The 71,455-nt window shown below is 39.2% G+C and overlaps 1 protein-coding gene across 2 annotated transcripts; it reads left to right on the forward strand.

Annotated features, from left to right (window-relative positions):
- Nucleotides 1–22,897: 22,897 nt before the first annotated feature.
- Nucleotides 22,898–57,158, forward strand: LOC118859159 (cytochrome P450 2C23-like). 2 transcript variants are annotated; one of them, XM_036769613.1, is made up of 9 exons: nt 22,898–23,112; nt 34,903–35,065; nt 35,372–35,521; nt 35,881–36,041; nt 44,940–45,119; nt 50,328–50,469; nt 51,620–51,807; nt 56,010–56,151; nt 56,830–57,158. In XM_036769613.1, the coding sequence occupies exons 1-9, from the start codon at nt 22,936–22,938 to the stop codon at nt 57,009–57,011; spliced, it is 1,485 nt and encodes a 494-aa protein (XP_036625508.1). In that variant the 5' UTR covers nt 22,898–22,935; the 3' UTR covers nt 57,012–57,158. The 2 variants fall into 2 exon arrangements, with proteins under 2 accessions (XP_036625508.1, XP_036625509.1); XM_036769614.1 differs by lacking the exon at nt 56,010–56,151.
- Nucleotides 57,159–71,455: the final 14,297 nt, after the last annotated feature.

The raw sequence follows: 71,455 nt of genomic DNA on the forward strand, positions 1-71,455 counted from the left end.
GGATATCCTGAGCCCCAGTATGATGGTGAAGGCAAACACCAGCACCAGGATCCCTCATAAGCCTCAGCATAACCAGGGGAACTAGCAGAATTCAACTTTGAGAGGCCCCCTGTGCTACAGTATAGACCTAGGTAAACAGCCATCTTCCAGTGCCTGGACCTCCATGTGCTTCAGCGCAGATCCCAGCTCAATGGGTGGGGGCAGCATTCCTAAGCAGCTGGGACTCCCCAGGCTCCAGCTTGGCTCCAGGCAGGCAGGAATCTTTCAGTGGCCAGACCTCCATTTCCATCAATGTAGCCCCAGGTAAACAAGCATCCTCTAGTGCATAGAGAAAATAGGTCAGGTGTATATTACTTCATCATAGCCCAGGAAAAAACAGGCACCCCTAGGTGGCCAGACCTCTACGGGCTTCAGTTTGTCCCTGGGTAAATGCAGAAACACCCCACTAGACCTCAACATATGCCAGATACAGCTTCTAGGAGCTCAGCTCAGCAGCAAGTAAGCTGCCAGACCTCTACAGCCTCCAGCAGCCACCTCTAAGCCAATCCCTCAACACAGCACCATACATGAAGATCCCCCATGGGTCTCAGGGCAACATCAGTGTAGCACCAGGTAAACATCCTGTAACAACAATGTTGCTTAGCAGCTGCTGTGGAGGTGTAAGACCAACAACAAGAGCACAGAGGAGGGGTTCTAGCACAAGTTCTTTGATATGCTTTTCTAAGGAAAGCAACTTTAAGACTTTAACAATCTCACTTTAATTAAACATACATTTATCATTGGCTTAGTTCAGGGGGAAAAAGTCAGCATCCTGAACTTCAGAGCAGATACAGACAGAAATTACAAATAGACAATATAAACAGATCAATGGACTGGCTTTTGTCTGATCAAGACATTACACACATAGTTACCAGCCAGAGAGAAGCACCAATATCTGGATTTTTCAAAGGCAGGGGCAGCTTCAATGGCTATCCATAGTCTTGTCCCCAGCACTCTGCCAATGAGCATCACTCCAAAAGCAAAATGCCAACCTCAGAGCACATATCCCCTGTCCAGGGTCCTGAGGGCTCATTTCCTACGTAGTAAAAGGGTGTGGGAAAAGATCTTTAATCATTAGCACCACACCATATACATTGTTTCCAATAAATGACTCTCAATTCAAACAAAGGCAAGACTCATTAAAGGCACTTGATTGCCTTAGCATTCCAAAAGAGAAAACAGTAAAAAGTCCCACTCTGAATACCATTGCATCTCCACCCCTCCAGGATCTTTGGCATTACAATCTAAATGGCCATGGATCCTGGGACAAATAGAGGCATTATACTTCAGGACCACATAAACAGCCAGGACCAGCAGTCACTGACTGAAGAAGCCTGATACAGAGCTACTTTCAAACTTGAAGCTGAGATCAAATTTAAAAGAAAGAAAAAAGTCCTCCCACCCCCACCTCGCCCAAAAGAAGAGAGGAGCAAAAAACAACAACAAAGAGAACCTGAACATAGAAAGTTATTATGGTGACAGGGAAGACCAAGACACAAACTCAGAAGATGACAACAATGTCAAAACACCTGTGGGCAAACCCCAAAGGAAAATGGAAAGTGTTCTCAATTCAAGAGACAACTTATGGAAGAACTCAAAAAGATGATTAGAAATCATATAAGAGAGCTAGAAGAAAAATGCGGAAAAGAGCTGAGAGTGATGCAGGAGAACTATGAGAAAAGAATCAACAGTTTGGAAAAAGAATACAATTGCTTAAAAAGCACAATTGGCCAAATGGAAACGAAGTACAAAAGCTGATCGAGTCAGAATTGGGCAAGTGGAAGCTAATGATGCTATGTGACAACAAGAATCAATCAAACAAAATCAAAAGAATGAAAAAATGGAAAAAAATGTAAGTTTCCCATGGGAAAAACAACTGACCTGGAAAATAGATCTAGGAGAAACAATATCAGAACCCTGGACTTCCTGAAATCAAAACAATGACTTGGACAGCATCTTTCATGAAATTTCAAGGAAAACTGCCATGATTTCCTGGAGTGAGAGGACAAAATAGGCATTGAAAAAAATCCACTGATCACCTCATGAAAATAAAACCTCTAAGGAACTTTATAGCCAAATTCCAGAACCATTGAGTCAATAAAAATACTGCAAGTGGCAAACAAGAAAAAATTCAAATATTGGGGAGGTACAATCAGGATTACACAGGACTTAGCGGTTGCAATATTAAAGGATCATAGGTCATGGAACATGATATTCCAGGAGGCAAAGGAGCTAAGGTTACACCCAAGAATCACTTATGCAGCAAAATTAAGCATAATACATCAAGAGGAACCAAGGTCATTCAATAAAATAGAGGTATTTCAAGCTTTCATAAGATGACCAGAACTAAACCAAAAATTTGACTTCCAGTTTGAAGACCTAAGAGATGCATAAGGAGGCAAAAGGGGAAAAGAAAGCATAAGTGATTCAAGGGAACTGGACTATTTGCATTCCTGCAGGGGAAGATGATACTTGTAATTCTTGAAATTTTTTTCACTAATAGTACAGCTGGAAGGAATATACATAAAGAGAGGATATGACAATAAGGTGAATTGGAGGGAATGGCATGAAAAATTTAAGGGATGAGAAAGAGGAGTGCCATGGGTGCAGAGGGAAGGGAGAGGAGGAATGGGCTAAACTTTTACATGAAGAGCTACTAAGGACCTATTACAGTGGATTGGAAAATGGGAAGGTGGGAGATGAGCATCTCTTGAACATTACTCTCATCATTATTGGCTCAAAGAGAGAATAATACACACAGTCTGTTGAATATAGTAATCTGTCTTACCTGACAGAAAAGTAGGAGTGCAGGAGATCAAGTAAGGGGGTGGGGTGAGGACTGACAGAAAGGAGGGCAGATCAGGGGAGTTGGTGGACAGAAGCAAACCATTGGGGAGGAGGGAAAGGATGAAAGTAGAGAGAAGAGAAAGAGTGAGAAGAATAGTATGGAGGGAAATACACAGTTAGTACTCATAACTGTGTATGTGAATGGGATGAACTCTCCCATAAAATTGGAAAGGATAGCAGAGTGGGTCAAAAATCAGAATCCTACCATATGTTCTTTACAAGAAAAATACTTGAAGCAAAGAAACTTACACAAAACAAAGGTAAGGGGCTGGAGTTGAATCTATTATGTTCCAGCTGAAGAAAAAAAATAGCAGAAGCAGCAATCCTGATCTTAGAGTAAAAGGGAAAATTAATCTAATTAAAATAGATTAGGGAAGAAATTACATCTTGCTAAAAATTACCATGGACACTGAAGCACTATCAATACCAAAAATATGCACCAAGTGGTACACCATTCAAATTCCCAAAGGAGAAGTTAAGTGAGTTGCAGGAAGAAATAAATAGCAAAACTATAGTAGTGGGAGACCTCAACTGGTCTTTCTCAACACTCAGTAAATCCAACCAAATATAAACAAGAAAGAAATTAAGGAGCTAAATATAATATTAGAAAAGGTAGATATGACAGAGCTTTGGAGAATACTGAATGGGAATAGAAAGGAACATGCATTTTTCTTAGGAGCATATGGAACCTACACAAAATTTGACTGTGTAATAGGGCATAAAAATCTCATAATCAATGTAAAACAGCAGAAATAGTAAATGTATTCTTTTCAGATCATAATGCAATAAAAATTACATTCAACAATGAAGAGTGGAAATATTAATTAAATATTAATTGTAAATTATATAATATAATCCTAAAGAAGACATGGGTCAAAGAACAAATCAAAGAAGCAATCAGTAATTTCATTAGAGAGAATGAGAACACTGAGACAGCACACCAAAATTTAGGGGATGTGGCCAAAGCAGTAGTTAGGGAAAAATCTATTTCTCTAAATTCTTACATCAACAAAATTGAAAAAGAACAAATCAATGAATAGGGCATGACCTAAAACAACTGGAAAAAAAATAAAAAATCGCCAATTGAACACCCAGTCAGAAATCCTGAAAATCAAAGGAGAAATTAATAAAATTGAAAGTTAAAAAAACTTGAGCAAATAAATAAATCTAGGATCTGGTTTTATGATAAAATCAAATAGATAGATGAGCTATTGGTTAATTTGTTAAAATAAAAAGAAAACCAAATATCCAATATTAAAAATGAAAAGGGTGAAATCACCATCAAATGTTAAGGCAATCAGTAAATGAGAAGATCTTTCCCACCCATTTGAATAGGCTTAAGGTGGGGCTGCAGGTGAGGCCCATGAAGGGAGGTCGATTATATCTTCCCTCCCAAGTAAGCCCCAAACCCCTAGTTACTAGGTGCTAAGTTGATGTGGGCTTGAAGGCCTCAATGCCCTAGCAGGAGGTGCTAACTCCAGAGCCAATAGTAGATGCCTAAGTTCTAGTCACTCAGACAACGCTGTAGTAGATTGGATGACGTCTAATGACTGTATAAAAAGAGAGAACACAGCCTGGAGACAGGCAGGAGAAGCTGCAGTGGCAGAAGCTGAAGCCAAAGCAGGAGAAGCTGAAGCAGCAGGCCAAGCTGAAGCAGCAGGCCCTGCTGAGTGCAGGACTGAGCCACCTGCAGACCAGAGAGTGCTGAGCAAGGGCTTGAGGCCAGTGGGTAATCTTCTTACTGGGGGGCCCTAGCATTGGGGGGAAGCACGAATATGATTTAGCTTACTGTCATAATGTTTTTCTGTAACTTACTGGTTATTTTTGTGAGGTGGACTTATTGGGCCTAGAAGCTTTTGGCCAGGATATCGAATTGGGGATGCTGGTCCATGGGTCTGCTACTTTGGAGCTTGAATAAATGCTTTAATTCCTCTGCCTTCTACTTAGAGAATTCCTTGTATCCTGTGGTTCTGAACCATTCAGGCATATTTATGATTTTCTTTGAAATCACGAATTCTGCCTTCATGATATACCAATGAAGAAGAAATTAAACTAATCATTGGAAATATTTTGCCCAATTGTATGCCAATAGATCTAACAATCTGAGCAAAATGAATGAATATTTATAAAAATATAAATAACCTACACTAACAGATCAGGAAATAGAATGCCTAAATAGCTGCATCTTAGAAAAAGAAATGGAACAAGCCATTAATGAACTACCTAGGAAAAAAATCCCCAGGATCAGATGGATTCATAAATGAATCCATTAAACATTTAAAGAAAATTAATTCCAATACCATATAAAATATTTGGAAAAATAGGCAAAGAAGGAGTCCTACCAAACTCCTTTCATGACACAAATATGGTGTTGATACTTAAAGCAAGAAGAGCTAAAACAGAGAAAGAAAATTATAGACCAATTACCCTAATGAATATTGGCACAAAAATTTTGAATGAAACACTAGAAAAGTGATTATAATAATATAGCACAAGCTTTATACATTATGGCCAAGGGAGATTCATACCAAGAATGTAGGGTTGGTTAAATATCAGGAAAACGATCATTGTAAATAACCATGTCAATAAGAAAACCAACAGAAATCATGATTATCTTAAAAAGATGCTGAAAAAACTTTTAACAAAATGCAGCACCCATTCTAATTAAAAACACCAAAGACCATAGAAATAAAGGGACCACTAATTAAAATGATAAACAGTATCTGTCTAAAGCCATCAGCAATCATTAGGTGCAATGGGGATATGTTAGAAGCCTTCCAATCAGACCATACAGATGAAAAAGCTAGAAAAAGAACAAATTGAAAATCCCCAATTAAATACCAAATTAGAAATACTGAAAATCAAAGGAGAGATTAATAAAATTGAAATTGAGAAAACGATTGAATTAATAAATAAAACAAAGACCTGGTTTTATAAAAAAACCAATGAAATTGATAAACATTTGGTCAATTTGATTAAAAAAAAGAAGAAAATCAAATTAGCAGTATCAAAAATGAAAAGGGTGAGTTCACCTCTAATGAAGAGGAAATGAAAACAATAATGAGAAATTATTTTGCCCAATTGTATGCTCATAAATTTGACAACCTTAGAGATATGGATGAAGATCTACAAAAACATAAATTGCCCAGGTTAACACAAAAGGAAGTAAAATTTCTAAATAACCCCATCTCAGAAAAAGAAATTGCGCAAGCCATCAATGAACTCCCTAGGAAAAAATCTCAAGGGCCAGATGGTTTTACATGTGAATTCTATCAAACATTTAAAGAATGATTAATTCCTATACTTTGTAGACTATTTGGGAAAATAGGTGAAGAAGGAGTCCTACCAAATTCTTTTTATGACACAAATATAGTACTAATACCCAAATCAGGTAGAGTCAAAACAGAGAAAGAAAATTATAGGCCAATTTCCCTAATGAATATTGATGCAAAAATTTTACATAAAATATTAGCAAAAAGATTGCAGCAACTTATCACCAGAATAATACACTATGACCACGTAGGATTTATTCCAGGAATGCAAGGCTGGTTCAATATTAGGAAAACTATTAGCGTAATTGACCATATCAACAACAAAACTAGCAGAAACCATGTGATCATCTGAATAGACGCAGAAAAAGCCTTTGACAAAATACAACACCCATTCCTATTAAAAACACTAGAACGCATAGGGATAAATGGAACCTTCCTTAAAATTATAAATAGCATCTACCTAAAACCATCAACAAGCATTATTTGTAATGAGGATAAGCTAGATGCATTCCCAATAAGATCAAGGGTGAACAAGGATGTCCATTATCACCCCCACTATTCAATTTGGTACTAGAAACATTAGCTGTAGCAATAAGAGAAGAAAAAGAAATTGAAGGAATTAGAATAGGCAAAGAAGAAGCCAAATTATCACTCTTTGCAGATGATATGATTTACTTAGAAAATCCTAGGGAATCAAGTAAAAAACTACTTGAAATAATAAACAACTTTAGCAAAGTTGCAGGATATAAAATAAACCCATATAAATCCTCAGCATTCCTATACATCACAAACAAAGCCAAACAGCAATAGATAGAAAGAGAGATTCCATTCAAAGTTACTGTAGACACTGTAAAGTATTTGGGAGTCTACCTGCCAAGTCAAACTCCGGGCATATATGAACATAATTATGAAACACTTTTCACATGAATAATATCAGATCTAAATAAATGGAAAAATATCAGTTGCTCATGGTTAGGCTGAGTTAATATAATAAAAATGACAATTTTACCTAAATTAGTCTATCTATTCAGTGCCATACCAATTGTACTACCAAAATATTATTTTACAGAGCTGGATAAAATAATAACAAAATTCATCTGGAAGAATAAGAGGTCTAGAATATCTAGGGAATTAATGAAAAGAAATGCTGGAGAAGGTGGCCTAGCCATATCAGATATTAAACTGTACTATAGAGCAGCAGTCCTCAAAAATACCTGGTATTCGCTAAGAAACAGAGGTGTGGATCAGTGGAATAGGATAGGAACACAAGATGGAGAAGTCAACGACTATAGCAATCTATTCTTTGATAAACCCAAAGAGGCCAGCTTCTGGGCTAAGAATTCACTATTTCACAAAAACTGTTAGGAAAATTGGAAAATGGTAGGGCAGAAACTGGGCATAGACCAATATCTTACACCATATACAAAAATAAGGTCAAAATGGGTTCATGATATAGGAATAAAGGCTGAAACTATAAGCAATTTGGAAGAGCAAGGAATAGTTTACCTATCAGATTTATGGAAAAGAAAAGAATTCATGACCCAAGAAGAGATAGAGAGCATTACAAAATGCAAAACGGATAATTTTGATAATGTTAAATTGAAATGTTTTTGTACAAAAAAAGCCAATGCAACAAAAATTAGGAGGGAAGCAGAAAATTGGGAGAAAATCTTTACAACTAGTGTCTCTGATAAAGGCCTCATTTCTAAAATATACAGGGAACCGAGCCAAATATATAGGAATACAAGTCATTCCCCAATTGAGAAATGGTCAAAGGATATGAACAGGCAGTTTTCAGAGGAAGAAATTAAAGATACGCATATGAAAAAATGCTGGAAATCACTACTGATTAGAGAAATGCAAATCAAAACAACTCTTAGATGCCACATCTCTCCTGTCAGATAGGCTAAAATAACAAAACAGGAATATGATAAATGCTGGAGAGGATGTGGGAAAATTGGAACACTGTTACATTGCTGGTGGAGTTGTGAACTGATCCAGCCATTTTGGAAAGCAATTTGGAACTATGCCCAAAGGGATATAAAAATGTTCATACCCTTTGACCCACCAATGCTACTTCTAGGGTTGTATCCCAAAGAGATCACAGAAGTGGGAAAAGGAACCATATGTATAAAAATATTTATAGCGGTTCTTTTTGTGGTAGCTAAAAATTGGAAATCAAAGGGATGCCCATCAATTGGGGAATGGCTGAACAAGCTGTGGTATATGAAGGTAATGGAATACTATTGTGCTATAAGAAACAGGGATGATTGTTTCAACAATCCGGCTAGCAGCTTCTGTAGGGGTGTAAGATCCACCTACAACCAGCTCCCAGAAAGCTGCCAACACGCTGCAAATCCACAGGTTCTTTTGATCTGCTTAACTAAGGAAAGCAAGCTTAAGGGGTTGACAAGCTTACTTTAATTCAGCATACAAATACAATTCACTTAGTTCAGGGGAAAAGACCAACACACTGAACTTCAGAGCAAATTACAAACATCAACGGATAGACCAAATACAGATTCATAGTTAGTAACATGTAGGTTCAGCCCTGGACCTCAGAACAAGGGCTGTCCCAGAGTCACTTGCGCCACCACGGCTGTGGGAAAGAGCTCCAAAGAAGAGAATGCCAACCCCTGGTTTTATATCTTTTTCATCATCAGGGGTGAGTCAAACATGCGACTCACCCATGTGACCTAAAAGCGTCACAAAGAGGCAACTTAAACCCACATGGTCTAAGAACCTCTGATGTCCCAAACCTATCACTAAACTCATTTGTAAACTCGGTCCTCCTCTGAGTTAGCCCCACCTTGGGCTCCACCTTAGTTACCAATCCACACCCATATAGGTTTTACACCTAATAGGGGTTTGGGCCTGGGGCTTAGCACCTAGTAAGGCTCAATGAAATACACTGAATTACCCAAAGGAAACAAACCAAACTTTTCAAGGGCACTTGTTGAACTAAGTGCTAAGAGCCCATTTTGGTTACCAACACAATGATATGGACTTCATAACAAAGTGGAAAAACCTACACGACATAATGCTGAGTGAGCGGAGCAGAGCCAGGAGAACATTATATACAACCACAGATATATGGATTCTGTGAAGACCAACCCTGACAGACTTCGCTCTTCTCAGCAATTCAAGGAACAAAGACAACTCCAAAGGACTCACGATGGAGAATGCTATCTACATCCAGAGAAAGAACTATGAAGTATGAATGCAGATTGAGGCACACTTCTTGCTAACCTTTCCCTCCCAGTTTTTTTCTCTCTTTTGTTTTTATTTTTGGGTTGGTTTTTTTGGGGGGGGGGTCCTGTTTGTTCCTTCTCATGATTCATTTTATTGATCATAATTCTTCTCCATAACTTGACTAGTGTGCAATTTAATTCAATGCGAAGTTATACGTGGAAGTTATATGGGATTCCATGCCATCTTGGGGAGGAAGAGGGGGAGGGAGGGAGGAAAATCTGGAACTCAAAATTATGTAGAACCCAGTGTTGTAAACTAAAAATAAAAAAAAATATAAAAAATCAACGTTATTTCCATATTATTAAAACAAAACCCAAGAAGCAAAAATATAAAGGGAAATCCCATTCTATATAACTACAAAAGACAAAAAATACTGTGAACTTCCGAATTTCCACCTGAAACTTATTTAGCTTTTCCTTTAAGTATGTATATAGTATGCAATTTTATGGATATATGTTATCGATATTATTTCAATGTCCATGTTGTTCTTCAGCAAAATAGTTTCTATGTTTTAATTGATTCTACTTTTGCTCTTGTCATTGCTAAGACCATGATTGCTACTCCTATGATTTTTTAGTTCAGGAATAATAAGTTTTGCTCTAATTTCTTATTTTAACTGTACAAATCCCTTGTGTTTCAGGTATGTTTCTTATAAATGACATATTGTTGTATGCTGCTTTCTAATCCTTTCTGCTATCCTCCTCAGTTCTATGTATGAGTACATTTACATTTATGAATATTAGTTGTAATTACCTCCATCCCATTCTCTTACACTTTTCCCTCTCTGGTCCCTCACTCTCCCTTCACAAATTAGAACAGGGTGGCAAAAATAGAATATACTCAGCATTGGTGCTTCATGATCGAAGCAATATGCTTCCACCCAGACTGCAGTTTTCTTTTCTCCCTTCCCAGACACCAATCATAAGTTTTTACCTTCCCCCTTTTCCTTTAAAAATTCCTTCACTATCCCCACTTTCAAGTTTACAAACCATCTCTGACTTGTGGGGTACAGTGTATATAAAAGCACCCTGAACCTGGCCAGCTCTTTTCTCCTCCAGATAAATAATGGCCAAATCCCATTAGCTGTTGTCAGAGAACTGCTATAGAATACTCAGTGGCTAAGACCTGACGCATTGTCAATGATTGGCAGGCTAACCTAAGCTCCTCAGTCTTTTGTTCTCCTTTATACTTCCAACCCCACATTCCATTTCTATGTGGCAGAGTAGATTAAGTGTTGGCCCTAGAGTCAGGAAGTCTTGGTTTTACTTACTGGCTGGATAACCTTGGACAAATCACTTACAGTTCAGAAAATCCTCTACCAGTATGTCTCACAGAAAGTGTCAATGTGCATTGGGAAAGGACATCTATCAAAAGGAAGTCATGCTCTAACAGAATCACACATCTAACTTTTAAGAACGATATAGCTCATACTTGGCATGATCATAGGAAGGGTTTGTACTAGCAGAAACTTTATGTGCAGTTAAAATTTTTGGGTTCAAATCCTGCTCTGCCACTCCCTGCTTGAACATGTTTGTGTAAATCACTGAATCACTCAGGGCTTAGGTTTTAGCATTTGAAAAAAGACCTGAGTAATGCTTGCCCCACTCACCTCACAGAAATCTCATGGGAATTAAAGAAAACAATGGCTCTAAAGAGCTTGGCAAACCCTAAAGTGCCAAAGCGTGTCATAGGATCATAGATCTAGAGCTGGATGGGAACTTGGAAGTCACTGAGGCCCATGGCTTCATTTGGCAGATTTGAATGAAGTCCTAGTTAGGGCAAGTGACTTGACCAAGGTCACATAGGGAGTCATCAGCAGAGCATGCATTTGAAACCAGACTCTAAGTCTAGTTCCCTTCGCAGGATACCAAGTCACCTCATTATGTGCACTGCTGGCCTCGCAGGAAACTTGTCACGTCAAAGGAATCAAAAGTGCACTCAAATTGCATTTTACACCACAAAATTCTGTAATTATGGTGCGCACGAGTTTAAAAGCTCTGTAAGGATCTGATAATGATGTACTTCTCATTATTACCTCCAAACTGAACGTCAGTATAGAACTTGTAATGAAGTAGAATTCCTTCTTGTCCAGAATGCTCTGCAATATTTGGAGGTTTGATGCACCCAGTGCCATTTTATCCCCAAATGGGGACACGTGGAGGACTTTACCACCCAAATGGAATCCTTCTGGCTCCCCACCATGACAGTGCTAAAGGCTGTTTATGAACACCACATCACTCTTTCTCATTGTTACAACATGCATCTTCCATCTGTGTGAAACCAATCATCAGGAATTAATCAATAACAGTGCTCCGTTAGGTAAATTGATAATTTTAAAAGAAATGTAAATCTGCTCAGAAGTTCATGCTAAATTCAAAGGAATTCATTAATAGTCACCAGGCTCCACCTCTCCTATAACCAAAGAAAGAAGTTCATTTCAGTTTGAGTGAGTCCATTGTTCAGTCAGGATCCCAGTTCTGCCTGCCCCTCATTGGGTTTACGACCTTGTGTAAATCTCTTCATATCTCTGTGCTTAGATTTCCCAACCTTTTAACTGGGTGGGGAAGATTTGACTGGTGGGGGTGGGGGAGAATCACAGGATCACAAGAGTTCAGTGTCTGAGAACTAGGTCTTCTAGTCCAATACTCTCAGTAACCAGGTAAGGAAAGTGAAGTCTAAGGATAGGAAGGGACTTGACCAAGGTCAGGATGTTAACAGTAGGTAGAGACAGGATGGCAATTTTGCTATTATTCTCTAGTCATTCAACCACCCTTTGGCTCAATTTCCTCATCTGTAAAATGGGGATAATAATAGAATCTACTTACTTATATTGTTGTGAAGATTAAATGAGATAATATTAATAAAGCTTTTAGAATGGTACCTGGGACATAAAAAGTGTCACATAAATATTCTTTTTTTATTATTATAATTACAGACCAATAGTACCAATGAAGGAATTTCCTCTAACAATGGAAAAGTTAATCCAGTCATACCTTTCCAGGATAGGCAGCTCTTCTGTAAGTATTCTTAAAATTCCTCCACCAGGGCAAGATGCAGGGGTGGTCTGGTAAATGTTTGACTGCCAGGTTCCCATAAAAAATATACCTGTCGTATTTTTAAGTTGAATCTGTGCTATTAACATTTTCTTCATCACTTTTTAATGTCTGGAAATAAAACAATAAATCAATCCCTGATTTGTGGTATTAATCAGATATCTAAGATGTAAATGGTCACACTTAGAATTTAACAACCAGTTCTCTTGAGATGGCCTAAGCCAGCTCTAACACACCGTTGGGCAAGAACCTTATTTCTTTATCTTTTTTTATCTTCTTTCTGAAACTCTCAAAATCAACTTTGTTGCAACAGAGCAAGAAGCTTTGGTGAAAGAGCAAACTTTGTGACGGACTTTCTGTGAATGGAAGGGAGGGTGAGAAATGAATGGTGACTAGGGGAGACCTTACTCAGCTCTGCACAGTTCTTTAAGTGCTTCCTCTGTGCTGAGCATTAAAGGCACATTAGGTTATCTTTGAAACTTTAAAGATCTGTGGGCAAGTCAAACATGGGGCAGGGCATACATTCTGATGTGATGCTTAGAGTATTGTACCTGATATGGAAGCAGAAGCCAGTATGAACAGAGTGATATATTCCATATCAATCTGAGGAGGAAAACTAGAAAGAATAAAAGGACCTATGGCTACAGTCCCAATCTGAGATGTGTGATTGTTCTCCAAACTAGAAGGGGGCAGGTAATCCATGGATGTCTGTGACCAACATGGGTTCAAGGCCCTACTTGAGGTGTCATTAGTAGATGAGGGCATATACCAATAGTGGTTGGAAGGTATTTTCAAGGACTGATACAAGAAAAAGCACTAACCTGATAGATCAGAGTCAGGAAGACTAAAACTCAGAAGACATTCAAGGGTGTCAAAATGTTGCTGGCATCAAAGGTTCAAGCAACAAAGAGAAAGGGGTAGATAATGGGTAGAACTCCTAAGGTAAGTGGGAAACTACTCAAAGAGGACAGAAAGAAGGCAGAGTATGTCAATGCTTATTTTGCTTCCATCTTCTATCTCAAGAAGAATATTCTGGAATGGGAGTGCCAGGGACATTTGGGAGCCAAGATGGCCGAGTAAGCAGTAAATCACTGTTGCTCTCCAATATTCACCTCCAAATAACCATAAAATAGCACCCAAAAACAAATCCTGGAAAAGGGGAGCCAGAAGAAAGAGGGGTGGAGTGGTTTCTTATCCCAGGAGATTTGGAGAATAAGCATGAAATGTATGTTTCCCTCCAGTAAAAAGGGGAGCTCATTCCAGGATAGGAAAAATGTCAGAAAGCCCCCTCAGCAAACCAGCAGGAGATTCTGAGCCCCAATATGATGGAGACGGCAAACATCACCACCAGGTTCCCTCATGTGCCTCAGCATAATCAGGGGAACTAGCAGAATTCAGCTTGGAGAGGCACCCCATACTACAGTGTAGCTCTAGGCAAATAGGCATCTTCCAGTGGCTGGATCTCCATGTGCTTCAGCACAGCTCCCAGCCCAGGGGGTTGGGTCAGCATTCTCAAGCAGCTGGGACTCCCCAGGCTCCAGCTTGGCTCTAGGCAGGCAGGAATCTTTCACTGGCCAGACTTCCACTTGCATCAGTGTAGCCCAAGGCAAACAAGCATCCTCTTATGCATAGAGAAAGTAGGCCAGACCTACATTACTTCAGCATAGCCCAGGAAAAATAGGCACCCTCAGGTGGCCAGAACTGCACAGGCTTCAGTTTGTCCCTGAGGAAATGCAGAAAAAGCCCACTAGACCTCAACATATGCCAGATACAACTACTAGGAGCTCTGCTCAGCAACAAGTAAGGTGCCAGACCCCTACAGCCTCCAGCAGCCACCTCCAGCACACCGCCTCCACACAGAACCATATATGAAGATCCCCCTTGGGTCTCAGGGCAACATCAATGTAGCACCAGGTAAATAGCCTGTAACAATCATGTTGCTAGTAGCTGCTGTGGAGGTGTAAAACCAACAACAAGAGTACACAAGAGGGCTTCTAGCACAGTTGCTTTTATCTTCTTTTCTAAGGAAAACAACTTTAAGGCATTAACAATCTCACTTTAATTAAACATACATATATCATTCACTTAGTTCAAGGGAAAAAGTCAACACCCTGAACTTCAGAGCAAATACAAACAGAAATTAGAAACAGAAAATATAAACAGATCAATGGACAGGCCTTTGTCTGATCAAGAAATTACATACATAGTTACCAGAGGGAGAGAGAAGCACCAACATCCGGGCTTTTCAAAGCCAGGAGGGCCTCGATGGCTATCCAGAGTCTCATCACCAACACTCTGCCAATGAGTGTACCCTCAAAAGCAAAACACCCACCTCACAGCACATACACCCTGTTCAGGATCTTGAGGGCTCAGTGCCTATCTAGCAAAAGGGTGTGGGAAAAGATCTTTAATCACTAGCACCACCTCATATACATTGTTTCCAATAAATGACTCTCAATTCAAACAAAGGCAAGACTCACTAAAGGCACTTGATTGCCTCAGTATTCCAAAAGAGAAAACAGTAAAAAAGTGCCACCCTGAATACCATTCTATCTCCATGTCTCCAGGATCCTTGTTATTACAATCTAAATGGCCATGAACTCAGGAATTCCTGACTCCCGGGTAGGTGCTCTACTCAGTGTGCCACCTAGCTGCCTCCAGAGACACTTTCAACCTTGAAGCAGAGATCAATTTTGAAAGAAAGAAAAAAGTCTTCTGCCCCCCTGCCCAAAAAACAAAGATGATCAAAAAACAACAAAAAGAACCTGACCATAGAAAGTTATCATGGTGACAGGGAAGACCAAGACACAAACTCATAAGAGGACAACAGTGTCAAAACACATGTGGGCACAACCCCGAAGGAAAATGAAAAGTGTTCTCGAGCCAAAAGAAAACTTATGGAAGACCTCAAAAAGATGATTAGAAATCATATAAGAGAGGTAGAAGAAAAATGGGGAAAAGAGCTCAGAGTGGTGCAAGAGTACTATGAAAACAGAATCAACAGTTTGGAAAAAGAGAACAAATGCTTAAAACGTACAATTGGCCAAATGGAAAAGAAAGTACAAAAGCTGATTGAGGAACACAAATCCTTAAAAGTCAGAATTGGGCAAGTGGAAGCTAATGATGCTATGAGACAACAAGAATCAATCAAATAAAATCAAAAGAATGAAAAAAAATGGAACAAAATGTACAGTTTCCTATGGGGAAAAAAACTGACCTGGAAAACAATATCAGAATCACTGGACTCCCTGAAATGAAAAGGAGGACCTGGACAGCATCTTTCAAGAAATTATCAAGGAAGAGTGCCCTGATGTCCTGGAATGAGAGGGCAAAATAGGCATTGAAGGAATCCACTGATCACCTCAGGAAAGAGATCCCAAAACAAAACCTCCAAGGAACTTAATATCCAAATTTCAGAACTCTCAGGCCATCAAAAAAAATATACTACAAGTGGCAAACAAGAAATAATTCAAATATTGAGGAGGCACAATCAGGATTACACAGGACTTGGTAGTTACAGTATTAAAGGATCATAGGTCATGGAACATGATATTCCAGGCAGCAAAGGAGATAGAGCTACACCCAAGAATCACTTACCTAGCAAAAGTAAGCATAGTATGTCAAGAGAAACAATGGTCATTCCCCAAAATAAAGGGATTTCAAGCTTTCGTAAGAAGACCAGAAGTAAACCAAAAAAACAGACTTCCAATTTCAAGACCCAAGACATGCATAAGGAGGCAAAAGGGGGAAAGGAAGCATAAGAGATTCAAGGGAGCTGGACTCTTTGCATTCCTACAGGGGAAGATGATACTTGTAATTCCTGAAAATTTTATCACTAATAGTACAGCTGGAAGGAATATACATAGAGACAGGGTATGGGCATAAGGTGAGTTGGAGGGAATGGCATGAAAAATTTAAGGGATGAGAAAGAGGAATGCCATCAGTGTAGAGGGAAGGGAGAGGAGGAATGTGGTAAACTTTTACGTGAAGAGGCACTAAGGACCTATTACAGTGGAGTGGAAAATGGGAAGGTGGGAGAGGAGCATCACTTGAACATTACTCTCATCAGTATTGGCTCAAAGAGAGAATTATACACACAATCTGTTGAATATAGAAATCTGTCTTACCTGACAGGAAAATAGGAGGGGAGGAGATCAAGTAAAGGGATGGGGTAGGGACTGACAGAAACGAGGGCAGATCAGGGGAGGTGGTGGGCAGAAGGAAACCATTGGTGAAGAGTGAAAGGGTGAAAGGAGAGAAGACAAAGTGTAAGAAGAATAGGATGAAGGGAAATACACAGTCAGTAATCATAACTGTGGATGTGAATGGGATAAACTCTCCCATAAAATGGGAATGGATAGCAGAGTGGATCAAGATTCAGAATCCTAACATATGTTCTTCACAAGAAAAATACTTGAAGCCAAGAGACTAACACAAAACAGTGAATCACTCAGGGCTTAGGTTTTTGCATTTGGAAAAGGATTTGAGTAATGCTTGCCCCACTCACCTTACAGAATTCTCACGAGAATTAAAGGAAGCAATGTCTGTAAAGAGCTTGGTGAATCATAAAGTGCTAAAGAGAGTCATAGGATCATAGATGTAGAGTTGAAGGGGACTTGGAAGTCAATGAGGGTATTGGCTGCATTTGATAAACTGAAGCCCTAGGTAGGACAAGTGACTCGACCAAGGTCACATAGGGAGTCATCAGTAGAGCTTGCATTTGAAACCATTTCCTCCGATTCCAAGTCTAGGTCCCTTCCCAGAATACCAAGCCACCTCATTATGTGCATGGCTGGCCTCACAGGAAACTTGTGATTGTCAGAGTAGACAAAGGGTCACCCAAATTGTGCTTTACACTACACTATTCTGTAATTATGGCTGTGTATGAGTGTAAAGGTTTGTAAAGGTCTGATAATGATGTTCTTTTCATTATTACCTCCAAACTGAACTTCAGCATAGAAATTGATCACAAGATTGATTAAAAGCTCCCTCCCTCCCAAATCCACATCTCTTTTCTTGCCCTTGCACCATGTATCTTCCGTCTGTGTGAAAAAAAATTAGTGGGAATGAAACAATAGCACTTCTGGATTAGGTAAGGAGATAAGTTTTAAAGAATGTAACCTGACACAGGAACTATGTGAACACAATCACAAAACACTTTTCACACAAATAAAGTCATATCTAAATAAATGACAAATGTCAGCTGCTCAAGAGTAGACTGAGTTAATATAATAAAAAATGAGAATTCTACCTAGATTAATTTACCGATTCAGTGCCATACAAGACTACCAAAAATATTTTATAGAGCTAGAAACAATATTAAATTGATCTGGAAGAACATGTATTAGGAGGGCAGAATTTATAATTTCAAAGAGGATCATATATATGTCTGAAAGGTTCGGGACCGCAAGATATAAGGAATCTTCAAAGTAGGAGGCAGAAGAATCAAAGCATATATTTAGGCTCCACAGTAACCAACCCACAAACGAGCATCCCCATTTTGATATTTTGATCAAAAGTTTCCAGGTCCAAGAAGTCCGCCTCACAAGAGTAACCAGGAGGCCACAGAGAAGCATGATGGTATAAAGCAAAATCATATGCATGCTTCCCCTCTATGGTATAAAGATTACCCACTGGCCTCAAGTCCTTGTTCAGCACTCCTCAATCCTCATGTAGGTCAGCTCTGCTACCGGCAGCTCCTGCTTCTGCTTCAGCTTCGGCTGTGGCTGTAGCTGTAGCTGTAGCAGCCTCTGGCTCCAACGAAAGCTGTTTTTAACCATCCGGCTTCTGCGGGGGTGTAAGGTATGCTGGGGAAAGCACAGGTTCTTTCGATCTGCTTAAGCAAGGTGAAGGGGTTGACTGGGAAAGCACAGGTTCTTTTGATCTGCTTAAGCAAGGGAAGCAAGGTGAAGGGGCCGACAAGCTTACTCCAATTCAACATACAAACAGCATTCAGTTAGTTCAAGGGAAAAAGCCAAAATATTCAAGGGCACTTGTTGACTAAGTGCTAAGGAGCCCATTTTTGGTTACCAACACAGAGCAAAAGGTCCAGAATACCAAGGGAATTAATGAAAACAAGTGTAAGGGGAGGAGGCCTAGCCATACCAGATCTAAAATTGTGTTTTTATAAAGCAGTAGTCATCAAAAATCCTTGGCCCTGATTAAGAAATAGAGAGGTGGATCAGTGGAATAGTTTAGGTACACAAGACACAGTAGTCAATGACTATAGCAATCTATTGTTTGATAGACCCCAAAACTCCAGCTTCTGGGATAAGCACATACTATTTATCAAAAACTGCTGGGAAAGCTGGAAAATAATATAGCAGAAACTAGGCATAGACCAATGTCTTACAAAGTATACCAAGATGAAGTCAAAATCAGTACATGATTTAGATATAAAGGCTGAGACTATAAGTAAACTAGGAGAGTGAGGAACCTGTCAGATGTATGGAGAATGGAGGAATTTATGACCAAACCACAGATAGAGAATATTATGAAATGCCAAATGGATAATTCTGATTACATTAATTAGGACAGCTTTTAAGCAAACAAAGCCAAGGGAACTGAGATTAGAAATGAAGCAGAAAGCTGGGAAACATTTTTTACAACCAGTGTCTCTGATAATGGCCTCATTTCTAAAATATATAGAGAACTGAGTCAAATTTATAGGAATACAAGTTTTCAGATGAAGAAATTAAAGCTATCTAGTCATATAAAAAATGCTCTAAATCTATATGAATTAGAGAAATGCAAATCAAAACAACTCTGAGATACCACATTACACCTATCAGACTGGTTAGCATTACAAATCAAAAAAATGAGAAATGTTGGAGAAGATGTGGGAAAATTGGAACGCTAATACATCATTGGTGGAGTTGTGCATTGATCCAACTATTCTGGAGAGAAATTTGGAGCTATATCCAAAGGGCTATAAAACTGTGCATACCTGGGCGGGGCAGGGGTGGAGCCAAGATGGAGGCTGGAAAGCAGGGACTTGCATGAGCTCCCCACACAGGTGCCTCCAAACACCTATAACAATGGCTCTGAACAAATTCTAGAATTGTAGAAGCATGAAATACCAGAGGGAAGCAGGGCTCCAGCCCAGGACTGCCTGGATGTTTGCAAGGTAAGGTCTATCGCATGGAACTGGCAGCAGAGTGGAGCAGAGCCCAGTGTGAGCAGCGCCTGGACCAACCAGACCGGGAGCCAGGCGGAACAGGCCCTAGTGGCCTGAATCAGTGAGCTGTGGCAGTTACCAGACTTCTCAACCCACAAACACCAAAGACAACAGAGAAGGTTAGTGGGAAAAGCCTGCTGAGATAGAGTGAAAGGAGTACGCTGTTTGGCCACCTCCCCAGGGGCAGCGGAGGTGATGCAGCTCTGAGGCTGCTTACAGAGCTACAGCTGCAATTGCTTCATTCCCCAGGCCCACATGGTGGGAGGAATTAAATGGCAGATATGAGCGGGAGTGCAGAACTAGTTTAGATCTGAGTCCGGTCTGGGCTGGCTGTTCTTGGTGAAGGAGTAGCGCTGGTGTGGCAGAGCTTGCTGTGTAGAAAAAGCTCTGAAAAAAACAGCGCAGCCCCTCAAACATGGGACAAAGTACTCTATACTCTACAAACAGTCATACCCAGCCAAAAAACTCAAGGGCCAGGTAGCGAAAACGGACTCAGATCCAAACTCAGACTTTGGAATCTTTCTTTGGTGACAAAGTAGATCAAAACATACAACCAGAAGAAGTCAACAAAGTCAAAGAACTTACATCAAAAGCCTCCAAGAAAAACATGAACTTGTCTCAGGCCATGGAAGAGCTCAAAAAGAATTTGGAAAAGCAATTTAGAGAAGTAGAGGAAAAATTCAGAAGAGAAATGAGAGTGATGCAAGAAAACCATGAAAAACAATTCAATGACTTGGTAAAGGAGACCCCAAAAAATAATGAAGAAAATAATATCTTCAATGCTGAAAACTAAAAATGTTAAATAAATTAAATAAAAGGAGGTTAATATATTTAAAAAAAACTGTGAATACCCTTTGACCCAGCACCCAGACACTTCCAGGTCTGTGTCCCAAAAGAGATCATAAAAATGGGAAATGGACACACATGTACAAAATATTTATAGCAGTTCTTTTTACGGTGGCCAAGAATTGGAAATTGAGGTGATGCCCATCAATTTGGGAATGGCTGAGCAAGTTATGGTATTTGAAAGTAATGGAATAGTATTGTTTGGTAAGAAATGATGAGAAGGCAGATTTCAGAAAAACCTGGACTTACATGAGCTGATGCTGAGTGAAGTGAGTAGAACCAAGCTAACATCGTACACAGAAATAGCAAGATTTGTGTGATGACTAACTTTAGTACACTTAGCTGTTCTTACCAATGAAGGATTTAAGATATCTCCAAAAGAGTCATGATGGAAAATGCCATAGATATCCAGGAAAAGAACTATGGAGTCTGAATGCAGATTGAAACATACTATTTGCTCTTTTTTGTTCTGTTTTGTTTCTTCTTTCTCATGGTCCTTCCAATTGGTTCTAATTCTTCTTTACAACATGACTAATGTAAAAATATGTTTAATATGAATGTGTAAATATTGCTTATATCATATTGTATGCCATGTTAGGGAGGGGAGAAGGGAGGGAGAGGGAGAAAATTTGGAACTCAAAATCTTATTTAAGTGAATGATGAAAACGAAAAATAAATCAAAAAAATACTAGAAGATGAAAAAAAAGAAACATAAATTTGCTCCAAAGTTCATGCTACGTTCAAAAGAGTACATGAGTGATCACCAGGTTCCACGTCTCCTATAAACAAAGAAGTTCATCTTAGTTTGAGCGAGTTCATAGTTTAGGAAGGCTATGAGTTCTGCCAGACACTCATTGAGTTTGTGGTCTTGTGTAAATCTCTTCATATCTCTGTGCTCAAATTTCATAACGTTTTAACTGGATGGAGAAGATCTGACTGGTGGGGGAAATCACATCATAAGAGTTTGAGAACTAGGTCTTCTAGTCTAACCCTGTCAGTAATCAGGGAAAGAAACTGAAGTCTAGGGATAAGAAGTGACTTGACCAAGGTCAGAATATTAACAGGGGGTAGAGCCAGGCTGGTATTTATGCTATTATTCTCTAGTCACTCAACTACCATGTCTTAGTGTCCTCATCTGTGAAATGGGGATATTAATAGCATCTACTTACTCATATTGTTGTGAGGATTAAATAAGATAATTTTAAAGCTTTTAGCACAGTACCTGGGACATAGAAAGCATCACAAAAAATTATTATTATCATTATTATTACATATAACGAGGGTTCTGTGATTGTATCAATGAAAGAACTCATTTTAACAAAGGAAAAGGTAAGTCAGTCATACTTTTGCAGAACAGGCAGCTCTCCTTTGAGTACTCTCGAAAATCCTCCACAGGGGCATGATATAGGGGTGAGCTGGTAAATGTTTAACAGCTGGCTTCACAGAAAAAAATATAGCTTTCACTGTCCTTATTTATTTATCTTTTTATGCTCTTTCTGAAACTCTCAGAATCTCCTTTGTTCCAACACAGCAAGAAACTTTGGTGGAACAGCACATTTAGACAAACTTGGCAGGTGATGGACTTTCTATGAAAAGAAGAGAGGGTGATAAGTGAATGGCGACTAGCTGAGACCCTACCCAGGTGTGCACAGTTCATTGTGATGTGCTCTCCATGTGTTGACCATTGATAGCACATTAGGCTATCTTTGAAGCTTTGAAGATCTGTGGGCAAGTCAAACATGGGGCAAGACATACTTTCTGATATGATTTTCAGAGTGTTGAATCTGACATGAAATGCAGGTCAGTATGAACGGAGAAATGTGTTCTACACCAATCCAATGAGGAAGATTAGAAAAAAAAACTACCTTTGGCTACAGTCTCAATCTGAGATCTGTTGTCTAGAATGGTGCAGGTTTGTGGAGAGATGGGTTCATGCTCTTCTTGAGGTGTCTTTAGTATATAAGCACATGTACAAAGGATGATTGGAGGATGAGTATCATCAAGGAGTTATACAAAGAAAGGTGTCAACCTGACAGATCAGGATTAGAAAGACTAAAGCTTAGAAAATATTGAAGGAAGTAAAAATGTTGGGGACACCAAAGGTTTAAGTAAGAAGAAGAAGAAGAAAGGGATAGATGTGACGAGGGCCCCTCAGGTAAGTGGACCACTACTTAAAGAGGTCAGAAAGAAGGCAGGGCATGTCAATGCCTATTTTGTTGACATCTTCTCTCTCAAGAAGAATGTTTTTCATGGTGGAGAAAGAATAAGCAAGGTTAAGAAATCAATTAAGCACAGTTTAGCTTAGTTAATGGAAAACTTATCCTGTTTGCTTACAAGGACTATCTGTTTATTGGCTGAGTGTTCCCAACCCCTGTTATCTACCAGTGATTATAAAAGTGTGGTGACAGATCTGGTACCTCTGAGAGCTGTAGGACCATCTCTCAGGGCAATGGATCCTTGGGGCCTCAGCACGACTGCCCTCCTGGCTTTTGTCGTTTTCCTGATTTTGTCTCTATGGATGCAAGGACTCAAAAGGGGGAAACTCCCACCAGGTCCTACTCCTCTTCCCCTTATTGGCAACCTCTTGCAATTGAATTTGAAGAACGTGGCTGCGTCGTTCTCACAGGTAAGAGGACTGAATTTGGGATTTGGATTCTAGCTGCTTGGGTTTTGGGGGAGAGACACAAAGGCTTCAAATAAACAATTGAATCAGGACTCATGGTGTTTTAGCATCCTAGGTCATGGATGATGTGACTCAAGGGCTCTATGAGTGATATCACCATTAGCAATGATGTCAGGCAAGCATTGGTCATTTTGTTAAAACTTTGGTAGCAGCAGAAGAACTTCAACAATAGGACCAAATCTTTACCTTTTTTAATGCTCTGGGGATACAAAGGTAAAAGTAAATCATTCATTAATGAGAATTTCTTTATTGCCTACTATGTGCCAGGCACTGTGCCAGATACAGGAGAGAAACATATGGTGAATGAAACCATCTCTTCTTGAAAGGAAGTAGCTCTTGTCCTTCAGGAGGATATGTTCTCCTAGAAGAATGCAACAAATTCAGAGATAAGTACAAGGGAATTTGAGGACAGAGAAAACACTAGTAATTGGGGGACCCCAAAAAAGTTTCAAGTAGGAGAGACCCCCTGAGCAGGACCTTGAAGGAAGTAATAGATTATGATTGGAAGAGACTTTGGTCATGAATTCCAGGTATGGGCAAAAACTAAGAGTTATGAAATAATATAGCCAGCAGGTGAGTTTTTCAAGAATGCAAAGTTTTGAATGAGGACTAACACACACTAAATCTGGATAATTAGGTTGGAGCCAGCTGTGGAGGCATGGAAGAGCCACGTTAGGGATGCGATAGGGAACCCCTGCAGACTTTGGAGAAGAGCAATGACATGGTCATAACTCTGCCACAGGAATTTCAAGTTGTTAGTTGTGCAGAGTCTTCATTTCAAAGGAGAGACACTCGAAGTAGGAAATTGAACTTGGAGGCCTTTGGATAAAAATATCATTTATTAAGTACCTGCTATATTCTCAGTGTTATGGAGATAGGCCAGAGTATGAAATGTCAGCTGCATGTCAGTTGGAAAGGCTTTGTGGTCTTTACCGCACAGTAACCAAACTGATGGTAATGCAGCACATTCAATGCCAATTCCACTGATAAGAAACATATGTTTTCTGATACTGAACCATTGGATAGTTCCCAGGGCTCTGTTGGTAGGACTTTTCTAGTCTTTAGTAGTTCTGTCTTCAGTACCTACAGAAGCCGTTGCCAGGAGTTCTTTCCCTGTCTGTGAGTGGGGGAGGCTGGGATGGAAGTAGGAACAGTCTGCAAGGCTGGGCTGCCAGTCCCAGCAATCTTGGGTTTACCTGCCTGCCAGAGTCAGGTATTTAGTGACTGGTAATGGTGGGGCTGAAGAAGGTGGATCCCTCCTCCACAGTGATTACTCCGCATTGAAAGGATGACTGCTTGGCCTGGTTTCAAAGCAGAGTCAATGATCTAGAGCAAGGGCAGGGAACCTGTGGACTCAAGGACACCTGCAGTCCGCTAGGTCCTCACGTGGGTCTCCTCGACAGAACCAACACTTCACAGACCTTAATAATAGGATTTGTTCTGTAAAACTTGGAGTCACTCCAAGGGCTGCATCCAAGAGCCTTGAGGGGCACATGTGGACTCCAGGCTACAGATTCCCCACCCATGGTTTAGGTGCAGGAGTCACTGACATGAAAGGGTCAATCACAAAGGCTCTAGTGTAGCAGTTCTGGGCTATCACCATTAGTTTCCAAGGCATTTTGGTGGTAGCTTGACTTGCCTGTCACATTTCAGCTACTCTTTTCGTTAGAGTGACTTGATGTATTAGGTAATTTGGATGCCTGTCTCACTAGCGTATTAGAATAGTGTAAGCAAGAGGGGATGAGAGTCTTACTTGGGTCAGTGGACAAGTGAGGAGGCAAGATAGAATACATGTGGGAGAAGTGAAAACAGAATCTACACAAGTTGATCATAATCAATTGGATATAGGTCATAAGTCAGAATGAAAGTCAAATATAAAGATGTGGGTGTCAGAGTAAATGGAAGTGCCTCCTAGTGAAGTGCACCTCTTGGATACTGTCAAGAGAAATAGGTAAGTTGGGAGGAAGGGTCAATTTTATGGGAAAAAATTAGTCACATTGAGGACATGTTTAATCTTCAATGCCAACAGAACCTCCAGGTTGAGAAATCACTTATAAGCAGTTGGCCATGTGAACCTTGCTTTCAGAAGTGATAAATTCTGTTCATATTGTTGTGGGAGTCTTCTGCTTAGAAACAGTCATTCAAAGCATTGGTGCTGAGATCAAGTAGTTAGAGAGTGTTATGGCAGGTCATGTGATGTGGAAGGGAGTGGAAATACAAAAGGGCCAAGAAAAGAGCCTGGAGATATGTGGAGATTGAGATTAAATGGCCAGGCATGTAGCAGGAGAACCAGAAGAGACCAGTATAATGGAAATCAAGAAGAGAAAGGTCTCCTGACATTTCCTGATTGCCCAAGCTCCTACTTCCACTTCCCTTGATTTTTATTTTGAAATTTTGACTGTCTTTCATTATTTCCTGATGTATTATGGTGCCATTAGCCTCAAATCATTACAAAGTAAAACTTCAAAAAGAGAAAAAAATAGAGTCTGTAAAATAAAGGCTGATGAGCTTTATGTCACTTTTTGGAAAATTTTAATAACAGACCAAGAAAAAGATGTTTGGTGGACGCCAGGGAAGTTACACAATGATTGTAAATGGCCACCCTTTTTTCATCAAGAACAGATGATGCCAGGTTAACTTCATATCCTTTGACAGTGATATGAAAGTGATACCTCTTCATGTGCACAATTAAATGGTATCTAGAATATGAGAGTTTCTTTTGCACTTGAATAAAGGGTAGAAGCCATGTTTGCTACTGGAACCATAGTTGGAGGTTAAAAAATATCTTTATTGCAAACTTGTGTGAGAATGGAGATTTGGCTTCTTTTTTCACTTTTGAAATCATTAGGAGATGTATGAAGCTGCTTGATATTACCTGTGCTTCAAATAATGTTAATTGTCATTCAATTGATTTTACTGCAGTATAAGTTTCATACAAGCACTGTTTTTCCTTGGAATTTTGGGTTTAATTAATTAAGAAACATTTCATGCAACAAAAGCTAAGTCTTGGATACCTAGAGCAAGAGTCAGCAAACTTTTTGTATGAAGGACCAGATAGTAAATATTTTAGAATTTGCAGGCCAAAAGGCAAAAGAAATTATATTATGTAGGTATCTGTGTAACAACAAAAAAATTTCCCAAATTTCAAAATATAATCATGCTAATTAAGAACTTTTTTTAGTAGCAAAGAGGAGTCCATAAAAGGACATAGGTAAACAGGACAGTTTATTACTATCACATTAAATTGAAAATACTGATAAAAACCACTCATTTGTACATAACAGAAGCTCAAAGTTTCCTTTAGTATTCCCAGTCTGTTATTTATGTATTTGTCTCCCATGCTCTGGCCCTACTCATTGAACCCCCACTTGTCCTAGCAGACCGGGTCTCTTGGTCTTGGCTACCTCTTATTCCCACACATTCTAGCTGTAGGCCTGAGGATTTGGAGTGAGCTTTTGTAATAATAACAGTTCATGTACCCCTACTGGGCTTGTCTCATGATTATTGGTTAATATCAATACTCAGTCAGACTTTGTTTGCTTTTGGGAAAGGGTAGTATAACACGAATTGTCAATGTGGAACCTCCCTCTCTGACACCTGTGGCATATTTTCCTAAAAGGACATAGATAGGAAATGGGCTCAAGTATACACACCTGGCCAAGGGGGACCTCACATCTTTGAAAGGCCTTCTTAGAGAGTCCAAGATTTTCTCCTCAAGTGGTGTGTGGTTTTTCTGCTGGGCTCCTTATAGAGCCTTGAAGCTGACTTTCTTTATCATGTCATATCCTTGAGTCATGAGTCAGACACTGCCATCACTTATTCCAATAATGTTGCCAAGATGCTTATGGGAAGTCCCTATATGTTTTATATCCTTAAAAGTTCAAGAGGTTCTCTTCTCACCAAGGACGTGAAGGAAGGAAACTAAAACCAAGCTTGAGCAAGATCAGGGTTTTATCTTCTTCCTGCTCCCAACGCCAAGAGAATACTTCTCAAGGGTCTGGATGAAAGTCTTTCACCATCAAACAACCAGATGTTCTAATCTTCTGGTTCTTAATTGGCTTCTAATGTTACACAAAACCTGCAGAGGTTTGCATTAAAATGGTTGAAAGAAGGGGAAGTATTGGATTTCAATAGATTTTTTTTTCTGACTCATATTATATACTGAGGAAGGCTGTGTGCTACAGTGGATGGAACACTGGACCTAGTGTCAGAAGGTCTATGTACTTTGCTACTTTTGGGACTTTGGGCCCATTTCTTTACCTCCGGGGGCCCTAGTTTCTTCATCTGTGAAATTAGGTGACTTCCAAGGCCCTTCTCTCTGTGCTTGTAGCTCAGACTACCCATGCCTCCACTGTCTCCCCCATTTTTTGCTGTCAATTGCCACTATGATTCCTCTACCCTAATTTCTCCTACTTTAATTCGATATAATTTTGCGTTTTCAAGTCCATTTTTAGTAAATTTCATACTGTTTATACCTGCACATAGAAAAAAAGCAATGCTTATTCATCATTTCACTATTTCTTTTTGATGACCCAGCATTCCATAGTCATTACCTCTCCTAACCAATTTTCCTGGGTCTTTTCTGCAGGTGCAACCATTCTAGGTTTTTCAGGACTAGATGTTATTCTAGTTTTTTATTTAAAGGGATTTGGATTTTTTTTAAATTTATTTTTATTTTTGGTTTACAACACTCAGTTCTACAAGTTTTTGAGTTCCAAATTTTCTCCCCTTCCGTCACCTCCCCCCATCCTCCCAAGATGGCCTGTAATCTGATATAGGTTTTACATATACCTTCACATTAAACCTATTTCCACAATGGTCAAGTTGTAAAAAAGCATTATAACCAATGAAATGAATCATGAGAAAGAAAAAAGAACAAAACAATAAAGAAGAAAAAGGAAAAGAAAAAAGAGAGCAAATAGCTTGCTTCAATCTGCATTCAGACTCTGTGATTCTTTTTCTGGATGTGGATAACTTTTTCCATCATGACTCTTTTGGTATGGTCTTTGAACCTTGTATTGCTGAGAAGACCCAAGTCTATCAAAGTTAGTCATCACAGATACTGTATGTCTGTAATTGTGAGGAATTTGTTTTTTTTAAATTTAATTTTATTTATTTAATATATTTAGTTTTCAGCAGTGATTTTCACAACAGTTTGAATTGCGTATTTTATCCCCATTTCTACCCTCCCGCCCACTCCAAGATGGCCTATATTCTGGTTGCCCCATTGCCCAGTCAACCCTCCCTTCTGTCACCCCATGCCCCTCCCATCCTCTTTTCCCTTCCTTTTTTGTAGGGCAAGATAAATTTCTATGCCCCATTGTCTGTGTATCTTATTTCCTAGTTGCATGAAAAAACTTTTCTTTTTTTTTTTGAACATCTGTTTTTAAAACTTTGAGTTCCAAATTCTCTCCCCTCTTCCCTCCCCACCCTCCCTCCCTAAGAAGGCAAGCAATTCAACATAGGCCACATGCGTATCATTATGTAAAACCTTTCCACAATACTCATGTTGTGAAAGACTAACTATAGTTTGTTCCTTCCTAACCTGTCCCCCTTTATTGAATTTTCTCCCTTGACCCTGTCCCTTTTCAAAAGTGTTTGTTTTTGATTACCTCCTCCCCCTATCTGACCTCCCTTCTATCATCCCTCCTTTTTTATCTTCTTCCTCCTTCTTTCCTGTGGGGTAAGATACCCAATTGAGTGTCTATGGTATTCCCTCCTCAGGTCAGATCTGATGAGAGCAAGATTCACTCATTCCCCCTCACCTGCCCACTCCTCCCTTCCTACAGAACTGCTTTTTCTTGCCACTTTTATGCAAGATAATTTATCCCCTTCTATTCGTCCCTTTCTCTGTCTCTCAATATATTCCTCTCTCATCCCTTAATTTGATTTTTTTTATATCATCCCTTCATGTTCAACTCACACTGCTCCCTCTGTCTATATATACATATATATACACACACATACGTATATACATACATACACACACACGTATTATACACACACACACACATACACACATATGCATATTCCCCTCAGCTACCTTAATACTGAAGTCTCATGAATCATACACATCCTCCTTCCATGTAAGAATGTAAACAAAACAGTTCAACTTTAGTAAGTCTCTTGTGATTTCTCTTTCTTGTTTACCTTTTCTTGCTTCTCTTGATTCTTGTTTGAAAGTCAAATTTTCTATTCAGCTCTGGTCTTTTTACTGAGAAAGCTTGAAAGTCCTCTATTTTATTGAAAATCCATATTTTGCCTTGGAGCATGATACTCAGTTTTGCTGGGTAGGCGAATCTTGTTTTTAATCCTAGCTCCGCTGACCTCCGGAATATCATATTCCAAGCCCTTCAATCCCTTAATGTAGAAGCTGCTAGAGGTTGTATTATTCTGATTGTGTTTCCACAGTACTCACATTGTTTCTTTCTGGCTGCTTACAGTATTTTCTCCTTTATCTTGGAGCTCTGGAATTTGGTGGCAATATTCCTAGTTTTCTTTTTGGGAACTTTTTGAGGAGGCAATCTATGGATTCTTTCAATTGCTATTTTACCCTCTGGCTCTAGAATATTACAGCAGTTCTCTTTGGTAATTTCTTGAAAGATGATATCAAGGCTCTTTTTTGATCATGGCTTTCAGATAGTCCAATAATTTTTAAATTATCTCTCCTGGATCTATTTTCCAGGTCAGTGGTTTTTCCAATGAGATATTTCACATTGTCTTCCACTTTTTAATTCCTTTGGTTCTGTTTTATAATATCTTGATTTCTCATCAAGTCACTAGCTTCCACTTGCTCCAGTCTAATTTTTAAGGTAGTATTTTCTTCAGTGGTCTTTTGGACCACCTTTTCCATTTGGCTAATTCTGCCTTTCAAGGCATTCTTCTCCTCATTGGCTTTTTGGAGCTCTTTTGCCATTTGAGTTAGTCTACTTTTTAAGGTGTTGTTTTCTTCAGTATTTTTTTCAGTATTTTTTTTTTTTTGGTTCTCCTTTAGCATGTCATTGATTTGTTTTTCATGGTTTTCTCACATCATTTTCATTTCTCTTCCCAATTTTTCCTCTACTTCTCTAACTTGCTTTTCCAAATCCTTTTTGAGCTCTTCCATGGCCTGAGACCAGTTCATGTTTTTCTTGGAGGCTTTTGATGTAGGCTCTTTGACTTTGTTGACTTCTTCTGGCTGTACATTTTGGTCTTTGTCAACAAAGAAAGATTCCAAAGTCTGAGACTGAATCTGAGTGTGTTTTCTCTGCCTGGCCATGTTCCCAGCCAACTAACTTGACCCTTGAGTTTTTCAGCTGGCTATGACTGCTTGTAGAGCAAAGAGTACTTTGTTCCAAGCTTGAGTGGATGCGCTGTTGTTTTCAGAGATATTGCAGCCAGCTCTGCCACACCAGCACTCCTCCTTCCCCAAGAAACCCAACCGGGAATGGACTCAGATCTTAAGCAGGCTCTGCACTCCTGCTCTGATCTGCCACTTAATTCCTCCCACCAGGTGGGCCTGGGGCTGGAAACAACTGCGCTGTAGTTCTGTAGCTGCACCACCTCTGCTGCCCCTGGGGAGGTGGCTGAACGGGAGCTCCTTCTTTCACTCTGTCCCTTGTGGCCTTTCCCACTAACCTTCTCTGTTGTCTTTGGTGTTTGTGGGTTGAGATGTCTGGTAATTGCCACAGCTCACTGCTTCAGGGCGCTAGGGCCCGCTCTGTCTAGCTCCCAGCCTGGTTGGTCCTGCCACCACACACTCTGGGCTCTGCTCCTCTCCACTCCACTCCCAGCTCCATGCACAATAGACCTTACCCAGAGACCATTCAGGCTGTCCTGAGCTGGAGCCCTGCTTCCCTCCACTATTTCGTGGGTTCTGCAGTTCTTCTCTGCTGTCTTTGGTGTTTGTGGGTTGAGAAGTCTGGTAACTGCCATAGCTTACTGATTCAGGGTGCTAGGGCCCTCTCTGCCTGGATCCTGGTCTGGTTGGTCCACGTGGCCCACGCTGGTCTATGCTCCCCTCCTCTTCCCAGGTCTGTGCGCGATAGACCTCACCCAGTGACTATCCGGGCTGTCCTAGGCTGGAGCCCTGCTTCCCTCTGCTATTCTGCGGCTTCTGCAGTTCTAGAATTTTTTCAGAGCCATTATTTATAGGTTTTTGGAGGGACCTGGCAGGGAGCTCACGCAAGTCCCTCCTTTCCAGCTGCCATCTTGGCTCCCAAGGGATTTGGTTTTTAAAAACTTATAGCGGTCTTAGCCCTTCTGAATCTATTTCCCATACACTTAATTCCAGATGTAGCATCACATAACTATATAGGAGACCCCTTCTTTCTGTCATCTCCCTCTGCAGGCACGCACATTTCTTCCAATATGGGATTCTAGACTTGTGGACTAACCTTTTGACTTTGTATTTCAGGAAGCTTTTTATTGATTCTTAGACATTTGAACAAACAAACTTTATCCAGTCTGGCCTCCCTCTAATTTATCCCTTGTTCCTAGAGAGGGTATCAAGAATGTTGGAGTCATTTCTTTAGCACCCATGCTACTCTCTTCCTCTCAGATATAGACAACCTGGATTCCAAAGCAAACTTACAATACACTAGCTAGTTGTGACACATTCTTCCTCTATTTCTTTGGTTGACTTTTTTATTCTATTTTCCTAGATTCCAGTTGGGGTCCTTTCCTACCTGAAGGCCCTGTGGGCACGAGACCTAAAATTTTAGCATGTTTTGATTCTTTTTCCTGAACTTAGAGCCTTCATTTCACATAATAGCTGCCCTCCTTCTATCTGTGCTTTAACTCCAGCCTTCTGAATCCCCCCACCAATTCTTGTTTTTAATATATCTTTGCTCCCAAATCACCCATGGAATGGTAATGCCTGATATACCAAGAGGGTCATTATATGAAAGACACATATTTCTCGCTCTGCTGACTTCAACAAAATTCTTTAGTTAAACATTTCTGAGTCATTTCACATGTATTATCATCTATTAAAAACTTCTCCTCTGTCTCTCCTTGCCCTTATCAATAAGCCCACCTGAGCCAGCATTTTCATTCATGAATTTAGAAATTTTCCACCATGATATCTTTGTCATACCTTTTCTTCTACTTCAAATGCCTGTCATCCCTTAAAATCTTCCTAGAGAAATCTTCTTTCAATATTTTTGCTACTTTGATGAATATTTAATTTCCTTTTTCAATCACTTAATCATAAAGCATTGATCAGGTACATACCAGGTACTATCCAAGGTGCTGATGATGCAAATACTCAAATGTAATAGTCTCTGCCAGTTTGGTAATTTTGCTGGTGAAAGGGACAAAAACAGATATGAAGTGTGCGTCTAGAAAACACTAAGGTAGCAGGTTCCAGAAATGAGGCACTTACCCTGGACAAAGTCTGTCTCAATGCTTTGTGTTCCAGTGTTTCATTTGTACAAAAAGGAGAATTTTGGATTTAATACATGGGAAAGCCTGAGACTAAGAATTGTTTTGTAATTATTAGAAAACGCACTTTACTATGTTATTGCTTGGCCTGTAGGCATGAGGATTTAGTAAACTGCTCATTAATCATTCTACACTAGAGTGACGTCTTTAAGTGAAAGTGTGTTTCTAAGAAAAGGACTCAGATCCTAGTGGAAGAATGACTATCTCTCTGCACAGACACCTGGTGCTTGACAGAGCTGGTTGATAAAAGAGAGGCTCTATATACCTCTCTGGAGTTATATTATGTGTTGGCTGAAAGGAAGAAAACCCTCAAACCCCAGACATGGGAGAACTGAAGAGGCTTCCATACATTCCCAAGTAATGATATGAGGCCTTTCTGAAAGACTCTCTTCACTGCCACTGCCCTGGGTCAGCTCAGGATTGGAGCGGCCCACTAACAGAGAGCAATCCAACCTAGTCCAGCAGATATGCACCTGATCTGCAATGGGGGAGCAGTCTGGCTTAGCAATGGGCTAGTCTTATAGCACAATGGCCCTGTGAAGTTTTCCCAGAACAGCTCAGCTTCTCAACAGATCCACCCTCCAACTCAGCACATCTGTCAACCTTTGTGAGGAGAGACTTCAAGGGTTCGAGAGTTGTGAGTTGTCCTCACCACATGTATCCCTACATCTGTGCATCTCTGCAATGGTACAATAATTCTGTGTTCACTCTCCTCATAGAAGTCAAAGAGCTTTAGCAGTCACCCTTTTGAGGACCCAAACTTCTAGTGTGAATACAGATGGAGGAAGTAAGCCAATGGGGCAATGTGGAATTTGCAAAGTAAGTAGAAGAAAAAATTGTTGAAAATAAATGTAAGGTAATTTTTAGAGTGGAAGGCACTAGCAAGTAGCAGAGGGGGCAGGAAAGCCCTTGTGCAGAAAGTAGCATTTGAGGTAAACTTTGTGAAAATTAGGAATTCTAAGAGTCAGAGACAAGGAATAAGAACATCGTAAGCACATTGACTATGAAAACCTAACAAAAGCAAGGTTATTAGAGATAGTATTGTGTGAGAAAGAGCAAGAAGGCCAACTTTTCTGAACAATGGAATAAATGAAGAAGAATCATGACATTGGAAACATTGGTTCCACCCATGTTGTGAAGGGGGTCAAATCCAAAAGAAGTTTACATTTGATCCAAGGGTTAATAGGGAACTGGTGAAATTTGTTGATCAGGGGAATGAAATGGTCTTACCTGAACTTATATAGTGGTATCTTAGCCAGCTGTAAGCATGTTTGGAAGAGGGTGCCTTTTTAGGAAATGGATAATTAATTTAATTTTATACTTTTTTAATGTAAATTTCCTGTGGATATTCAAGAATGATACAAGGCCAAGATATATAAATATGTGTGTTATCTCCATAACGATTATGAGGTTACCAAGAATCAAAGTGTAGAAAGAGAAGAGAAGATTGCCTAGGACAGAACCATGGTGAAAAGTTATGGATCTATTGTTCAATCTCGACTGTGGTCCAGCAAAGGAGATGGATAAAGAGCAATCAGGCAGGAGAGACAAAGAGGAAGAAAGAGAGAGAGAAAGAGACAGGGAGAGAGAGAAAAGGGGGGAGGGCGAAGAGAGAGAGACAGAGAGAGAGAGAGACAGAGAGAGAGAGAGAGAGAGAGAGGGATTAGAGAAACCCACAGAGAAGAAAGCATATGGGAGAAGAGGGTAGTTAACAATGTGAAATGTTATAAAGAGGCCTAGAAGAATGAGAACTGAGATAAGGCCACAAAGTTTGGTTACTCAGAGACTCTTAGTAATTTTGGAGTGATAAGTTTGAGTTGATCTATTATGATTGAAGAAATACTGCAAATAGGTTAGATATAAAAGGATAGGTAATTAGAGTAGATAGCTTTTGTTGGGAGATGGCAATCCTCTCTGCATTCTGTGTGGCTTCTGTGTCTTTTTCCCATGTCCTCTTATAAATGTTCTATGATTCATCTACCCAACATTGACCCCAGATATTTTATAATGTCTTTACTTTGTATAGGTGCCAATGGAACACAGAGGAATACTCTATCCGAGGGAAGTACTGTGCCATGTAATGACAGGGATTCCCAAGGAGCAAACCAAAAGGAAGGAGAATTTTACTTTTGTACCACAGCTTAAGCCTTGTATACCCAGAATTCTTTAACAAGATATGCTTGCATGCATACACAAGTACAAATATGTACACACGCATATGGCATGTTATGAGGTAGTTTTGGGGGTAAATTTCATCTTTCTACAGTTTCAAATTGAAGTTCTTCCTATTTCTTGGCATTCTTTCCCCAGCTGGCTGAAAAATATGGCCCCATCTACACTTTTTATTTTGGAACCCACCCTGTCGTGGTGCTACATGGATATGACATTTTGAAGGAAGCTCTAATTGATCAAGGAGATGCATTTGTAGACAGACCAATTCTTCCACTGACTGATGATGCATTCAAAGGAAAAGGTAAATTTAATGTATTCAAGGAAAGGTAATGGCAGAGTATATCCAGCAAAATCACCCCCCCCACCCCACCTTAGAGCATAGCTGCTGGTTTCATTTTTATTGTTCTGTTTTTAGCACCTAGGTCAAGACCTTCATGTAGTAGATACCTGATACTTACCATGTTGCACAGCATTTTGGTTTGAATTGAATAAAAGTGATTTTGATCAATGAATTAAGTCCAAAATCACATGACCCCCCATGCAAACTGTGCCCTCCACTACCTCCAGTGTTAGAATGACCAATATCCTGTTCTTCTCCTTTGTCTAGGAGTTATTTCAAGTCGTGGAGAGAGGTGGAAACAGCTCCGCAGATTTTCCCTGATGACCCTAAGGAACTTTGGAATGGGGAAGAGAAGCATTGAAGAGAGAGTTCAAGAAGAAGCCCAATGCCTGGTGGAGGAGCTCCGGAAAACAAATGGTTGGTTTCCATTTTTTTCTTCCTGGGCATGTGGGGTCCAACTGCGTATCCATCCTCAGTCCTACATACTTCTTGCTTTGGAAATTATTGTAAAAGTCTTTGCTTTGGTCCACTGACCAGGAAGTCACTCTGCTGGGTGAGAGAAGTACCTTCTCTCTTCTCATACTCAGATATTACAAACTTATCTAGTTTCTTTATAAAGGGTAAAGGAAACTGTCCAGGAGAACAATAATCACTAGCCTTAGAGGAATTAAACCCCATATCCAGGTATGAGCAGAAGAGATGTCCAGTTCCTATGAGATTGGAAACATTTCAATTAAAGATTTTTTTCTTCCTTTGGTAACTTTTCTCCACATTAGGCCAGCCCACTGATCCCACCTTCATCCTTGGCTGTGCCCCCTGCAATGTGATCTGCTCTATCCTCTTCCGCGATCGATTCAAGTACAATGATGAGAAATTTCTATATCTGCTAAAGTTGTTAAATGAAAACTTCCAGCTGGCTAACTCACGATGGACACAGGTAAGGCCAGAGCTGTCTTTTTATTCTGTTGTTTGCTGAGTTTCAGTAATAGGATTGGTGTACCATAGGCTCTCAACTCTCAGCAAATTCCCCAACAAACATGAACACACATACACACTCACATATCATGCAGTCAAGGACCATAGAAACATGGAATATGTTTGGCTCTCAAATAAGATCCAGGTAGATAGTCTGTTCCCAGTAGGTCTCTGAACTAGTTCTAGGTCATACAAATACTTAAGAAAAGGTGAGAAACATCTGATTGGGGCCTGGGCAATTCCAAGTGGGATACTGTTCATAGATGTGGCCAAGTAAAATAGTTATCAGCAAAGAGCCTGTCCAGGGCATTCTGGAGGGATTAGGGAGGACAGCTGGCCAAAGCTAAGTTAGCAAGCCACTTAGCCCTATAGACTACACTGATTCTGGGAGTGCTACTGCCTAGCCTCAACAGTGGATGGACATGGAGGATCAAGGCCTTCATTCACTAAAAGCAGACCTAAGGATCCTTATCAGCTGAAAAGAAGCTTTCTTTTCCTTTACCCACGTTCTGTTCCACTTACCTTCTGGTATACATACTCTAGCTAAACCCTTTCCTTTGCAATATAAGATTTTTGTGGAAGATTTGTTTTCTATATCACAATAGCCTAGCACAGTAGCCAGACTCAGTTCATATTGAGTACTGCATAAATGCTCAATGGATTTTATTAACTTAATGTGAATTGAATTGAATTGATGGGATTCCTTGGTAGCTCTGTATGTTCTTTATTTTTAATGTAGGCTTTCCAAGGTAAGTAAATTTCCCTTAACTCAAATATCACCTTTGTTTGAAGGAGCACATACTATTTTTATTTCTGGTCCCCTCAGTGGGTAGTGCAGCAATGGGCAAATTAGTTTTGAGATAATTGCCATTTAGGCTTAGATTTGAGATGACTTATGAAACTTGAAGTGTGTTCAGAGTAGCTCACTGTATCAGTAGAGTAAAATTCATGATATTGATGGTGACCCTGAATATGCCTGTATAGTTTGGAATCACAAAGTACAACAGACTGTCTGTACAGAAGGCAGATGAGGTAAAAACATTTATTCAGACACTAGAGGATCAAATCCCAAAACCAATAACCCAAATTCTACATAGCAGTAATTATATCCCCAAACCAGTAATTGCATGTCAATGTAACAGCAAAGAGATTAAAACACAGCATCACAGCCCTCTGCTAGGGCCTCCCCAAAGACACTCACTCATGAATCCTAACTGTCTGCTTGTCTGGATCCTCTCCTCCTGCAGTTCTGAAAGCTTGCAGTTCTGAAAGCCCTTGTAGTGGTCAGAGTCCTTGCAGTGCTCTCTCTCTGCTTCTCTCTGTCTCTCTCTAATTCTGCTTGGGCTGAATTCTCCTTCTGAATTCTCAATTTCAATTCCGTGTTCTCTGGATTCTTCAGTCTCTGGGTTTTCAAATTCTGAGTTCTCTATTCTCTCAATTATGTAGATTCTCAGTTCTCTCAATTCTGTATTCTATAGTTTCTGACCATAATGACTACCCACAGGGTATATATACCATGTTTAGGGCCCTGGGGCTTAGCATTTACTTAGCAAAAGGTGTGGTCCTGCCTACAAATAAGCCTCCCCTAATTAAGCTTCCCTTAAGCAGCTGTAGCTGAGGAGTATTAAATGGGAGGGAAGATCTTTCATCACATTAAAACCACACTAGCTACTTCTTTTTTTTTATAAATTTCTTTATTTATTTTTAGTTTACCACACACGGTTCTACATAGTTTTGAGTTCCAGTTTTTCTCCCCTCCCTCCCCCCTCCCTCCCCAAGACGGCATGAAGTCTCATATAACTGTCATGTATAACGTCGCATTGAATTAATTTATGCACTAGTCAAGTCGTGGAGAAGAATTTTGACCAATGGAATGAATCATGAGAATGAAGAAACAGAACCAAAAAAAAACCCAAAAACAAAAACGAAAGAGAAGCAGAAAAGGCGAGCATGTAGTGTGCCTCAGTCTGTATTCAAACTTCGCAGTTCTTTGTCTCGATGAAGATAGCATTCTCCATCGTGAGTCCCCTGGAGTTGTCCTTGCCCCTTAGGTTGCTGAGAAAAGCGCAGTATGTCAGGGTTGGTCCTCACGGAATCCATATATCTGTGGCTGTGCACAACGTTCTCCTGGTTCTGCTCCGCTCACTCAGCATTATGTCGTGTAGGTTTTTCCAGGTTTTTATGAAGTCTGCATCATCCCCATTTCTTATGGCACAATAGTATTCCATCACCTTCATATACCACAGCTTGTTCAGCCATTCCCCAATTGATGGGCATCCCTTTGATTTCCAATTCTTGGCTACCACAAACACCATAAACAATGAAGCAATATCATTGCTTAACATATATGCACCAAGTGGTAAGGCATACAAATTCTTAGAGGAGAGGTTAAGGGAGTTACAGGAAGAAATAGACAGCAAAACTATAATATTGGGAGACCTCAACCTCCCCCTTTCTGAACTTGATAAATCTAACCTCAAAATAAATAAGAAAAAAGTTAAGGAGGTAAACAGAATTTTAGAAAAGGCACATATGACAGACATCTGGAGAAAACTGAATGTGGATAAAAAGGAATATACTTTCTTCTTAAAAGTACATGGCACATACTCAAAAACTGACTATGTCCTAGGGCATAAAAACCTCACAATCCAGTGCAGAAAAGCAGAAGTAGTCAAAGCATCCTTTTCAGATCATGATGCAATCAGAATCATTTTTAATAAAGAGCCATGGAAAAATAAGCTAAAAACTAATTGGAAACTAAATAATTTAATTCGAAAGAATGAGTGGGCCAAAGAACAAATCAGAGAAACAATTAATAACTTCATTCAAGAGAATGACAATAATGAAACAACATACCAAAACTTATGGGATGCAGCAAAAGCAGTTCTTAGGGGAAGTTTTATATCTCTAAATGCCTACATGAATAAAATAGGGAAAGAGGAGATCAATGATCTGGGCATACAGCTGAAAAAGCTAGAAAAAGAGCAAATTGAAAACCCCCAATTAAATACCAAATTAGAAATACTGAAAATCAAAGGAGAGATTAATAAAATTGAAACCAAGAAAACTATTGAATTAATAAATAAAACAAAGAGCTGGTTTTATGAAAAAACCAATAAAATTGATAAACCTTTGGCCAATTTGATTAAAAAAAAGAAAGAAGAAAATCAAATTACCAGTATAAAAAAGGAAAAGGGTGAGGTCACCTCTAATGAAGAGGAAATCAAAACAATAATTAGGAATTATTTTGCCCAACTGTATGCCCATAAATTTGACAACCTTAGAGATATGGATGAATAGCTACAAAAACATAAACTGCCCAGACTAACAGAGAAGGAAGTGAAATTTCTTAATGACCACATATCAGAAAAAGAAATTGAGCAGGCCATCAACGAACTCCCTAGGAAAAAATCTCCAGGGCCAGATGGTTTTACATGTGAATTCTATCAAACATTTAAAGAACAACTAATTCCAATACTTTGTAGACTATTTGGGAAAATAGGTGAAGAAGGAGTCCTACCAAATTCTTTTTATGACACAAATATGGTACTAATACCCAAACCAGGTGGAGTTAAAACAGAGAAAGAAAATTATAGACCAATTTCTCTAATGAATATTGATGCAAAAATTTTAAATAAAATATTAGCAAAAAGATTGCAGCAACTCATTACGAGAATAATACACTATGACCAGGTAGGATTTGTTCCAGGAATACAAGGCTGGTTCAATATTAGGAAAACTATTAGTATAATTGACCATATCAACAACAAAACTAGCAGAAACCATATGATCATCTCAATAGACGCAGAAAAAGCCTTTGACAAAGTACAACACCCATTCCTATTAAAAACACTAGAAAGCATAGGAATAAGAGGAACCTTCCTCAAAATTATAAATAGCATCTACCTAAAACCATCAACAAGCATTATATGTAATGGGGATAAACTAGATGCATTCCCAATAAGATCAGGGGTGAAACAAGGATGTCCATTATCACCCCTATTATTCAATTTGGTACTAGAAACATTAGCTGTAGCAATAAGAGAAGAAAAAGAAATTGAAGGAATTAGAATAGGAAAAGAAGAAACACTAGCTACTTCTAACTGCCCAGAAGGGCTCTTCCTCTTTTTTCTCTTTTGAGAGATCACAAAAGCATAGACTTTAGGGAAAGAGAGGAATTTAATGAATAGAGGGTTAGACCTGGAATGAGGAAGAATGACTCTGAAACCTCCCTCAGACACTTAGTTGTATGGCCCTGAAAAGTCACTTCACCACTGTCATCCTCATTTTCCTTGTGAATAATAATAATAATAATAATAATAATAAAGATAATGATAATGATAATAATAATAATATAAGCAACTACCTACAAAATATGTCCTGAGGTTCAAATGAGCTAATACATGTGAACCAATTTGGGCAGTTATATAGTGATATATAAATGCTAGATATTGTTTTTATTGTTACTGCAGAGAGGAAGAAACTGAGCTACAGAGATGCGACATGATTTATCTGAGGTCCCCATGTATGTTACAGGGCATGTATACTGACTCAAGTTTTCTGTCTCCAAATCCAACTATTTTTACATTTTATCATTTTTTTTGCTGAAGAACAATTCCATCTTTACAAAACAGACATGAAGTAATTTAGCAAAAAACATGAATCTTTACCATCTCCAAGTCCTTTTGCTGATATTGTGATTTTCAGCATCATGTTCAACCCAAGCCTCCTCCCTGTTGGCAAGGAGAGTGATTGGTAATTGATTGATGAAATGATGGTGTAGTTTTTCATCTTCAGTCTTATGGGAGCCAGAGAGTAACCTGCTCTGCACATACCACCAGTCTCCTTTTTATCTGATAACCAACAATGCCACCAAGAGAATGTAAGAACCTTTGTTTGGGGCTACAGAGATAAACAAGCTAGTCTTCCCCCTGAGGTAGAAAACAATATCTTGTTTGGGATTCTAGACCTTCCAAATCTTGCATCACCTTAACTCTTCATCTTGATCCACATACTTCTCCCCTTCATGTATTTTTTGACTGAGCCACACTGGACCGTTCTCGGTCCTACGTTAAATCCTATGCTTCTTTGACATTCTGGCTTTGTGTCCCTGTCCCCCTGTTCCTTGAGTGTCCTTCAGGTTTCCTTTTAACCTGTTGAATTTCTACCAATTATTATAGTCAACCTTGAATGCCCCCTACTCCGTGAAGCCTACCTTGTTCCCTGCAATCAGCAGTGATCCTGTGATTCAGGATCTCCCGTAGGATTTGATGTGCATCCTTCTGATGCACCCATCATGAATTTTTTTATTTAAGAGTAATCAATGTGTATTTATCTTATTTCCCTTATAGAATATGAACTCCATGTGGGCAAGGTTTATATCTTTTTGAAACTTGGTATCTCTCTGAACACCCAATATTTTGATTTACATTGATTAAGAACTTTATAAATATTTATTGAATTTACCTCAATGGATTGGTAATTGATTAGTACAGACTCATTTAATTGAATGTATTGTGAGAAAGCTCATTATCCAGCATACTTTCTGCATCAATTGCCCTTAAACACAGATAAAATGCTAAGGGTATGTCATATCTTCTCCTTGAAGCCTTTCCACATTGGTAAAAGATCCTTTGATAGCACAGTATCACATTCACATTGGGAGAGGTCGCCGTAGGAGGACTTCAAGAGAGTAAACATTAATTACTACTTAACCTCAAACTGGTATTTCATTAGTAACCGTAACAAAGTCATCAGTATTTCTGTGTGCTACCAGCTAAAGTGAAGAGGAAGTGATAGAAAGAGAAATTCCATTAACAAACCTCTAGACCACATAAAATAATTGGGAATTGACCTACCACCTTGTATATAGCAACTTTGTGAATAAAACAAGCACAAGGCTCCCTTCATGCAAATGGAGACTGACCCAAATAATTAAAGGCAAGCTTAATTGCTTTTAGGTAAGCTGAACTAATATAATAAAATGGCAATACCACCTCGATTAATTTGCTTATGTAATGCCATATCAATCCAAGGGTTACTTGATAGTGCTTGAAAAAAATGGTAATAAAATTCATCTGGAGGGCAAAATGTCAAGAACCTGAAGAAAAATCATGAGAAAATGGGAGCAGAAGGGAGCCTGGCTGCCTCAGATCCCAAAATGATTTGTTATTCATTTCAAAATAGAGAGATAGGTCAGTGAAATAGATGAAGTATGCTGCAATTAGAAACAAGCTAATCTGGTAGCCTAATGCTTGATATAAGGGAAACCCCACCAGCTCCTGGGGCAGGGACTCACTCTTTGGACATAAAAGTGATTAAAAACTAGGAACTCTTCTGGCACAAAAGAGCTAAAACCAGCACCTCACACTGTTTACAAAGATTACATTCAAATTTGTACATGACTGATAGAAAAGGCCACATAGCATACAACTTAGAGATACCAAGAAAAGATTACCTTTCAGATCTGTAAATAGGGAAAATGTTCATGAAAAAAATGGTTTTAGAGAAGCATGGATAATAAAAAGAGAAATTTTGAGATACAAAATTGAAAATTGTTATCAAAAACCAAACCAATGCAGCTAAAATTAGAAGGAAAACAGTTAAATGGTGGGTGAAGTTTGCAACAATTTCCTCTGATAAAGATATTAATGACAAGATTTATAATGAATTGATTCGTATTTATTAGAGCTATCCAAATGATAAATGGACAAAAGTTATGAACAAGTATTTCTCGAAGGAAAATGTCAAATAGATATATGAAAAATTGTTGCAAATCCCCTATAATTAGAAAAATGAAAACTAAAGCAAATCTCACTCTCTTTTGGGAAAGATGATAAAATAAGACAATGGCATAATGGTGGAGCTGCAGAAAAATTGGCACATCAATATGATGTTGGTGGAGTCCTTCTAGAAAGCCATTTGGAACTGTGTCTCAAAAGTCAACGAAATGCCCACCCTTTCAATCTCTTAGTTTTAGCCCCTATAGACATCAGAGTTAAATGAAAAGGACTCATATATACCAAAGCGCTAATAGTAGCTTTTTTGTAGAACTAGAAACTGAGAGGCCACATCCTTTAATTTGGGAATGGTTGAAAAATTGTTACATTATTCTGATGTTATACTATTTTACTGAAAGATATAATGAAAGAGAGCAGTTCAGAGAAGTCTGGGGAGAATTGTTTTAATTGATGCAGAGTGAAATGAGCAGAACTAGATCATTTTGTACAATTAGAAAAACTTGTAACATCAAAAAACTTTGGAAGACTGTATTATTCTGATAAAGTCAATGACCCATGATGAAATGTACTACTCTTTTTCTGACTGAGATGTGACAGACTGAATATGCAGAATGAGACATACATTTATCGACATAGGCAATGTGAGATTTGTGTTTTGCTTGACTATTCATAGTTATTACAAGAATTTTTAAAATTCTAAATTCAAGAGGCAAGAAGAGACAATGTTTGCTAATTGAAGAAAAACAAAATAAGAGAAGTTGATTTTATGCCTTCTGCTCTGAAGAGAATCTTTCCTTCTCATGTTAAGTGCTGAGCTTCTGTGATGTTTACAGCTTTTTTTTCTGAAGTTTCTAATTAATTGCTCTCCCCCCAGACCTAATCACCACTGCCACTGAAACTTGGCAGCATTGTACTCTGCTAATGTCTTCTCTCTTGGGAGAAAGAACCATTGTCTTGTACCTAGGTTTCTTTTTTTTTTGTTCCATACCCATTTCAGTCAATGAAATGAGAGTGTTACTCCCTGAACTTCAGTGAGGCCAATGCCTTCTGACTTTCCCAGTCTTGTTGTGTATAACCCTGAAACTTTTCCTGTACATTTAGGATATGATGTTTTGTCTGTGGTTGCTGCTAGAAATCTTCCCTTTTCCATAATCAATACCAAGTCCTTTCTGAATGGATGCCTTAATTTTTTTGCCCCTTTATTGCACTTTAAAGATTATCAAAATTGGCCCCACATTGCTTTCTTAAAAATGTGGCCAAGTCTTGATTTTTCCTTCTAAATGTTTGAAAACACATTTAAAGAATGATAAATATCATATGTTAGAGGGACTATTGGAAAAGCAGCCTCTTGACAACTATTGGTGTTGCTGTCAATTGTCCAGGCCATGTAGAAATCAATTTGGGTCTCTCACTCCCCAATTACTATATCATGTATGTCCTTCGAGCCAGCAATACCTGCTTTTCAGTAGTACCCTCCCAAAATAAAAAAAAAGAAAACATGAAATATTTAAGTCATATGCAAAAAATGAAATGTTTTTTTTATGGGGACGGCAAAGTACTGGAAACTAAGGGGCTGCTTATCAATTGGGGGATAGCTGAACAAATTTTGGTGTGTGAGTACAATGAAATTCTATTATGTTTTGAGAAATGATGAAAGGGACAGCTTTACACCTGGAAAGACTTTATGAACAGATGTCAAGCAAAGTGAGCATAACCAATTTGTAGTATAACACCCCACCCCGAAAACAATGGAAAAGCAAATACCATGCAGGGCTCAAGTACTCTGATCAATGTGAGGACCCACCATGACTCCAGAGTCATGCAATGAAACCTGCTGCCCTCCTTCTGACAGAGAGGGGATGGGCTCAAGATGTAAAGTGTGACACACATTTCTGGTCTTTGCCAAGGTGGGGATTTGAGTTGCTTGAGTGTGTACATGTATTTCAAGGCTTTTGTTTTCCTTTTTGTTTCTCCATGTGTACTGAAGATGAGAGAGAAAAACAATTATAAAGAAATGAAGTGCCTTTGAATAACACATAATAATTTCTAAGTAGAGGGATAAAGTTCTCTCTTTATGACAGTAAACTCACATGTGTTTTTTTGGGTTTGGGGGGGTATAGCTCTACAACTTTTTACCAGCAGCGCTCAGAGTGTACTTTCCTGTTAAGCCTAAAGGACTTTCTAAAAATATAGAAGAAATGAAACATTTCATTTTGGAAAGAGTAAAGGAGCATCAAAAGCTACTGGACCCTAACAACCCTCAAGACTACATTGACTGCTACCTATCCAAAATGGAGCAGGTAGGGTGAATGGTGGAAGTACTTTGCTCCTCGAGCAAGGCTGATATTCCAAGGACTCTTACAGGTCTCTCTCTTCAAAGCACAGGAAGGGACCTCAGAGAGTCTCAAGGGATCAGTGTTCCTTGAGGATGCTATTGGCTTTCTACTAACTGGGCTTTAATATGAGCCTGTCCCTTCTCTGAACTTGGTAATGGAAATGGGATTTGAAGAGTTCTGCTTTCTTGCATGCTGAGCTTCTCATCTGGGCTTGTTTGTTTAGGGGAGGAGATTGTACTGGAGAAAGGCAATAGGAATCAGTTAAGAAACATTTCCTAAATTCCTATTATGTGCCAGGTACTTTACTAAGTGCTGAAGACACAAAAGAGGAAACAAGAGCTTACAATCTAATGGGGGAGATAATGTGTCAACTAGTACATACATAGGAAGCTCTAAAGAGGAGAATTGGGATGCAGAGCAGGACTTGGAGTCAGGAAAGCTTGAGTTCAAAACCAACTTCACACAGTTCCTGGGCACATCATATCACCACTGTCTGCCTTAGGTTCCTCATCTATAAAATGGGGATAAAAACATTCATCTCCCAGGGTAATTACAAGGACAAAATGATGTTTGCAAAGCCTGCTGTTAACTTTAAAACAGAAGCAGGAGATGGCTCACTGGATTAAACATCGGGCCTGGTGTGAGAAAGATCTGAGTTTAAATCCAGCCTCAGATAATTCCTACCCTCGTGACCACATGCCAGTCATTTAACCTCTGATTGCCCGAAAATGGATCCACTGGAGAAGGAAAGGCCACTCAGTCCAGTATCTTCGCCAAGAAAAAATAATGGGTTCAGGAAGGATCAGACATGACTGAAATCACTGAAAAACAAGAGATTTCACACCCTAAATTATATATAAATGCTAGGTATTACTTTAAATGCTAGCTATTACTAGCTTCCATAAAAGCACTGACAATTAATATCAGAAGAGGGCAGCCTTTGTTTTGCTCCACAGAAATATGAAAATGATTCAAAAGCTTCTCAGAAACCTACAACCCAATTTGGAAAACAAATAACATGCTTTTAGTATAGCATACTATTCCCTGACAATGAAAATTTACTCATAGTTGCCATCAGGACATCAGCCCCACATTCTACTTTATCCTTAGTTATCTCCCAATCCTGCATAGTTCCACTTTGAATGATTAGAGGAAATTAGGTTGTGGTAGGTATAGAGTACTGAGCCTGAAATCAGGAAGCCTTTTGCTCCAATCTGGACGCAGACTCTTTATAGCAGTACAACCCTGGGCAAGTCACTCAACATCTGTCTTCCTTTATTTCTTCAAATATAAAATGGAAATGATGATAGCATCTACCTCCTAGGGTCATTGTGAAGACCAAAGGAAATAATACTTGTAAGATGCTCTGCACAGGGCCTGGCACATAGTAGATGCTTGATGATTGCTTCTTTCCTTCATTCCTTCACAGTTTAACCCGATGAATTAAACTTCCTGTACAAGGAACAATCATTTTTGGAGGGCTGAACAGGCAATCCTTTTCCCCATTGGATCTGAACTTTCCAAATACCTCCTATCAATGGGGAAGGAGGGTGTAGGAGGGAAGAGTAGAAAGTAAACGTCTTCTTCCCCTCCACCCCCAACCCTATCATGGCAGTAATGCTTAACGTTTTATGTATTCACTCCACAACCACCCTATTTCAGTTCAACATCATCTCTAATCTAGACAATGACAATTCTCTCTTATCTAGACTCTCAATCAATTCTTCACAAGTCTGCCAAGTTAACATACATAAAGTGCAAGATTCACTGGGTTATTCCCAAGATCAGGAGCCTTCAGGGCTCTTAAGACACAACATAAATTCATCTGTTTGGTTTTTAACTCCCTTCACAATCCTGCTTGAGACTTTTTCCACGCTAGTTATCCATTTACCCCATCACACCCTATGTGCTCCCAGGCAAACCAGCCTCCTTGTTGTTCTCTGTAGATAACATCCCCTCTTTTGCCTCTTTGTGTTTACACAGTCTGGCCCTGTGTACTTTACACTGCCTGGCATGCTCTCGCTCACTTCCCTCAACTCTTACCAGCCCTGATATCCTTCCACTGTAGCCGTTACCTTCTTCAAGCAGCCTTTCCTTATTCTTCTTGTTGTTAGTATCCCACCAAAAATTCTCTGTGTATTTATTTTGTACAGATCCCATGTGTATTTCTCTTTAAATGTGTTGTAATCCTTCAGTAGAATGTAAACTCCTACATGTTAGAGACTGCTTTATTTTTATTCTTTGTTTATATCCCCACTATCTAGCACTTTGACTGGCAATAAGAGATTTTTCTTACCTATTTGCTGATTGATTTAATATACTAATAAAAATGTTAAACAGCAAGGAAGTAAACATAGATCATTGAAACATTCACTAGAAACTTTCTTCCAGGTTGACACCAAGACTCCTTTAACCCCCTCCCTAGAAGTAGTGCCACCTTGTTCCTGTTACCTCTCTATATTTTTGCCTTTATTTCAGTGGTTCCAAACCAATGGGAGATTTAAAAAAAAATAATGTTGAAATCATATGAAAGCATAAGCGTACTGATTACATGGCTTGATAGTTTCTCATTGATGTATTTACCTTATTCTTGTCTGGTTTAAACTTTTCCAATTCATCTACCTGACTCATTTTGAGATTGTTATTAGAAAATGCCCAATATCCAGTCTTTTTTTCTGTATGTCCATCTTCTTTTCTCTATTATTTATTCCCACCCCCTCAATGAAGAAAAGATGAACAAAGCCCTTGTTAACAGATTAGCATAATCAAGAAAAATAAATTTCCATATTAGCCATGTCCAAAAATAAATGTCACATTTTGCATACTAGTCCACCAACTCTCTCTTAGGAGGCAGGTAACATTCTTCATCACTGGTTCTAAGCACTCATGATTGATAATTGAATGGATATCAGTTGGATAACTTTCAAAATTATTCAATTTTGCAATGTTGATAGCAGTAAGTTAATCTTATTGCATACATGGTTAAGCTCATATTTGCAGCATGAGTTTTTGGTTTATAACCCAATCTCCTTTTATTTTATTAGTGTTGTTTTCCAGTCTCTTCCTTTATTTCTCAAAGAGGAGGAGTAATCCTGACCTATTCAAATTTGTTTTCCTTGATAGGTGAAGGGCTCTGTTTTCATTCCCCCAGATACTCAAGTGTTGAAAAATTTAATATTTGACCACTACAGTTCTGATGTGTTAAACTTGATGCTTCTTTCTGTTGGATAGCCTCTGAATTCTATCAATATACATTTTGTCCTCAGTTTTTAGCAATTGTGCATTTTTCATTATTAGAATCTTATATTCAGGATTTCAAATTAATTCCATATTTCTAAGATATAGAAGTTCCTTAAATTGTTACTTGTCCTGTCTTCAAGATCATTTTGGTTTGTAGAGACGCAATGTTTTCCATTGTTTTTGTGTCTACATTTTGAGTCAAAATTTCTTTATTTTCTAGTATCAAATGTGCGGGTGAAACTCACCTTCAAAGAATCTACAGAGCTTTAGATACATTGCTCATCATATGTTCCAAATTGTCTATTTACTGTTTCATTTTTGAGACCTGTTATCTCAGGCCACTCTTCATCCTTATTTCTTCTTTTAATTCTTTTCTCTTTGTGAAACACCAGTAATTATAGCTATAAAATTCATATTATGCTTCAAAAATTCAAAGAACTTTACAAATATGATTTTGCTTGATTGGCACAACAGCATGAGGAGGTGGATATTATTATTATCCCCATTTTAGAGCTGATGAATTTGAGGCTGACTTGCTCAGGCTCATAAAGATAGAAAGGTTTGAAGCTAGATTTCAACTTCGTTCTTCATGACTCCAAGTCCAGCACTCTGTCCATTGTGCCATGCAGCTGCCTCTAGGGTGTTGTTCCTTTATTTCTGAGAGTCCTATAACTCTAACTGCTTGGTTTTCTCATTTATCAGAGTAGCTGTTCTTAATTATATTGACTGTATCCACTGTTTTGTGTCCTTGTATAGTTTATTTGTTCATTTTCCATCTCCATGAGTTTCACTGCCAGTTGATTTGAGTAGAAAATGAGCTTCTACCCAAACTTTGAGCCTTTTTAAAAACCATAAATAGCTTAATTTTTGTCCCAGGTAAAATGGTTCAACCATCCACCCTTTTTCCATTTTTCCCTTTGTGGCCTTGAAAAAAAATCATTTCAGCTCTCAAGACCACAATTGCCTTTTCTGGATAATGAGTGTGTTGGGCTAAGTGATCTCCAAGGTTCTTCCAAGCTCTAAATCCTAGGAACTTGCACATTTCAAAGATTTTCACAGAATTTGAGAGTTGGAAGGAAACTGAGTAGCCCCCTAACTTTAAGGGATGTCACACAAATGGGTTAGAATGCTTTTGCTTCCTCTTTCCAATGAGACAGAACTTATAAAACTGGTTTGAAATTACAGAGACGTATTTCATTTCCACATGAGGGGGCTAATGACCAAGACTAGAATGAAATTCTTCATTAAGTAGCAAGTTCCCTATTTGTGGAAGTCTTAAAGCTGAAGCTGGATGACCACTTAAGGGAGAATTTTGAAGAGCAAATTTCTGGTCAGTTACAGCTTGGTTGTTTGAAGTTCATTTTTCCTTTAAAATTTGAAATTATGCATTATTCACTGCAAAATATTTCAGTTCCCCATTCTGATAATCTGAAATCCCTTCTTCATCTTGTTTTCAAAGATGCTGTCCTGTTTTGTGGTGAAAACAAGTATTAGGGATCACTTCCGAGGTCATTAAGGTTTTAAGTGAATTACTTGATCATGTCCTCTCCCTACTATACATATCATTGAAAATAAGTAGACACCTGAAAGGGATCCAACCGTCTCCTGTTACATATGAGGAAACTGGGGCCCAGAGGACTTAAATGACATTCCCATGGACACATACACACCTCTTAGCTGAGTCTAAATTCAAATGCAGGTCTTCCTAATTCAGAGTCCAGTGCACTACCCACTATTCCGTATTGTTTGAGGGGAAGGAGGTTGCCTGGGAAGGGCAAGTCTACGGTTGGGCAGTGGAAGAGTGAGAATATGGGGAAGGTTCTTGTCTCTTGCAGTAGGGAAATGAAGGTGGGGGAGGGCTCCTAGGACAAACTTAATGTACTTTCCCTTCTTGTCTCTCATTACTTCATTTCTTTTGTGCCTCTCTTTCAGGAAAAAGATAATCCCCAGTCAGAATTTGACTTGGAGAATCTAATAATGACTGGAGTAAACCTATTTGGTGCAGGAACAGAGACAACCAGCACTACTCTAAGATTTGGCCTGCTGCTCATTCTCAAACATCCTGAGGTCCAAGGTAAGGTACAAGAACTGCCATGCTTACAGACCAGGCTTGCTTTCCCAGCTCTGTATCTTGCTTGGGAGCTGGCCGCACTTTCCCACTTTTTGGATTTGTATGACTGCTACACAGACTAGCAACAGGTCAGACAGTAGTGTATTTAAGAAAATAGGACACTTGAAGAAGAATTTCTAGTTATTTAAGTGTGTGAAGGTCTGTCATGGGGAATACAATTCATTTTAGCAAACATGTATAAAACACCCACTGTGCACCCTCAGCTCTATGCTTAGGATGCAAAGACTCAAAAGAAACACCCTCTTTCCTGAAATGGCTTACATTCTGCCAGGACTGGTTCTGCTGGATCCAAAGAGTCAGAACTAGGAACTATGGATAGAAGTTGAAAATTGACAAATGGAGACTTCATGTAAGGAAAAACTTGCCAACTATTAAAGTTCTCACAAAGCCCATTCAGCTGCCCTGGAGGTCATGAGTTCTCACTTCCTGGAGGTTGTCCATTAGAAAGAGGATTCCTGTTCCACTACAGATGGCCCTAGGTGAAAACGTGGTATTTCTAGTGCTCAGATTCTATCCATCTGCAGTTTAGGATATTGAGACAGAAGCTGAGATACTTACCTGGTGAATGGTTTAAATCAACATGATAATACTATCACCAGCACTGTCAAATTGAAATGGCGACATCTACTTTCATTTACAATAATGGGTGGCATCAATATTAAATGCGTAAGGTTTTCAAATCACTTGACACATATAATTTCATTTGATGCCTTGATAAGTTGATAATGTTGTCTCCATTTTCCAAACCATGGGAGTGTAGGGAACCTTAGGAGAGAGATAATTTATGATCCCCATTTTTCAGATGAAGAAAATGAAGCTCATATAAGTTTCATGACTTGTCTGAATTTACACAGATAGTGTCAAATGAGGAACCTAAACACATTTCATCCTGATTCCTATGCATTAACCCACAGAAAATCACCCCATTGCTGCTGCAGTAGCCTTTGCTTCCTTGACTGAGTAGAAGGAGGACACTCAGCCCATCTGAGAATCATTCTAGAGCATATCCTTAGGCAGATACTTCACGTAGGCTCTGGTAGTCCCTCCCAGGAGACTGAGAAGTGCAATGCTTACTCCTGTTTTTGTCCTGCAGCAAAAATTCATGAGGAAATTGATCGTGTGATTGGACCTAATCGAGTTCCTTCCATAATGGACAGACAAGAAATGCCCTATATGGATGCTGTGGTGCATGAAATGCAAAGATCCATTGACCTCATACCTCTCAACCTGCCCCGTGAAGTGGTCCGGGACACCCAGTTCCAACAATATGTCCTCCCAAAGGTCAGCATTCCTGGGATGATGGGATCTCATGTTGGAAGAGATCTTAAATATCATCTGGTCCAGTGATCTCATTTTAGACATGAGAAAGCTGAATTCCATTGTCATGATCTCATAGAAATTTATCCTGAAGGCAGTCTTTTGTTACATACAGGTAACGTGGGTGTGGTGCTGAATGAAGAATGAGAGGAAGGTCTATACTTGGTTTTCCCTTTTTCTCATTCACTACAACAATACTTTAGAAAGAAAATGTGCAGGGAAAATAAGAGGGTGAAATTCCTCATAGGATAATTTTGTTTATGTCATTGCCTTTTACTAGACAGTGAAGTGGATTGTTTAGATAGTATTTTCTGTTGCATTGTCCAGGAGACACTGAGTCTCAAGTCTAATGACTTGACCAAGGTGATTTAAAAAATGTTGGAGTAGAGACAAGAACCTGTGACTTTTAAAAATTATTTTATTGTTTATTTAATATTTTTAGTTTTCAGCATTGATTTCCTCAAGATTTTGAATTACAAATTGACTCCGCATTTCCACCCTCCCCCCACTCCAAGATGGCATATATTTTAAGTGCCCCATTCCCCAGTCAGCCCTCCCTTCTGTCACCCCATCCCATTTTACCTTGCTTTCTTGTAGGGCAAGATAGATTTCTATGCCCCATTGCCTGTATATCTTATTTCCTAGTTGCATCCAAAAGCAACTTTTTTTGAACATCTGCTTTTAAAACTTTGAGTTCCAAATTCTTTCCTGTCTTCCCTCCCCACCCACCCTCTCTAAGAAGGCAAGCAATTCAACATAGGTCACACATGTATCATTATGCAAACCCTTCCACAATACTCGTGTTGTGAAAGACTAACTACGTTTTGCTCCCTCTTACCCTGTCCCTCTTTATTCAATTTACTCCCTTGACACCGTCCCTTTTTGAAAGTGTTTGCTTTTGATAACCTCCTCCCCCTATCTGCCCTCCCTTCTATTGTGTCCCCTTTTCATCCACTTCCTGCTTATTTCTTGTGGGGTAAGATACCCAGTTGAGTGTGTATGTTATTCCCTCCTCAAGTCAAATCCGATGAGAGCAAGATTCACTCATCCCCCCCTCACCTGCCTCTCTTCCCTTCCAATGAACTTCTTTTTCTTGGCACTTTAACATGAGACAATTTACCCCATTCTATCTCTCTCTTTCTCCCTCTCTCAATATATTCCTGTCTCATCCCTTAATTTTATTTTATTTTTTAGATATATCATCTCTTCGTATTCAACTCATCGTTTGCCCTTTGTATATATATATATATATATATATATATATATATATATATATATATATATATTCCCTTCAGCTACCCTAATACTGATGTCTCATGGATTACACAACAAAACAGTTCAACTTTCATAAGTCCATTATGAAATTTCTTTCTTGTTTACCTTTTCACGCTTCTCTTGATTCTTGTGTTGGAAAGTCAAATTTTCTACTCAGCTCTGGTCTTTTCAATGAGAAAGCTTGAAAATCTCATAATTTATTGAAAATCCATGTTTTGGCTTGGAACACTATACTCAGTTTTGCTGGGTAGGTGATTCTTGGTTTTAATCCTAGCTCCATTGATCTCCGGATTATCATATCCAAAGCCCTTCGATCCCTTAATGTAAAAGCTGCTAGAGCTTGTGTTATCCTGATTGTGTTTCCACAATACTCAAATTGTTTCTTTCTGGCTGCTTACACTATTTTCTCCTTGATCTGGGAGCTCTGGAATTTGGCGACAATATTCCTAGGAGTTTTCTTTTTGGGATCTTTTACAGGAGGCATTCGTTGGATTCTTTAAATTTCTATTTTACCCTCTGGTTCTAGAATATCAGGGCAGTTTCCCTTGATAATTTCTTGAAAGATGATATCTAAGCTCTTTTTTTGATCATGGCTTTCAGGTAGTCCAATGATTTTTAAATTATCTCTCCTGGATCTATTTTCCATGTCAGTGGCTTTTATGATGAGATATTTCACATTGTCTTCCATTTTTTCATTCCTTTGTTTCTGTTTTACAATATCTTTATTTCTCATAAAGTCACTAGCTTCCACTTGCTCCAATCTAGTTTTTAAGGTAGCATTTTCTTCAGGGGTCTTTTGGACCTCCTTTTCCATTTGACTAATTCTTCCTTTCAAGGCATTCTTCTCCTCATTGGGTTTTTGGAACTCTTTTGACATTCAATTTAGTCTATATTTTAAGGTGTTATTTTCTTCAGTATTTATTTGGGTCCCCTTCAGCAAGTCACTGACTTGTTTTTCATGGTTTTCTCACATCACTCTCATTTCTCTTCCCAATTTTTCCTCTACTTCTCTTACTTGCTTTTCCAAATCCTTTTTGAGCTCTTCCATTGCCTGAGACCAATTGATATTTTTGTTGGAGACTTTTGATGTAGGCTCTTTGACTTTGTTCACTTCTTCTCCCTGTGTGTTTTGGTGTTCCTTTTCACCAAAAAGATTCCAAAGTCTGATTCTGAATCTGAGAGCATTTTCGCTGCCTGTTCATGTTCCCAGCCAACTTACTTGACCCTTGAGCTTTTTGTCAGGGTATGACTGCTTGTAGAGTATAGAGTACTTTGTCTCAAACTTGAGGGGTTCCACTGCTGTTTTAAGAGATTTTTCTACACAGCAAGCTGTGCCACAGCAGCACTCCTTCTCCTCCAAGAACTGCCAACCAGCATTGCAGCCCAGACAGGCACGGCAAAGCAGGCTTTGCACTCCTGCTCTGATCCACTGCTTAATTCCTCTCACCAGATGGGCCTGGGGTCTGAATCAACTGCAGCTGTTGCTCTGGAAGCAGCCTGTGAGCTGCACCACCTCCACTGCCCCTGAGGCAGTGGCTTACCTCGAATTTCTTTCACTCTGTCTCAGCAGCTTTTCCCACTAACCTTCTCTGTTGTCTTTGGGGTCTGTGGGTCAAAAAGTCTGGTAACTGCCACAGCTCAATGATTCAGGGCCCTACCGCTTGTTCCACCTGGCTCCCAGTCTGGTTGGCGTTGGTGCAGCACATGTTGGGCTCTGCTCAGCTCCTCTCCCGGATCCTTGCAATAGACCCTTTCCAGTGACCATCCAGGCTCTCCTGGGCAGGAGCCCTGCTTCCCTCTGCTATTTCATGGGTTCTGCAGCTCTATAATTTGTTGAGAGACATTTTTATAGGTGTTTGGAGGGACCTACGGGGGAGCTTAAGCAAGTCCCTGCTTTCCAGCTGCCATCTTGCCTCTGCCTCCAAGAACCTTTTGTCTTTAGACTCCAAAATTCTGCTTTCCAGAGGTTATTAAATATGCATTTATTGAATTAAATTGAATTAGACTGAAGTTTCTTAGCAATGGTTGAGCAAAACTTTTCTCCCTCAAAGAAACAAGGGAACATTCCACTAATTTCAAATTTAATATACCCCATTGAGTGCATTTTTTAGTTCACATCATCAAGGCTTCATCAAAAACCTACTATGGGAAAATTTGTGGGCCAAGTGCTATTGGCAAAAGGCAAGAAGAGAAGGGTATTTGACTATTGAGGACTTTGGTTTCTCTTGGAGGGAGCACAATTTGGAACCAGTAAAGTCCACCCAAAATATTATTCCTTTCCTTCAGATCCATGCTGTGATTTGATTAGAAGAGTGGCTTCCAGCTGAAGATAATCTCTCAGGACAAAGCTCCTAGAGGCTTTAAGGATTGCCTGGTTCACTGAACAGTCACATGTCCTCCCTACAATCACACAAGCAGCAGGTGTAGACATGAATTGTAGAACAAGGACCTGAGGGGAGAGAGAGCACAGATAGCTCCTGGACTTAGCCAAAGTTTCCTACTGGTGGGGGTACCCAAGCTAATTCCTGAAGAAAGCTAGGGATTCTAAAAGTTTGAATTGAGCATGAAATGCCTTCTAGGTGTGGGATACAGCCATTTTAAAGGCATGAAAACCAGAGAGGGAGACTTGTGGATGGGCAACACCAGTTGGGCCAGTTTAGCTGGAACCCTAAGGAGGGCATGAAGGAGACAATAATGGGGATATAAGCCAGGAATAGTAGACTGGAGCCTATGTAGATTCTCAATGGTTAGACATCCTAGTCTATACCATACACAAAGGAATGTGCATTTTGTACTAGAGTCAATAGGGAGTCACTGAAGATTCTTGGGACTGGCATACCAAGGATTTTTATGGTAATAACTGACTTTCCCCTGGAATTTCTTCCCTCTAGGGCACAACAATCTTCCCCCTGCTCTCCCCAGTCTTGCATGACAGCAAAGTGTTTCCCAACCCTGATCAGTTTGACCCCCAGCACTTCCTGGATCAGAATGGGAAATTCAAGAAAAGCGACCACTTCGTGCCTTTTTCCATTGGTAAAAAGAAAACCTTCCAATGACTACCTCTCATGCTAGAAGAAGAATCCTTCTCCTACCCCCCACCCTCCACCCTCCACTGACTGAATTTCCTCCTGGTAGTTCTTCTGGGGATGCACTGCTACACTGTGGCATGTGACCCACCATTTTTTCTTTTTTCTTTTTTTTTTTTTTTGCTTTTTGGCCGGGCAATTGGGGTTAAGTGACTTGCCCAAGGTCACACAGCTAGTACATGTGTCAAGTGTCTGAGGCCGCATTTGAACTCAGGTCCTCCTGACTCCAGGGCCAGCACTCTACTCACTGCGCCACCTAGCTGCCCCCTCCCACCATCTTTTCTAGTATTCCTGTGGCCTTACTTCTTCTCAGACCTTTCAGTAGATGTGCCTCTTGGGTGGCTCAGCTGCCCCCTTATTTTAGTAGAAGTCTGACTCCATTGAAAGATCCACAGCACAAGGGCTTACCATGACAAGAATGGTATGAAGAAGGAATTCTTTTTTGCCCTTAGTGATCATTATTGACTGGAACACAACTCACAATAATAATTCTCACCATTTCTGCCCATCTGCATCTTCTCTTTTACTCCTTTCCCCATTTTTTTCCTGGTCCAGTAGTGTGTTCCATTTTGGCTGACACTGATATTCCATGAAAATTTCTAAGCACAATTTTGTTTCTTTCCAGGAAAACGGTCTTGTCTTGGAGAGGGCCTGGCAAGGATGGAGTTGTTTCTTTTCTATACCACCATTCTACAGAATTTCACCCTCAAAGCTGTTGGAGATCCAAAGGAAATTAATTTCAAGAATGACCGTGGTGGGTTCTCCAATGCTCCAAGAAATCACCAAATGTGCTTTCTTACTCGCTAGAGAATAAGACAAAATTGATTTGGTAAATTAGCCAGCTGCTTTTATCTTCTGGACTCAATACTCTCATGTTTTGGACTGTAATTCTCTTGAGGGAAAACAATTCCCACCTACTGATTAAAATGGGTGTTAATTTCCAGGTGCATGATAGGCTGAGTTTCTTGTATGTCATTTTGTAATAGGGGCTTCCTGATAGAAGTTCGTGCACAACCCTCTCACCAATGTCTCCAGCGGTGCTCTAATTCTCACCCTCAATTCAAATTTTTGGGTGTGGAGGAAGATCTCTAAAATATCTTTCTCCCAAACCCCATATTTATTTGCAATTTTCACATATCCTCACCAATGATTTTATTTTGTATTGTGTAGCTCTTGGTTGTGAATTTGGGGGTACAAGAAGCATGGTTATGTTGCTATTCACTCCTGATGTACAAATGTGTGCCTACCCTTGTACACATTGAGGTTTTATGACTTCAGAAGCAAAATGGTATTAATGAAAGAGTCCTGACTTTGAGAGTGGGGGACCAGGGACCATTCCTGACTCTAATGGTAACAACTTGTGTGACCTTTTATAAGTCACTTCACTGTTTATTCACACATCATATTCTTCATCTCCACAATGTATGGGTTTGACTCCATGGACCTAAATTTCCCTACTGATTGTCCATCTCTGATACTTTGATCTGTGTAGATAGTTGATGCACCCACCCACGCTTTAGTGGACCATTTTCAAAGGTTATATTCGAAGGAGAATTCTCCCTTGATAATAGCCACAATGGTGATGGACTTTTCTGCTGTTGGCTAGGATGGTCACCACTCTCCATTGATGGAGCCATAACTTCCTAGTTCTGTAAAACCTTCTAGTGTTTGGGTTCTAACCACATAAGATCACTACCATGATACAAAATAACACAATTCATGAATCTGTCAGGGATCTATGAGCATGTCTGAACTGAACTACAACTCACTAGATAAATCTGAGAGAATTGCCTAAAGTTCTTAGATATCATTATACTTGCCTATGGTCACACAGCTCTAAAGTGTTATAAGCAGAATTCAGACCTGCATTTTTCAGACTCCACGTCCAACATTCTATCCACTATAACACACTGCCATCTTTTCCTGTGGCTCAACCTTCTGCACCCACTTTTTCCTTCACTTCATGCCTCCCTGTTTTCCCCGATCCCCACTGCATCTCTTGACTCACTTTCTTCCTTTCAGAATCTTGTTCCAATGGTGGACCAGTTCCATCTTAAACTGATCTCCGTGTCAAAATCCTTTGTTCCATTGCCCCATGAAGACAGGCATTCCTTACCAAATTCCAACAATGAATTACCCCTCTATCTTGCCTTCTCTGTTAGGATTGGCTTGGTAGTAGACACAGAACTCCTTTCTGACTCACTACCTTTCTCCATTCAGCTTCTTTTCCAAGATTTCTCTTTTACATTTAGGCCTGTCACATTCCCCTCCATCTCACCAGAAAACTGAACTCAATATTTCACTAAAAAAATTGAGGATGTCTATCGGTAATTTATTCTATAATTCTATATTCTAAATCACCTCTCCATCCCCCCCACACACACTTTCTTCCTTTTGTCCCAGTATAGTAGAAGGAGGTGGAGTAACAGTAAATGAAGGTAGTATTTCTCCTGACAACTACCATCCCCTCTGCTTGGGCTCTTAATCACTTCTTCTCCTTTCTCTTCTGACAGCTTGTGCCTTCTGTCCTTCCTTGTCTTTTCCTAATTTTTAATCTCCCCATGTCAACTGCTTCCTTCCCTACTGCTTGCAATCATGTACACATTTCTCTCATTCATAAAACTAAATAAAAAACCATCTAATGCCCAGAGATTCCCTGGCTGCTTATTATTGTCTGTGTGTTACTCAGCACTCTTGGCCCTTCAGAATGACACAGCATGCCTTTTTTGAATATCTGCTGAGTTAACAACAACTCTTCTGGCTCAGTGGAGCAGGAGGGTTTGCTTCATCTTCTGGGAGGAAAAAGACATTTGAGTCCTGAATTAATTGATTTTCATCTTAAAGGTACAAGGGAGCTGAGTCACACATTGCCTCAGGAAAGTCACCTGGGAATCCCTCTACATGCTCTTTTCAACTCCCATTATATTGATTATGTTGCCTCTCTCTGTCTCTCTTTCTTTCTGTCTTTGTTCCTTTGTCTCTCTGTCTCTCTGTCTGTCTCTGTCTGGCTCTCTCTCTGTCTGTCTCTGTCTGTCTGTCTGTCTGTTTCTCTTTGTCTCTCTATCTCTGTCTCTCTCTGTCTGTGTCTCTCTGTCTCTGTCTCTGTCTCTCTGTCTCTCTCTCTCTCCCCTCCCTTTGATGGTCAGTTTCCTAGAAAAATGATCTATCTATTGGCCTCTACTTTCTTGCCTCCTACTTAATTTCCCCACTCCCAGTCTGGCTTCCACTTTCATTACCCAAAAGAAACTGCTCTCTCTGAGATTAAAGTGTCTTTTAATTGTAAAATTCTGTTGTCTTTTATCAGTCTTCATTTTTGCTTTCTGTGAAACCTTTGATATTATTGATCCCACTCTCCTTCTGGTTTTGTTTTCCTCCTCCTTGGATTTTCTTGACCCTGTACTTCATTTGGGTTCTCTTCCTTCTCCCTGTCTGGCTACATTGTGGCCAAGATCACTTGAAAAAGAAGACTCTGCTCTCTGGACTATTTTACAGCTTTATGCACAGTTAGGATGGGGGATGAATGGGAGCAGTAGCCATGACAAAGAACACTTTAGCTGTGCTTGGTAACTCATAGAAACAGATCCATAATTAGCAATTCTGACATCAGGGAGAGAAGGACTAAGTGCCTTCAAAGGCACTTTGAATTGATCAGGACATTGCATTGTATTGATAGGACAGAGATCCTGGGAAACTGCTAAGGAAACCACTGGGGTAGGTTAGAGATCAAGATCATCCAAGAGAAGAGTTCCAATGGGATGGATTCATTTTGTCAGAGAAGAGAGAGGAGGAAGAACCAGATAGATGCTGGATGACCAGTTAGCCATTTATTCTTCTGGACCAGGCTGTAAGATCCATTGTTTCCATTACCTAAGAGAATACACATGTTATTCTCACCCTCTTAGTGTTGCAGCCCCAAAACAAAGCCTTGCCTGACTCATCTCAGCTACGGCATACCTGCTCTGTTTGTGACTATTTCATCGAAGAAATTACAGCCAGTGGGTTCTAAAAGCAAGTCTGGTATCACTTGTCAGACATTCTGAGGTCGCCTCTCCCAGTACCCCTAAGAAGCAATCTGTCTCTACAGTTGTGACCATCCCCATGTCCAGGAAAAGACTAGTGAGTGTTTGAAAACTGAAGATACTTTTTCAAAATCTAATTTCCCTAATGTTCAACTCATCAACTCCAGGGCCCCTTATTTAAAGCCCCTATAATAATCAGAAAATGACGTATGTGCAAAATTGCTGAGAAAACTGAATAGCAATATGATTCTCCTCCCCAGCATAAATAATCCAGAATGTTACATCAGATACAACAAGTTCCAAAGGATCCATGATCTAAAAATTCAAAGTCACATGAGAAAAGATGAGAATGAAATGTTAGCTCTTTTAAAAATGTGGAGACCATTAAAAAAGCTATCAAAATATTCCTAAATATTGACATCTGTTCTGTATCTTATAGTTTTAGACCATGTTTCTTGGGTTGCTAAGAGGTTAAAAGACTTGGCCAGGGTCACATAGACAGGACATAAATCCCGGTCCCTCATGACTCCGAGGCCAGCTTTGTCCACTCTATTGTGCTGCCTCCTGTAGTACTTCTCCCTCTGGCCCAACTCTTCCTTAGTTTCTTTTGCTGGATCTTCATCTAGGACATCCCTATGAACCATTGGTGCCCCCCAAACTCTGTTCCAAGCCCTCTTCTATTGTCTATACCAGATTTTCTTAACCTGAGGCCCAAGGAGCAATGAAGAAGGTCTAGGGATAGATTTCAGTGTGTCTGTGGACCTGTTTCTGGACAATTTTATGGTACCAACAGCCTATTGGACATATTTCAACCTGAATATCCCTTAACCATCTCAAACTCAACATGTTCCAAAGAGAAACATCTTTCTCCTCCAACCTCTCCTTCTTCTGAACTTCCCTATTAGTATCTGAGATACCACCATCCTTCTAGTACCCAGACTTGCAATCTCTGTGTCATCCACAATTCCTCTCTCCTACTTATCCCTAATAACCAATATCCTACTGAGTCATATTTTTTCTACCTTCCTGACATCTAGTATATACATCTCCTCCTTTCCACTCCCAGTCACCATTCTGGTTTAGCCCTTCCTTGGCTCATGTCTGATACAATGAAGTAGCCTTCTAATTGGTCTCTGTGAGTTATGTTTCTATGCACTTCAGTCCATGTTGCCAAAATCAACAGCCAGATAGTTTTCCTAATTCACAAGTCTGATCATGTCTATAAGGAACCCCAGTCACTTCCTATTACCCCTAGGATCAAATATAAAATGCTTTTTTGGCTTGTCAGGTCCATTACTACCTAAGCATTTCCTACATTTCCAGTTCTCTTCACATTTCACTCCCCTCTATGCACCTGGTAAATCAATCAATAAACATTTCTTAAGCACCTACTGTGTGCCAGGCTCTGTGCTAAGTGCTGAAGATACAAAAGATGATAAAAGATAGTCCCTCCCTTCCCTAGAAGAGCTTTGACACACACACACACACACACACACACACACACACACATAGATATGAACACATGTGGACACACACACAACCTTCTTTTTCTTTTCCTTCTTCATAGTTTTTACAAGAGCCTGGGGCTGTTTACTTTTGTCCTGTGCACTTTTCATTTTTCATTACTTGAAATATAATTCTGGAGAAACAGAATATGAGAAAGCCCCTTGTGTTTTAGATGGAGCTACTTGACTATTGTCTTGACCTTTGTCTTGCCACTAGACTCAGGCTCCAGAAATATAGCTGTATGATTCTCATCCCAGGATCAGAGCAGGGCTCTTGCACTGGCCTTTAGTCCAGTTCTGAAATCTGAATGGAATAACCAGAACAGATATCCTAAATCCATGGGGAACCATTCTCTTCAAACCTGTGGAACCAACCAGTGGGCTAGCAGTGACTAAGTGGAGCAGCAGTCTACTGAAACCCCGAAGCACACGCAGAGCCACTGACCCAGTCCTGGAACAAGAACTTGTAGAGATCAGACCAAGAGGGTAGTGAACAGACTTCTCTCTGGATCACACCATTTTGGGAGCAGTGAAAACTGTTCGGCCCCCAGATTGAGCTGTGAAACTAGCAATGGAACATAAAGGAATAGGAGCTCAGATCACACATCCCCCTCCTCCCAGCACAGAGTAGAGTCCAGCATCAATATGAAATCCATAGTCGAGAAGTAGCTTGAGGAATGAGCAAACAAAAAAGAATCCAAAGATAAATAGCTAACATGGTGACAGGGAAGTTGAAAACAGAAATAAAGAAGAAAACAAATGACTTGAATGCAACTACAAGCAGTGACTGAAAAAAAGAAATAATACCATGTAGCTTGCAAACAGACCTAACAGGCCTTCTTTGAAAAATTAAGAGGAGAGTTACAAAAGGGCTAAGATATGATACTATATACCAAATGAGATCTATTGGAGAAATAAAAGGAAAAGAGAATTGTAAAATGACGTACAAATATTACTGAAGGAAATAACACCTTGAAAGGAGGAATTGGCCATATGACTCCATTACACATGAAGAAACAACAAAACAAAGTAAAAATTCTAAAAACAATAGGGATTTCAATGCACTAGAAAAATTGGAGATCACAAAATATCTGCAGACCATTCTCTTGGTTTTCATGTCACTAATGTGTTCTGATTCTATATATCTGGTAGCTTATTCTCAATCTGCATTACTGCATCATTACATATATCTTGCCCACTAAATGTTGGTGTTCCATGAGGCTCTTGGGTCCTCTTATCTCTCCACTTCCTTCGAGATCTCATGGGCTGCCATTACACTTTCTAGGTAGGTGATCTCAGTACTCGTGGTTTCTGTAAGCAGAAGATTTCCACAACTATATAGCTAACATCACTTTTGAACTCCAGGACCACATCGACAACTTCTTAGAAATGGATTTCTCTACCTGGATGTTCTTTTAGCACTGGAAACTGAAAATATCAACAATAGAGCTCATTTATTTTCATCCTAAAACTAGTTGTTCCTCCAAACTAACCTATTTCTGTGGAGGTGTGCTTCTCTTGAGGAAACTTCCATTCACCCTGATTTACAGACATGGAGTCACACGACTTTCATTCTTTTTTCTATTCATATCCAATTGGTGATGGTCAAGTATGGTATATTCAGTCTTCATGGCCCTCACATTCATTATCTCTTGCCTCTAATCTTATAAGTATTTTGATGCATGTTGGACCACAGTTTTTGTCTTCATTCTTAGTCATAGGTTTTCTGAGGGAAAGTATATATGAGCAGGTTAGTCAGTGAGGTATAGTAGTGGAGAAGTATTAGAGTTGGACTTAAAGCGACCAGAATGGAAATCCTTCTCCAGATGCCTATGAGCTATGTGATCCTGGGCAACTCAATCAAAAGCTCTCTCTGCCTCAGTTTCCTCATCGTTAAATCAGAGTAATAGCAGCACCTCCCTCCCAGGGTTGCTGTGAGGATCAAACCAGATAACATGTGTAAAGTGCTTTGTAAGCTATAGTGGTGGTGGTGGTGGTGGTGGTGGTTTTCCTTCGTTCTTGAAGAGGACCAAAATGACACCACTGTGCTAGCACCAAATTTGAATTTGTTTGACTGGCTGATCTGACTAATACAAGCTTGGAATGCTCTACCACTGGTTGACACAAATAGTTCATGTGAAAATTTTGGATAGATATTCTAAATATGCCCACACTGCCTTTCCTTTGAGCTTTTTCAATTCTGCTTTACTCATAGAGCATACCTTCTCTGATGTGGGTCCTCCATGGTGAGTGGTCCTGTGCCAGTGTCTCCCATGTTACACAATCAATCCCAAAGTCCTTGAGAGAGACCTTGAGAGTGTCCTTGCATTGCTTCCTCTGACAACTATGTGAATGCTCTCCCTGTATGAGTTCTCCATAAAACAGTCTTTTTGGCAAGTGAATGTTTTCCTTTGAACAATATGGCCAGCTCATCAGAGTTGCATTCTCTAAAGCAGAATTTGAATGCTTGGCTGTTTAGTTTGAGTAAGGACCTCAGTGTCTGGTACCTTATCCTGTCAGTTAATCTAGACTGCAAAACCATACTAGCAGGAGACCTCAATTGTCCCCTCTCAAGACCCAATAAATCCAACCAAAAATAAACAAGAAAGAAATTAAGGAGGTAAGTAGATTATTAGAAAAGGTAGATATGATAGACCTTTGGAGAATACTGAATGGGAACAGAAAGGAACATGAATTTTTCTTAGCAGCACATGTCACTTACACAAAACTGACTATTTTTAGGGCATAAAATCTCAAAATCAAATATAAAAAGGAGGAAATAGTAATGTATTATTTTCAGATCATAATGCAATAAAATTACATTCAACAACGGATGGTGAAAATATAAATTAAAATTACTGAAGAAGAAATGGGTCAAAGAACAAATCAAAGAATCAATCAATAATTTCATTACAGAGAATGAGAACACTGAGACAATATACCAAAATTTAGGGGATGTGGCCAAAGCAGTAGTTAGTGGAAAATTATTTCTCTAAATTCTTACATCAGCAAATTGAAAAAGAACAAATCAATGAATAGGGCACGAACTGAAACAATAGGAAAAATATTAGAAATCCCCAAGTGAACACCCAGTCAGAAATCCTGAGAATCAAAGGTGAGATTAATAAAATTGAAAGTTAAAAAAGTCATTGGGCTAATAAATACATCTAACACCTGGTTTTATTAAAAAAAATTAAGTAGATAGATGAACTATTGCTTAATTTGATAAAAGAAAAGAAAACCAAACATACAGCATAAAAAATGAAAAAGTTGAAATCACCACCAATTAAGAAGAAATTAAAGCAATCACTGAGAAATATTGTGCCCATTTATATGCCAATATATCTAACAATCTGAGCAAATGGATGAATATTTATTAAAATATAAATGACCTAGGCTAACAGATCAGGAAATAGAATGCCTAAATAGCTGCATCTTAGGAAAAGAAATGGACCAAGACATTAATGAACTCCCTAGGAAAAAATCCCCAGGATCAGATGGATTCATAAGTGAATTCTATTAAACATTTAAAGAAAATTAAATCCAATACTATATAAACTATTTGGAAAAATAAGCCAAGAAGGAGTACTAGCCAACTCTTTCCACGACACAATTATGGTGTTGATACCTAATACCAGCTAAAACAGAAAAAGTAAATTATAGACCAATTTCCTTAATGAATATTGATGGAAAAATTTTGAACAAAATACTAGAAAAGTGATTACAGCAATATAGAACAAGGATGATACATCATGACCAGGTGCGATTTGTACCAGGAATTCAGGGTTGGTTTAATATCACGAAAACTATCAATATAACTGACCATGTCAATAAAAAAACCAACAGAAATCATGATTATCTCAATAGATGATGAAAAATTTTGACAAAATACAGCACCCATTCTTATTAAAAACACCAAAGACCTAGGAATGAAGGGACCATTCCTTAAAATGATAAACATTATCTATGTAAAGCCATCAGCAGTCATTAGGTATAATGGGGATATGCTAGAAGCCTTTCCAATCAGACCATGGGTGAAGCAATCATGCCCCTTATCACTACTATCATTCAATATAGTACCACAAATGGTAGATATAGCGATAAGAGAGGAAAAAGAAATTGAAGGAATTAGAATAGATAACGAGGAAACATAACTATTACTCTTTGTAGATAATATGACGGTACATTTAGAGAATTCTAGAGCATCAACTAAAAATTACTTGAAACAATTAACTTTAGCAAAAGTTGCAGGATATAAGATAAAAAACACAAGTTATGGGCATTTCTTTATATAACCAATAAAGCCTAGCAGAATGTTTCAGAGAAAGTGCCAATGTGCACTAGGAGAGGACATCTATAAACAGGACTCATACCCTGATGGAATCACACATGTAGTTTTAAAGGATGAAATAGCACATACTTAGCATGATTATTGGAAGGTGTTATCATAGAAGAAGGAGTTAGAAAATATGGGTTAAAATCCTGCTCTGCCACTGTCTGCTTGAACATATTTGTGTATATCACTGAATCACTTAGGGCCCAGATTTTTGCATTTGAGAAAAGATCTGAGTAATGCTTGCCCCACTCACCTCACAGAATTCTCATGAGAATTAAAAGAAACAATGTCTGTAAAGAATTTGGTGAACCACAAAGTGCTAAAGAAAGTCATCTGTTCATAGATCTAGAGCTGAAGGGGACTTGGAAGTCACTGAGGCCATTGGCTGCATTTGCCAGTTGATAAACTGAAGCCCTAGATAGGGCAAGTGACTTCAAGGTCACATAGGCAGTCATCAGCAGAGTTTACATTTGAAACCAGATCCTCTGATTCCAAGTCTAGGTCCTTTCCCAGGATACCAAGCCACCTTGTCATGTGCACATCTGGCCTCACAGGAAACTTGTGATGGTCAGAGGAGTCAAAGGTGCACCCAAATTGCACTTTACACTACAAAACTGTATAATTAGGGCTGTGTATGAGTTTAAAGGTCTATAAAGGTCTGATAATGATGGACTTTTTATTATTACCTCCAAACTGAACCTCAGCATACAAATTGATCATAAGGTTGATTCAAAGCTCCCTCCCTCCTGAATCCACATCACTTTTCTTGTCCTTGCCCCCTGCATCTTCCACCTGTATGAAACCAATTATTAGGAATTAAATAATAGCAGTTCTGGATTAGGTAAATGGATAAATTTGAAAGAATGTAACTTGACCCAGGAACGATATGAACACAATTACAAAACACTTTTAACACAAATAAATTCATATCTAACTAATTGGAAAAATGTCAGTTGCTCATGGGTAGGCTGAGTTAATATAATAAAAAATGACAATTTTACCTAAATTAATTTAGTTATTCAGTGACATACAAATCAGACTACCAAAAATTATTTTATACAGCAAAAAACATTATTACCAAATTGATCTGGAAGAACAGAAGGTCCAGAATATCAAGGGAATTAGTGAAAAGAAATGCAAGGGATGGAGGCCTAGCCATGCCAGATCTCAATTTGCATTATAAAGCAGTAATCATCAAAACTACTTGGTCCTGGTTAAGAAATAGAGAGGTGGATCAGCGGAATAGGTTAGGTACACCAGACATAGTAGTCAATGACTATAGTAATCTACTGCTTGATGAACCCCAAAACTCCAGCTTCTGGGATAAGAACTTACTATTTGAGAAAAAGTGCTGGGAAAGCCGGAAATTAGTATGGCAGGAAGTAGGCATAGTCCAATGTCTTACACTATATACTAAGATGAAGTCAAAATTGGTACATGATTTAGATGTAAGGACTGAGACCATAAGTAAACTGGGAGACCATGGAATAGTTTACCTGTAGGATTTATTGAGAACTGATGAAATTATGACCAAACAAGAGATAGAGAACATTATGAAAAGCCAAATGGATAATTTTGATTACATTGAATTGAACAGCTTTTAAGAAAACAAAGCCAATGCAACCAAAATTAGAAGGGAAACAAAAATCTGGGAAAGAATTTTTACCATCAATATCTCTGATAAAGGCCTCATTTCTAAAATATATAGAGAACTGAGTCAAATTTATAAGAACACAAGTCATTCTACAATTGACAAATAGTCAAAGGATATAAACAGGAAGTTTTCAGATGAAGAAATTAAAGCTAGTCATATAAAAAAAAGCTCTAAATCAGTATGCATTAGAGAAATGCAAATCAAAACACCTCTGAGGTACTACATTACATCTATCAGATTGGCTAACATGACAAATTAAAAAAAATGATAAATGATGGAGAAGATGTGTGAAAATTGGAACACTAATGCTTTGTTGGTGGAGTTGTGAATTGATTCAACCATTCTGGAGAGAAATTTGGAACTATGCCCAAAGAGCTATAAAACTATGCATACCATTTGACCCAGTAATAGCAATTCTAGGTCTGTATCCCAAAGAAATCATAAAAATAGAAAAGGACCCACATGTACAAAAATATTTGTAGCAGTTCTTTTTGAGGTGGCCAAGAATTGGAAATTGAGGGGATGCCAATCAATTCAGGAAATGCTGAACACATTATGGTATTTGAATGTAATGGAATACTATTGTTCCATAAGAAATGATGAGAAGGCAGACTTCAAAAATCTGGAAAGAGTTACATGAACTGATGCTGAGTGAAGTGAGCAGAACAAGGGGAACATTGTACACAGAAATAGCAAGATTGCATGATGACTAACTTTAATAGACTCAGCTCTTCTTAGCAATGCAAAGATCTGAGATATCTCCAAAAGCTTCATGGAAAATGATATACATATCAGAAAAAGACCTATGGAGTTTGAATGCTGATTGAAGAATACTATTTGCTCTCTCTTTTTTGGATTTGTTTTGCTTCTTCTTTCTCATGGTCCTTCCCATTGGTTCTAATTTTTCTTCACAACATGACTAATTTAAAAAATATGTTTAATATGAATGTGCATGTATACCTTTTATCAGATTCCATGCTGTGTTGGGGAAGGGAGATGGGAGGGAGGGAGAAAATTTGGAACTCAAAATCTTATGGAAGTGAAAGATAGAAACTAAAAATAAATTTAAAAAATACTGGAAGTTGAAAAAAAAGAAATGTAAACCTGCCCAGAAGTTCATGCCAGATTCAAAAGAGTTCATGAGTGATCACCAAGCTCCACATATCCTATAAAAAAAGAAAGAAGTTCATCTCAGTTTAGTGAGTCCATAGTTCAGGAAGGATACGAGTGCTGCCAGACACTCATTTAGTTCATGGCCTTGTGTAAATACCTTCATATCTCTGTGCTCAAGTTTCCTAACCTTTTAACTGAGTGGGGAAGATCTGACTGCTGGGGGTGGGGGAAATCACAGGATCATAAGAGTTCACTGTTAGAGAACCAGGTCTTCTAGTCTAAAGCTGTCAGTAACCAGGGAACGAAACTGAAGTCTAGGGATAAAAAGTGACTTGGCCTAGGTCAGAATATTAACAGGGGGTAGAGCCAGGCTGGTATTTCTGCTATTATCCTCTAGTCACTCAACCACCATTTGGCTCAGTTTCATCATCTGTTAAATGGGGATAATAATAGCATCTACTTACTCATATTGTTTTGAGGACTAAATGATATAATAATTATTAAACTTTTAGTCTAGTGCCAGGGACACAGAAAGTATCACAAAAATATTGTTATTATTATCATTATTTCTACACATAATGAAGGTTCTGTGATTGTATCAATGAAGGAACTCCCTCTAACAATGTAAAAGGTAAGTCAGTCATACTTTTGCAGGATAGGCAGGTCCCCTTTAAGTACTTTTAAAAATCCTCCACAGGGGCTGGATATAGGGGTGGGCTGGTAAATGTTTAACAGCTGGCTTCCCAGAAAAAAATATAGCTGCCACTGTCCCTTACTTCTTTATCTTTTTGTGTTCTTTCTAAAACTCTCCGAAAATCCTTTGTTCCAATAGAGCAAGAAACTCTGATGGAATAGCACCTTTAGACAAACTTGGCAGGTGATGGACTTTCTATGAAAAGAAGAGAGGGAGATAAAGAAAGGTGATGAGCTGCGACCCTACCCAGGTGTGCACAGTTCATTGTGATGTGCTTTCCACCTGTTGACCATTGATGGCACATTAGGTTGATTTGAAACTTTGAAAATCTGTGGGAAAGTCAAACATGGTGTGATTTTCAGTGTCTTGGATCTGATATGAAAATGCAGGTCAATATGAAAATCATAATGTGTTCTACATCAATCCAAGGAGGAAGACCAGAAATAAAAACCACCTTTGGCTACAGTCTTAATCTGAGATCTGTGGGCTAGAATGGTGCAGGTTTGTGGAGAGATGGGTTTATGCTTTGTCTGTGGCGTCTTTAGTAGATGAGTACATGTACGAAGGATGATTGCAGGATGAGTATCATCAAAGACTGATACAAAGAAAGGTGCCAACCTGACAGATCAGGATTAGAAAGACTAAAGCTTAGAAGATATTGAAGGAAATAAAAATGTTGAGGACACCAAAGGCTTAAGCAAGAAGAAGAAGAAGAAGAAAGGGATAGATGATGGGTGGGCCCCTTGGTTAAGTGGACCACTACTTAAAGAGGTCAGAAAGAAGGCAGGGCATGTAAGTGCCTACTTTGTTGCCATCTTCTCTCTCAAGAAGAATGTTTTCATGGTGGAGAAACAAAAGGCATCATTAAGAAATACATTAAGCACAATTTAGCTTAATTAATGAAAAACTTATGCTATTTGCTCACAAGGGGTATCTATTTATTGCTTTGACATTCCCAGCCCTTGTTATCTACGAATGATTAGAAAAGTATGTTGATGGATGTGGTACCTCTGAGAGCTGTAAGACCCTCTCTCAGGGCAATGGATCCTTGGGGACTCAGTATGACTGCCCTCTTGGCTTTTGTCTTGTCTCTATGGATGTAAGGACTCAAAAGGGGGAATCTCCCACCATGTCCCACTCCTCTTATTCTTATTGGCAACATCCTGCAATTGAATTTGAAGATCATGGCTGCTGAAGCACAGGAACTACTTCCTTTCAAAGAGAGATTGTTTCATTCGCCATGTTTCTCTCCTGTATTTGGCACAGTGCCTGACACATAGTAGGTAACGAAGAAACACTCATTAATTGAATGATTTATTTTTACCTTTGCATGCCCAGAGCTTATATTCAACTAGAGGGATACAACAAATTCATAGATAAGTAGAAGGGAATTTGAGGACAGGGAAAGCACTAGTAATTGGGGGATTCCAAAATATTTTCAAGTAGGAGACACCCCCTGAGGTGGACCTTGAAGGAAGTAACACATTCTGATTGGAAGGCATGGTGCGAGTGGATTCCAGGAGTGGGAGAAAGTCTAGACAAAAGCATAGAGTAGGGAAATAATAAAGCCAGCAGGGGAGTTTGGCAAAAATGTAAAGTTTGGAATGAGGGCTAACAGAAAATAAATCTGTACAATTAGGTTGGAGCCAGCTGTGGAGGCATCGAAGCGCCAAATTTGGGCAGCAACAGGGAGTCCCTGCAGACTTTGGAGAAGAGGAATGACATGGTCAGAACTCTGCTACAGGAATTTCAAAATTGTTATTTGCATGGGGTCTTCGTTTCAAAAGACAGATACTCAAAGCAGGGCATTGAACTTGGAGGCCATTGAAAGAGTGGATAAAAATATAATTTACTAAGTACCTACAATGTGCTCAGTGTTATGGAGCTAGTACAGAGTATGAAATTTCAGCTGCATGTCAGTTGGAGAGGC

Source organism: Trichosurus vulpecula, chromosome 8 (genome assembly GCF_011100635.1).
Source record: "Trichosurus vulpecula isolate mTriVul1 chromosome 8, mTriVul1.pri, whole genome shotgun sequence".
Lineage (NCBI taxonomy): Eukaryota > Metazoa > Chordata > Mammalia > Diprotodontia > Phalangeridae > Trichosurus > Trichosurus vulpecula.

What these genes read in the sequence shown, in the direction of transcription:
- LOC118859159 (XM_036769613.1), top strand. Translation starts at nt 22,936, where the DNA reads ATGGATCCTTGGGGCCTCAGCACGACTGCCCTCCTGGCTTTTGTCGTT. An exon ending in TGGCTGCGTCGTTCTCACAG is followed by an intron (nt 23,113 to 34,902) that starts GTAAGAGGACTG and finishes TTCTTTCCCCAG; the next exon opens with CTGGCTGAAAAATATGGCCC. An exon ending in CAAACATCCTGAGGTCCAAG is followed by an intron (nt 50,470 to 51,619) that starts GTAAGGTACAAG and finishes TTTGTCCTGCAG; the next exon opens with CAAAAATTCATGAGGAAATT.